Below are 71,634 nucleotides of genomic sequence, written 5' to 3'. Positions count from 1 at the left end.
TCACTCAGCTCTTTTTGCATCCAAGGACTGTGTCAGCCCTTTTGGCCACAACATAGCACTAGGAGCTCACAATGAGCTGGTCGTCCACAGTGACCCCTAAATTCTTTTCAGGGTCCCTGCGTTCCATAATACAGTGATCTAGTCTGTGGGTCAGGCCTGCATTCCCTCTTCTGAGATGGTAAGTTTACATTTGCTTGTATGAAAACATTTTTTTTGCATGGGCCATACTCACCAAACACACCAGATCAATCGGTGTGCCTGCCCTGGCCTCCTCATTGTAACCACTCAGCCCATCTTTGGGTTGTCCACCAATTTTATCTGCAGTAATTTTCTATTTGCTCCTATATCATTAACGAAAATATTGAATAGCCTCAGGCCTAGAATGGAACCCTGCAGAGCCCCACCAAAAACAACCCCATTGACTGACAATGGCCCATTGACACCGGCTTGCTGAGATCTGTCCGCTAGCCACTTTTTAGTCAATTTTAGGTCCGCTGCACTGATATTGTACAGTCCACATCAGGGGTCGGCAACCTTTCGGAAGTGGTGTGCCGAGTCTTCATTTATTCACTCTAATTTAAGGTTTTGCGTGGCGGTAATACATTTTAATGGCTTTTAGAAGGTCTCTCTCTACAAGTCTATGTATTATATAACTAAACTAGTGTTGTATTGTAAAATAAACAAGGTTTTCAAAATGTTTAAGAAGCTTCATTTAAAATTACATTAAAAAGTTGATCTTACACCGCCGGCCCGCTCAGCCCACTGCTGGTCTGGGGTTCTGTTCACCTAGTCCAGCAGTGGGCTGAGTGGGGCCTGCGGCCGGGACACCAGCTGGGAAGAATCTGGCAGCCCAGACCGGCAGCGGGCTGTGCAGGGCTAGCAGCTGGGACCCCAGACTGGCAGTGGGCTGAGCCGCTCAGCCCACTGCCGCTCAGGGGTTCCATCCTCCGGCTCCTGCCAGCGGGGATCCTGGCTGCCAGACCTGCTCAGCCCGCTGCCGGTCTGGGGTCCCGGCCCTGCCCACATACAGTGGGTGCCTGCCTTCTCCTTGGTTCTGGCCCATTCTCTTCCTCTCTCTGCAGTGAGCTGAGGGTGGGAGTGACCGAGCACAGGGCTGGGGGGTGAAGGGTCTGGCCAGGAGCTAGAATGAGGGAGGGGGCTCAGGGTTTGGGTGTAGGGGCACTTACCTGGGCAGCTCCCATTTGGTGTGAGGGGTGCAGGTGGGAATGTGAGTGGGCGTACAGGAGCTCCTGTTTGGTGCTCAGGGTGGGGATGGGGATATGCGGGGTGCATGGGATGTGCGGGGGGGCTGGAGATGTGGGGGTGCAAGAGTCAGAGCAGAAGGATAGGCACATGTGAGGGGGTGCAGGTGTCAGGGTAGGGGGCTGGGTATGTGTGGGGGTGCCAGAGTCAGGGCTGGGGTCATGCGGGGGCGTGAATGAGTCAGCAGAGGACTAGGTGGTACAAGGCTCAGGGCAGGGGCCTGGGGTGGGTGTGGGGGTGCAGGGCTCAGGGCAGAGAGCTGGATGACTGCCCCCCAGAACTCCCAAACCCCCTCACTCCTTGTCCCAACTACCCCCTCCTGGGACCCCACCCCCTATCTAAGCCTCCTTGCCCCTTGTCCCCTGACTGTCCCCCTAGGACCCTACCCCCTACCAGTCCCCTGACTGCCCCAACCCTTATCCACACCCCCGCACCCAGACAGACCCCCTGGACTCCCATGTCTATCTAACCACTCCCCGCCCCCGACAGGACCCCCAGAACTCTGGACCATACAACCCCCCAGCTCCCTGCCTGCCCCAACCCCTCTCCACACCACTACCTCCTGACAGCCCCCTCGAACTCCCAACCCCCCCAGCTCCTTGTCCCTTGACCATCCCCTCCAGAGACCCCCCTACCTAACTGCCTCCCGAGGACCCTCCTTGTTCCCTGTCCCCTGACTGCCCTGACCCCTATCCACTCCCCACCCCCTAACAGACCCCAGGGACTCCCATGACCGATCCAACCCCCCCGCGCCCTGACTGCCCCCTCCAGAGACCCCCACCCCTAACCACTCCTCCATCCAACCCACCCTGCTCCCTGTCCCCTGACTGCCCCCCCCCCGTATCCAACCCACCCCCCGACTCGGACCCCTAGCCATGAGGTCCCCCCCAGATCCGGAGCTCTGAGGTGTGGGGCGGGGATGCACATGGCGGTGGGGCTCTGGATGAGCGGGGAGCAGCCAGCAAACAGAGCTGTAAACAGTTGAGTTTCACTGGGAGTTTACAGGGGGAGTGTTCGGGGGAGACTTCGACCTAGGCAGAAGAACTGACAGGCTAGTGAAGGGAGCGGGTGGTGGTCTGCCAGTGTTCTGGTGCCTGTTGGGGGTTTGTTTTGGTTTTGTGTTTTTTTTGGACTAAGGCAATGACCGATACAGAGGCAGCAGTGAAAGACAATGAGGATGACCGGATGTGGAAGCTGCGGCATGTACATGGTCCTGGAGGGGGTACCTGAAAAGAGTTTCGTCTGCATGAAGTACCGCCTGATAGAACTGATGGAAGAAAAGATCCGAGGACTGGAGTTGCAGGTGGAAACTCTGGTCGAGTTTAGAAGGGGGTTCGAGCAGATGATGGAGCGAAGAAATGAGGCAGCTGAAGGGACAATCTCAGACTTGCATTTGGAAGCAGAACCAAAGAATTCTGAGGGGAGATTGCTGAGTGAGGAAAGTGGACGGTGGAAGCATGTAACTAAGAGAACCAGGCAGAGGAAAAGATGGGCCAGTGAAGGAGAAATAGAGCTCAAGAACAGGTTTGCAGAGTTGGAAAATGAAGAAGGGACACAGCAGGTGGTCGGTGAAGGTGAGAGGGCAAGGAAGAAGAGAAGAGCAGCTAGCCCTACAGGAAGAGGGGAAGAGTCAATGGAGACAACACCAAATATGAGCCCCAGGAGAACACAGGATGGGTTGCGGAGGATTGCAAGGGCGAACAGGAATCGAGAGGGCTTGCGGCCAGTGGGAGCATGGGATAGACCAGAGAATCATACTGTCACCAGGAAAAGGCAGGTCTATGTGATTGGGGACTCCTTACTGAGAAGAATAGACAGGCCTGTAACTAGAGCTGATCCGGAGAACAGAAGGGTGTGCTGTCTGCTGGGTGCTAAGATACGGGATGTGGACCTGAGGCTGAAAAGGATCTTAATGGGAGCGGGAAAGAATCCGTTGATTATCCTTCATGTGGGAACGAATGATACGGCTAGGTTCTCACTGGAACGTATCAAGGGAGACTATGCCAGGCTGGGAAAGACGCTTAAGGAAATCGAGGCTCAGGTGATCTTCAGTGGGATTTTGCCTGTTCCTAGAGAAGGGCAACAAAGGTGTGACAAGATCATGGCGATCAACAGTGGTGCTATAAGGAGGGCTTTGGGATGTACGGCCACTGGGAAGCATTCATGGACAGAGGACTGTTCTCTCGGGATGGACTTCACCTGAGTAAGGAGGGAAATAGACTTCTAGGATGGAGGCTCGCCCAACTGATTAAGAGAGCTTTAAACTAGGAATCTGGGGGAGATGGTTGGGAGATGTCCAGGTAATCTCCACGCTGGAATTTAACACCGAGAGGGAAGAAAACAAAGTAAGAGAGGATACAGCCATGAGCAGAAGAATGGACATAAGGAGGAAGGGTAGTGTAGATACCAGTCTAATAGGTGATGCTGGTGGTAGAATGTCTGTGCCTAACCAGGTAAAGAATGTCAGTGAAGCCAAACGGCAAAAATTAAGCTGTCTGTACACTAATGCGAGGAGCCTAGGAAACAAAATGGAGGAACTAGAGCTACTGGTGCAGGAAGTGAAACCGGATATTATAGGGATAACAGAAACATGGTAGAATAGTAGTCATGACTGGAGTACAGGTATTGAAGGCTATGTGCTGTTTAGGAAAGACAGAAATAAAGGCAAAGGTGGTGGAGTAGAATTGTATATCAATGATGAGGTTAACTGTAAAGAAATAAGAAGGGATGGAATGGACAAGACAGAGTCTGTCTGGGCAAAAATCACATTGGGAAAGAAAGCTACTAGAGCCTCCCCTGAGATAGTGCTTGCGGTGTGCTACAGACCACTGGGATCTGATTTGGAGATGGATAGAGACCTCTTTAATGTTTTTAATGAAGTAAACACTAATGGGAATTGTGTGATCATGGGAGATTTTAACTTCCCAGATATAGACTGGAGGACAAGTGCTAGTAGTAGTAATAGGGCTCAGATTTTTCTGGATGTGATAGCTGATGGATTTCTTCATCAAGTAGTTAAAGAGCCTACAAGGGGGGATGCCATTTTAGATTTGGTTTTGGTAAGTAGTGAGGACCTCATAGAAGAAATCGTTGTAGGGGACAACCTTGGTTCGAGTGATCATGAGTTAATTAAGTTCAAACTAGATGGAAGAATAAACAAAAATACATCTGGGACTAGGATTTTTGATTTCAAAAGGGCTAACGTTAAAGAATTAAGGAAATTAGTTTGGCTAGTGGATTGGACTGAAGAACTTGTGGATCTAAAGGCAGAGGAGGCCTGGAATAACTTCAAGTCAAAGTTGCAGAAACTATCAGAAGCCTGCATCCCTAAAAAGGGGAAAAAATCATAGGCAGGAGGTGTAGACCAAGCTGGATGAGCAAGCATCTCAGAGAGGTGATTAAGAAAAAGCAGAAAGCCTACAAGGAGTGGACGATGGGAGGGATTAGCAAGAAAAGCTACCTTATTGAGGTCAGAACATGTAGGGATGAAGTGAGAAAGGCCAAAAGTCATGTAGAGTTGGACCTTGCAAAGGGAATTAAAACCAATAGTAAAAGGTTCTATAGTCATATAAATAAGAAGAAAAGAAAGAAAGAAGACGTGGGACCGCTAAACACTGAGGACAGAATGGAGGTTAAAGACAATCTAGGCATGGCCCAATATCTAAATAAATACTTTGCCTCAGTCTTTAATAAGGCTAATGAGGAACTTAGGGATAATGGAAGTATGACAATTGGGAATGAGGATATGAAGGTAGATATTACCACATCCGAGGTAGAAGCCAAACTCGAACGGCTTAATGGGACTAAATCGGAGGGCCCAGATTATCTTCATCCAAGAATATTAAAGGAACTGGCACATGAAATTGCAAGCCCATTAGCAAGAATTTTTAATGTATTGGTAAACTCAGGGGTTGTACCATACGTCTGGAGAATTGCTAACATAGTTCCTATTTTTAAGAAAAGAAAAAAAAGTGATCCGAGTAACTATAGGCCTGTTAGTTTTACATCTGTAGTATGTAAGGTCTTGGAAAAAATTTTGAAGGAGAGGGTAGTTAAGGACAATGAGGTCAATGGTAATTGGGACAAAATACCACATGGTTTTACAAAAGGTAGATCGTGCCAAACCAACCTGATCTCCTTCTTTGAGAAAGTAACAGATTTTTTAGACAAAGGAAATGCAGTGGATCTAATTTACCTCGATTTCAGTAAGGCATTTGACACGCTTCCACATGGGGAATTATTAGTTAATTTGGAAAAGATGGGGATAAATATGAAAATTGAAAGGTGGATAAGGAACTGGTTAAAGGGGAGACTACAACGGGTCATACTGAAAGGTGAACTGTCAGGCTGGAAGGAGGTTACTAGTGGAGTTCCTCAGGGATCAGTTTTGGGACCAATCTTATTTAAACTTCTTATTACTGACGTTGGCACAAAAAGTGGGAATGTGCTAATAAAGTTTGCGGATGACACAAAGCTGGGAGGTATTGCTAACACAGAGAAGGACCGGGATATCATACAGGAAGATCTGGATGACCTTTTAAACTGGACTAATAGTGATAGAATGAAATTTAATAGTGAAAAGTGCAAGGTCATGCATTTAGGGATTGATAACAAGAATTTTAGTTATAAATTGGGGACGCATCAGTTGGAAGTAACAGAGGAGGAGAAGGACCTCGGAGTATTGGTTGATCACAGGATGACTATGAGCCGCCAATGTGATATGGCCTTTAAAAAAGCTAATGCAGTTTTAGGATGCATCAGGCGAGGTATTTCCAGCAAAGATGAGGAGGTGTTAGTACCGTTATACAAGGCACTGGTGAGACCTCATCTGGAATAGTGTGTGCAGTTCTGGTCTCCCATGTTTAAGAAGGATGAATTCAATCTGGAACAGGTTCAGAGACGGGCTACTAGCATGATCCAAGGAATGGAAAACATGTCTTATGAAAGCAGACTCAAAGAGCTTGGCTTGTTTAGCCTAACCAAAAGAAGGTTGAGGGGAGATATGATTGCTCTTTATAAATATATCAGAGGGATTAATATTAGGGAGGGAGAGGAATTATTTAAGCTTAGTAACAATGTGGACACAAGAACAAATGGATATAAACTGGACACTAGGAAGTTTAGACTTGAAATTAGATGAAGGTTTCTAACCATTAGAGTGAAGTTCTGGAACAGCCTTCCAAGGGGAGTAGTGGGGGCAAAAGACATATCTGGCTTTAAGACTAAGCTTGATAAATTTATGGAGGGGATGGTATGATGGGATAGCCTAATTTTCGCAATTAATTTGGCAATTGATCTTTGATTATCAGCAGATAAGTACGCCCAGTGGTCTGTGATGGGATGTTAGATGGGTTGGGATCTGAGTTACTACAGAGAATTCTTTCCTTGGTTCTGGCTGGTGAGTCTTGCCCACATGCTCAGGGTTTAACTGATCACCATATTTGGGTTGGGAAGGAATTTTCCTCCAGGGCAGATTGGCAGAGGCCCTGGAGGTTTTTCGCCTTCCTCTGGAGCATGGGGCATGGGTCACTTGCTGGAGGATTCTCTGCAGCTTGAAGGATGGGTGAGATTCTGTGGCCTGCGTTGTGCAGGAGGTCAGACTAGATGATCATAATGGTCCCTTCTGACCTTAAAGTCTATTAGTCTATGAGTCTATGAGCATCTTTCCCTCCCCACGGAGCCAAACGCTGCCCCGCGGGAGCCTGCAGCCCCGGCTCCCAGAGCGCTGTACGCGGCGGCAGTGATCATGGGGAAGGCAGGGGAGGGGCCGGCGGCTTGCTGCGCTCGGCCCTGGGCTCCAGCCCTGGATTGCGGACCCTGCAGCTTGCCGCGTTGGCAGGATTTTTAATGGCACACTGGGGTCTCAGCAGGCTCCAGTGTGCCATTAAAAATTGGCACGCGTGCCATAGGTGGCCGACCCCTGGTCTACATTTTTTTTATCTGAATATTTTCCCCTACTAATTGGAATGCCTCAGAAAATCTCAGTCTATTGCATCTACGCAGTTCTCTTGATCCACCAAATGTGTATGGTCATTAAAGGAAGAAATAAGGTTTATTTTACAAGACCTGTTGTTAAGTGGCATTAATTAAATTCCTAAAGTTTTTTTAATCTAGTCCCATACCAGCTTTCCATTGTTTCTTATCCTTCTTAAATCTTTTTTTAAACTTTCTCTTCATTTTTCATACTTTACGTTTAACACAGAATTTTTCTGTATTTGCATTTTTTTTTAAATTGTGAATGAGAGGTGTTGCTGATTGGTCAGTTTGTAACTCTGGTGTTTGTAACTCTAAGGTTCTATTGGAAATGCTGTTTAACTCCCTCCTTGTTGTTCTTGGACAGGAAGGTGTTTCATCCTCTTGTGATATGAGCACCTCATTCTGCTTCTTTCCAAATGCAGAATAAAACTATGCCATGAACACATCAAACTTTTCTGAAACATGACCGAGTTTCCTTTCTCTCTCTAGGAATTGTCTTAAAACTTTTCCAGGATTTCTTTTCTTCTTTAATAACCTCCTTTTGATTACCCTTAGCATGGATTTTCCCCTGATGTTTTTAACATCACGTATCAATTTGTATTTGCTGTTTATTTTCCCTTTTCACCATTTGTTTGATATTGTTTTCACCCTAATTGCTACCTTCGCTTTGTCAATGAACCAGGTTTTTGTCCAAAGTTGTCCACTTTCTTGAGTGTGGAATCTTGGATTTTTATCTATCTAATAAACTCTTTTTAAAGAACACTAAGTTTTCATTCCCATTTTTGTCTCTCAAGTCTTTCCTCCCAATCAGCTTTGCTGATAATTTACCTCAGCTTTGGCGAATTAGTTGAAGCACTAAGTGTCTATAGACGTTACTGGTGGGAACTGTTTTCTCTCAATTTGAATGTGATCAGTTCCATTCTTTATTTTTCTCTCCTCTCTCATATGCCCCCTTTTTTGTCTCTTCTCGAAACTAAACAGGCCCAGACTTTCAGTCTGTCCTCATATGGCAGCCTCCTCCATTTTCACAGCCTGTCTCAGAAATCCCATTTTTATCTGCTACATCCTTTATGGAGACTGGGTGACAAAAACTGTGTGCGTGTCCAGAGCAGGTTATTCCCCATCCCTTTCATGAGGTAGCTGAACATTGTTTTAGCCACCAATGTGAACGAGCAAGTGTCAAGGCTGATTCCCCATGCTGGCACCTTGAGTGTGGAAGGTGGGAGTCTACAACAGACCTTAAAAATATCTGGATACTCCAGGATTGTATTAAACTCCCAAGGTTACAGATCCCCCTGGCCTTGGTAGTAGTGCTGCCACCAACCAAGTGAAAAAAATGCCTCTTAAAATCCAGGAAAACCCACTTGGGAATTTTTCCCTGAAACCCCTTGGTTTTTCCAGTCCTCTCTCAGGGAAGCCGAGAAAGAAAACAAACAAAAGAAAACCCAGCTGTTGTACTAGCTGATCTCCGAACCCTTGATTCACGTAACTATGTCAGTAGCGTGTGCATAGACCTCTTGTTTTTAAACTCAAAAATCAAATCATGTTCCTAAAAAGATGATTTTCTTAAAAAAATAAAGAAAACACATCTGGAAAATCAGGGTGTTGCAAGATATTAAAAGAGCAACTGAAATCATTAATACCCAATAACGTCTTCCTTGGGGTCCAGTTTAAAGGTTACAAAGCAAACAGAAGCCCCTGCGTTTAGCACAGAAGACGCCACAAGCCCAAAATAAAGAGATAAACCTGATCACGTCTAACTAAACATTTCCTGTTCTACTTGCTTATCTGTAGTTCCAAATGAGTAATTTTTAGGTATAAATGCTGAAGATTTTTCATATCCAGCCCAATCTTTACAGCACACCTGCTGCTCTCTGTCTCTCCAGCTGAGAGAAAACAACAACCCTCACAAAGACAGGAAGTTTTTTTCTCAGTTTTCAAAGTTTCTAGTCTGCCCATTGGCTCTTTTGGCCAGGTGCCAACTCAATTCCTCTTACATAAGCATTTCAGTGAGATGTCTTCACCCTGTACAGGCAAGGCAAGTAGAGAACAGCTACTAAGAAGGATTTTCATAGCTAACTGACTGGCTGGGTGAGTGTTCATAAAAGGGGTTCTTCCCCCATCATTTACCATGGCAGGTGTTTCCACTGAGTTGCTATCAATGACGCCCAGTTCTTTTCCCCTGGGGTGCGTTTAGCTGGGACTTTCCCCCCGGAGCATGACTTGGCAAAAGTTTGTGGGTTTTTTCCCCATTCTCAGGTTTTGAGCAATGGGGTGAATGGCGAACTCCCTACAGCATGGACTCCCTAGCCTGGGTTTCATTGCATTAAGGAACAATGATGGATAACCAGTACTCAAGATCATGTTTCCTGCTATTGCCTATTAAGCTTTACCATACCACAACATGTAGGAATTGTTGACACATGCCATAAAATATGGAATTGGCATATTTCTCTGAATAATGAAAATGTCTTTTTTTTCAGTGTATGAAGAATCATAGAATCATAGAATCTCAGGGTTGGAAGGGACCTCAGGAGGTATCTAGTCCAACCCCCTGCTCAAAGCAGGACCAATCCTCAACTAAATCATCCCAGCCAGGACTTTGTCAAGCTGGGCCTTAAGAACCTCTAAGAAAGGTGTCAGGGTTCCTTCCCCACTCTGAACTTTAGGGTACAGGACCTGCATGAAAGCCCCCTAAGCTTATTTCTACCAGCTTAGGTTAAAGCCTGGTATGCTGCCACCACCAAGTGATTTAACAAGAAACAGAGAGAGGACCACTTGGAGTTCCTCTTCCCCCAAAATATCCCCCCAAACCCTTACCCCCCACCCCTTTCCTGGGGAGGATTGAAAATAATATCCTAACCAATTGGTTACAAAGTGATCAAAGACCCAACCCCTGGGTCTTTCAACTATGGAAAAACCAGTCTTGTTCTTTAAAGAAGGATTTGATTAAAAAGAAAATGTAAAAATCATCTCTGTAAATTCAGGATGGAAAATAACTTTAAAGGGTAATCAGAGTCAAAGAGCCCAGAGGAACCCCTTCTAGCCTTAGTTTCAAAGTGAAAAAATAAAAACAGGGATAAATCTCCCTCTGGGAAAGGGAACATTCACAAGTTGAGAAAACAAAGATAAACTAACACACCTTGCCTGGCTGTTACTTACAAGTTTGAAATATGAGAGAATTGCTCAGAAAGATTTGGAGAACATGGATTGATGTCCGGTCCCTTTTAGTCCCAAGAGCGAACACCACCAATACAAAGAGCACAAACTAAGCCTGCCCCACACACAGAAGATATGAAAGTATCTTGTACCGTTATTGGTCCTTTGGGTCAGGCGTCAGCCAGGTTACCTGAGCTTCTTAACCCTTAACAAGTAAAAGGATTTTGGTGTCTCTGGCCAGGAGGGATTTTATAGTATTGTACACAGGAGGGCTGTTCCCTTCCCTTTATAGTTATATGAGAAGGAGATTCCACCACCTCCTTAGGTAACCCATTCCAGTGCTTCACCACCCTCCTGGTGAAAAAGTTTTTCCTAATATCCAACCTAAGCCTCCCCCACTGCAACTTGAGACCACTGCTCCTTGTTCTGTCATCTGGTACCACTGAGAACAGTCTAGATCCATCCTTTTTTGGACCCCCCTTCAGGTAGTTGAAGGATGCTATCAAATCCATCCTTACTCTTCTCTCCTGCAGACTGAACAATCCCAGTTCCCTCAGCCTCTCCTCATAAGTCATGTGCTCTAGTCCCCTATCTGCTTCACCCATGACAACACCTCCAGTAGTGCATGTAGTGTCTCATATTGACATTATCTCCCCATCCAGGTATTTGTTCTGCGACCATCACCCTTGACCCTGTGCACATACAGGAAGTCAGGAGAACATACAGTGCATGCAGGAAACACCATTCTACCTTAGAGTTGGAGACCTTCGCTTGTACTCCATGTCAAACTCCAACACAACCGACTTCACCAACCCCTCCACCTTCATCCTGCAGGGTATTCCTGGCCTGGAGGCAGCCCATGTATGGATCTCCATCCCCTTCTGTGCCATGTTCATCATAGCCATCTTGGGGAACTTTGCCATCCTGTTAATTGTGAAGATGGAGCCGAGCCTCCATGGGCCCATGTACTATTTCCTCTGCATGCTGGCCATCGCTGACCTGGTCCTGTCTACATCCATCCTGCCCAAAATGCTGGCAATCTTCTGGTTCAATTCCAGGGAGATCGATTTCAGTGCCTGCCTCACCCAGATGTACTTCGTTTACTGCTTCCCATTGATGGAGTCTGGGATCATTGTGGCCATGGGTTTCGATCGCTATGTGGCCATCTGCCATCCCCTGAGACATTCCACCATCCTGACAAACCCAGTGGTGGCCAAGATGGGGCTGGCTGTGGTGCTGCGCAGTAGCATGCTCGTACTGCCCTCTCCCTTCTTGGTAAGACAGTGGCGATATTGCAGAACCAACATCATCCCCGAGCCATTCTGCGCACACATGGCTGTGGTGAAGCTGGCCTGTGGTGACACCCAGGTCAGCAGCTACTATGGTCTCTTTGTGGTATTGTGTGTAATGGGTCTGGATGGGATTTGTATTGCCATGTCCTATACCCAGATCCTCAGGGCCATCTTCAGCCTCCCCACAAAGGACGCCCGGCTCAAGACTTTTGGAACCTGCATCTCCCACCTCTGTGTCATCTTAACCTTTTTCATTCCAGGTCTCTTCTCCTCCCTCACGTACCGTTTTGGACACAATGTGCCCCTGCATTTCCATGTTCTTATTGGCAACATGAACCTACTGGTGCCCCCCATGCTACACCCCATCATCTATGGGGTGAGGACCAAGGAGATCCGGGACAGGCTGCTCGGGTTCATTACTCATAAAAGATGATTTAGTTGGGGATTGGTCCTGCTTTTAGCAGGGGGTTGGGCTAGACACCTCCTGAGCTCCCTTCCAACCCTGAGATTCTATGATTCTATGATTCTAACTAAAGTTTTCTCCTGGTGCTCTGGTTCTGAGACTGAGCTCCGTGAAGCACTGGCTGGTGACGTGGTGCTGGGCCCTCTTCCTTCTGTCACTTACTGGGCAGTGAAAGAGACATTAAATCCGTTCATGACCTTACTGTGCTGGGGAATCGGTCTATATAGAACTTATTAATTCTTAGCAGTTAGAAAGGTGGCAACAATTGGACCCTGAGACCCTGCCCCCTGCCCTACCTATTACCCAAGGCCTTACTCCTACCCGACCTGCCCTGGGTCCTGGCTTCTCTGCTCTCCTCCCTCCCTCCCTCCCTCCCTCAATCATAGAATCATAGAATCATAGAATCATAGAATTCAAGATCAGAAGGGACCATTATGATCATCTAGTCTGACCTCCTGCTAGATGCAGGCCACATAAGCCGATCCACCCACTCCTTTAGCAAGCGACCCCTGCCCCATGCTTCGGAGGAAGGCGAAAAACCTCCAGGGCCACTGCCAATCTTCCCTGGAGGAAAATTCCTTCCCGACCCCAAATATGGCGGTCAGCTGAACCCCGAGCATGCGGGCAAGACTCTCCAGCCATACCCTCTGGAAAAAGGTTATATCATATCAATCTTCTCTGTCCCTGCCTCAGCTGGGCTCCCCCTACTCTGGGGCTGGGCTGGGAGCTGCTGAAGCCGGAATAAGGGGCCTGCCTGTTGGTATGATGTGACCCCAGCTGAGCAGGGGCAGGTGTGGGTTAATTACCCCAAATCTCCCCCCTGCCCAGCAGGAACCAGACAGAGCCAGATCCCCTTTTTGCCTGGACTTTCTAGTTCAAAACCAGGTACCTGAGACCCCTGCATGGCTTCCAGAGAAAGAAGCCAAAAAACAGAGCATCTGGATAAAACCCTAGATGGAGGGAAAACCCTATTACCTCACCTTTTGTTATAGGAACCATGTGTATTGTTATGTCTTTGGGATTTCCTGTACTCTTCCCTCACACACCTTGTGCTAAGGGACAGTGGGCTGGGGCGGAGGCATCTGTTTATAAATACATTGGTCATTAAAGACTATCAGCCCTAGCGAGATAGAAGAAGGGAGTAACCACATTCTAGATTGAATGTTCTCCAGTTTCTGTGCAGAGGGGTGGGCGTGGAAGGGGTCTGCTTTATCCACATCACCCTGGAGCATACTTTGTGATTGGTCAGAACCTTCTAGGGTGTCTTGCGGCCACCTCCTGCAACTCCTGACTTCTCCTCCACTTGGAGGCAGTCTCTTTGCTGCAACCCTAGATTGTCTCTCTCCTGCCTCAGCTTCTTCCAGCTCATCCAGTCTCTGTGTTTTAAAGGGCTGGATGAGCCCCTCCTCTCTCTGTTCCCGCTTCTGGGGAGGTTCCAGAGTCTAGGTTTGGGTTCAAGTTTTACCAGACCCTGGGTTTTCTCCTAAGGTGGTTGCAGTGCAGTGGACCCCGTCTCATCTTGGTAGTTTGGCTAGGGCCACCATTCTTCATTTCTCTCCCCATTCTTCAGGCACAGGGGAGCTACCTGAAGCCTGCTGGTGACTACACATATTTATAACAGGGGATGACACTTCTCCTCTTGGTAGGATTTTTAAAAGTGTTTCTAATATTTTATTCTGTTCCTGTGCTTACTGTCTCTGGACGGCTTGCTGCCCTGCAAGGGGAGTGGGAGCATTTCAGAGCTCTGTGGCTTCTCCGCCTTCTTTTAACTCTTCATTTGTTTTTGTTACTTGTCCAGCCAATCTTGTGGTGTTTTCTTTTAACCCTTTAATAGCCCTGGCTATAGTTTGCAGTATTAACCATTTCAAGACAACAGCCTCTGACCTAGTCTTACACATTTCATTACATGTTCCTTCCCCATTAGATTTTTTTAAAAATTCATATCAATCTCTTTTGCTAGCAACCCAGCAGGTCCTTACTTCATTAAGCTTTGTGGAGAGTTTCAGGGCGGGGGTGAGGGAGCTCCCCAGATTTTGATTTTCTGTCATGTTCAATTGAGATTCCTACAGAGGACAGTTTGGTCACTTACCAAATCATGTCAGGGTCACCAGTGTGCTTAGGCAGACCTTGAGCGAACCGCCCAATGTCCACAAGATCCATTAAGGGACGAAGGCACCCAGACTGGTGTATTGCCAATGAATCAGGGTACTAGTATCCCGCAGATTCCCGTGGACCATTAATACATGCACACCCGTAACAATGGACCAGCTCAGTGAATTCCTGTTTGGGATTTTCCAGTTCTCCCTAAGGCCAGAAAAAGATACTCCCTCTGAAATGAGCAGCTTCTGCCTCATACAAGAACTCTGATACGAGGGCTTATGTCTCAGGCTCTCCTCCTGTTACAGGTACTCAGGTAGCCATGGAGGGAGACCTCATTGTGGAGGGATACAGAGGAACCCCCAGGGGGTCCCCTGATGAACCAACTTTCCCAGCACCTATCACCAGAGCTCCTGCAGGAGTGTCCAGCAATGACCACCCTCTCACATTCTTTACTGTAACCACAAGAATGACCTCAGCTTCAGCTGGGCTTATGAACAGGTAGCCCGGGTTGATGGAGCCATGAATGATCTCTTGAGAGCTGAACCGTGGCCGCAATTCAAGCAAACAATCGATCACTTCTACCATATCAATCGGGACCCCCAAACTCAGGAAGTCAGAACCCAGTTAGTCGCCTCCCTCTGTCATAGAAAGGCCGTTGTGAGGTTTGCCCACAATAATCCCACAGCTGGCCATTTGGGGCAATAGAAGACACTGGCCCGAATCCTAGCTCCCTTCTTGTGGCTGAAGGTCCATCATGAGGTGAGAGTTTATTGTAGTTCCTGCCTCAGTGCCAGATCGGTGGAGTTGTCAAAAGCTCCCATGGCCCCCTTGTGTAATGTGGGTCCCCTTTGAAAGGGTCGTACTGGACCTGGTGGAACCCTTCCCGAAGAGTAACACTGGGTTTTCTTACAGCCTTGTCCTGATGGACTATGCTACCCACTTACCCAGGGCTGACCCAGTATGCAGCTGAGCTGGCAGAGATATATATCTGAGTTGGGCTGCCCCAGAAGATTCTCACTGATCAGGGGACCAACTTTACTTCCTGGTTGCTCTGACAGGTGTGCACAGTACTGGGCATTAAGAAACTACAAATCTCAGTGTACCACCCCCAGACGCATGACCTTGTTGAATGTCTCAACAGGACGTGAAATGTTTCTGTCATAAACAGTTAGTAAAGGGTTAAGGTCTCTTTTACCTGTAAAGGATTAACAAGCAGTACCTGATGAACACCTGACCAGAGGACCAATCAGGGACAAGATAATTGCAAATCTCTGTGGAGGGAAGTTTTTTTTTCCTGTGTTTTTTGTTTGAGTTGAGTCTCTCTTTGGAGCTAAGGGAGTCCAGACACCTTTTTCAAGTCCTCCAAGATTTCTGCAGTATTGTTCATCTATTCAGTCTAGTAAGTGTTAAAAAGGCGAACTAGTATTATAAGTTTATTTCTACATTTGCAATTGTGTGTTTTGCTGAAGGAATATCTTAATTTCTGTTGCTGTTACTTTGCTTTTACTGAGAAAGAAAGGGGGAGGGGGAAATCTCTCCAGGTTTATAAGTTAGACTCTGTGTATTGTTCCATCCTGGTATTACAGAGATAGTGTACTTTCTTTTTGTTCTTTTAATAAACTCTTTTCTTTTTAGGACTTGATTGATTCTCCTCTTGTTTGCATTTTCAAGGGAAGGGGAGGGGGAGGTGAGTCCCTCTTTGTGTTGAGTCAAGGATTTGACTCGGTGTGTAATCTCTCTGGAGCAGGCTGGAGAGAGGGAAGGGGGGGAGGGGAACTGGCTGTTTCTCTCTCTCTGGTGAGATTCAAGGGGTTTGAATCTGGGTTCCCCAGGGGAAGTTTGGGGGACAGGCAGTGTGTTACCCACTTTAAACTTAACTGGTGGCAGCAGAACCGGATCTAGACTAGGATTAGTTTAGAGGAGCCCATGCAGGTCCCCATCTTGGAACCCAAAAGCTCCAAGTGGGGGAAAAGACCTATGACAGTTTCCCTCACAAGAATCATGCCAGTGGGACCAATTGATCCCATCAGTGTTGCTAGCTAATAGGGACGTGCCCCAATCTTTGCCTTTGAGCTCCTGTGTAACTGACAGCCCCATGGCCTGCTGGATCGAATGAGAGAGGCCTGGTAACACACCCTACCAACAACCCAGGGACTCTTACAGTATGTCCTGCATTTTCAGGTGCCCTTATGAAAGAAAATCTGCAGGTTGCCCAAGAGTCCCAGGAGAGAACCTACAATCAGGGGGGCTGGGCCCCCAGTTTGAGCCCAGGGACAGGGTGTTCCTGCTTTTCCCTAAGAGGAGCACAGTGCAAGAATGTGACATGATGCCAGGACAGATGGGAGAGCTTTTATTAGTAGGAGGATGCAAAAGGCTTGTGCCTTTTGCTAAAGTGCACACAGATACCAAGGGTTTGGAAGCTGTATTATCAATGGAGGTAGCAGATGATAAGTGTATTGATATGTATCAGAGGGGTAGCCGTGTTAGTCTGGATCTGTGCTCTTTGCTGCTCGTATTGATATGAAAATTAGCAATGAATTCTCCCATGACGCTCAGGCTATTAAAGTGTCCACCTGCAGCAAGGAGGAGTGCTCCGCTGGAAGTTCAGAGCAAAAGAGGAAAGCTCCAGGAACTGCTGAGAGATTCTCCTTGATTCCTCTGCAGCAGGGGGAAGCTGCATGCTTGCAGACGTAGGGGTGGTTGAGACAAGTGCAGAAGGCAGTGGCTCCTAACATGGGGAGGAGAGTCTATTGCCTGTCTGGGAGAAAAATGTGCACACTGCAGCTAAGCCAGGGACATACCCAATGCTAGGGAACATAGGTAGATGTGTCCCAGAGGAGAGCCCAGAGAAGGATGATGGACTCATAGAAACCACTGAGGAGGTGGAGGAGGCTTACTTTGACACTGCAGCAGAAGGCAACAGCACCTCAGGAAGGGAGGGGGTGGAGCGCCTCTCAGTGACACAACTGTCCAGTCTGTTAGCTGTGAGCCCTTCACAGCTGAGCAGGGGATAGATCCCACCCTAGAGAGCACAGGGGTTTGCGTCCTGGGGAAGAAGACAAGGAAACTGGGGGAGGGATAGTGGGAGAAGGGGAATGTCACCTCACTGGTCACTTGAGAGAGGATACCCAGGACAGAATGGCTGGCTTATCATCTCTGCACCCAGGTACAGAACCTGAGGCTTTGAGAGGAAACTGTGTAATGGACCTCCAGGAGGGCAGCAGTCACACTGCTGACTTCTCAGGGATGGTGATAGGGGTGACAGAGAATACCCTAATCCGGGTCCACATTTGTCAGGACTTTGTTCCTGATGGGATTTTGAAAATGAACTCTGTCTCTTTAAGACAGGATCTGGATCCTACTGAAGAAATGGTTGTCTGTGAAAATGTCAATTACTCACCTGACAGAGGGGAGGAGGTCATTACCCCATGGGCGCCGGGTTATATGGGCTGGAGGAGCCCCAGCCCCAGGAATATTCAGAGCTGTGGGCTGTGCTCCACCAATATCTGGAGCTGGATTTCTCCCCTGGCCCTGCCTGGATCAGGCACTGGCCCCTGGCTGCCACTACCATCATCCCCAGCCCCGGAGCATCCCCGCCCACCCAGTAGCGTAGTGGGGTGGAAGGGGGGAAGCAGCTGCTCCCCTTTGAGCACATTTTACAAAATCAGCACCTTTCCAGGCAGCCAGCACTGGGCTCCGGACTTGGAGTCCGGACCGGGTTTTGTGTGTGGCCGCCAGCTGGCTCTGGGCTCTGCAGGCCGCGTGGGCTGGTTGCCGAGCTCCCCCGGGGAGAGGAGGAGGAGCTCCCAGCTGCCCGCTCCCGGAGCCAGGGTGGGCTCTGCCGGGAGGGGGAGGGGCGGCAGCGCAGCTCCCACCCCAGTGCGGCGGGGGACTGAGGAGCAACAGCCCCGTTGGTCCCGGCAGCCCCGTGCAGAGCAAGGCAGCCACGCGGTAGGGAAGGGGGCTCTGAAGCCCAGCTGGTGCTGGTGGAGAGGGAAGGGGGGGGATGTTTTTTTCTCCTGGTCTCTCTTCAACAGAGGGGCTGAGGGATCAGCAGGACCAGGAGGCAAAGGAGCGACTTTGGGTTATTGCCCCCCCACTCCCTCCCCCAGTGCTGCGCCCAGGGCTGTGAAAGGGGGCTTAGTGCAGCTTGTGAAGGGGGGGGTAAAGGTGCTTTAAGGTGCCAGTTGTGTCTCCCCATCTCACTGCTGACTAGCTGCAGCCCCAGTGCTCAGAACTCAGCAGTGATCTCAGGGGCTGCACAGGGCTCTGTAGGAGTTCTCAGTTGCCTGCTAAATGCTTCCGCAATGCCACCTTTTCACTCAGCTACATCCTGAATAGTGGGGACTGGGGCGGGGGAGGGGGGAGTGTAGCAGATGCCAATTTGAGGTGAATAGTCTCTTGGCCAGATTCTACTGCGTTTATGGTGCTTTGTGCCATGGGCTGGAGCAAAGTGGCTGGTGGATAACCAGGAATCTGGTTAATAATTGTTCTCTAAATTCAGCTTTCTTCTTTCTCTCTCTCTCTCTGAATTATCACTAATTCAAAATAGTAGTGTGCAAGCTGACTGGATAATGGTAATAGCATAATCTCTTGTTATAGCACTGCCTGATTAGTAATTGGATATGTTGGCTGGCACCTTTTTTTACGTGTTCGCTCCCCCTGACGTTAGAACCTGGCTACACCACTGGGGAGGAGAGCTTCCTAGACCTGTACAGCTGGGGCTTAGGTGAATTTTGTATTACTGTGCCCCTCCTCAGCTACCACCCTGCAGTCCCCACTCCTGCACCATGCTGGGCAAAGGGCAGCCCCATCCCCAGTGAGGCTATGGTGAGGGGTGGCAGCAGGGGAGGCCACACGTGATGGCAACTTCCCCTCCCCGCGGTACCCACCATAGGGGAGGCGAGTGGGCTTTCTGGACCTGAGAGGGACCCTAGGAGCATGTGCAGTGACTGGGGGGGCAGAAGGGGTCCCTCCCCTGGAGCTTGCTGCTGCCAGGGAGAGTGGAGGGGAGTCCTCTTTGGCCCTAGCCCTGGGGCAGCTTGTCTGCACCCCAAGTTCCTTATCCCCAGCCCTGCCCCAGAGTCCTCACCTGACGGGAAAAACACGCAACTTAAATTTGGTGGTCAGTTTAGAGTATCATAGAATATCAGGGTTTGAAGGGACCTCAGGAGGTCAGCTATTCCAACCCCCTGCTGAAAGCAGGACCAATCCCCAACTAAATCATCCCCGCCAGGGCTTTGTCAAGCCGGGCCTTAAAAACCTCTAAGGAAGGAGATTCCACCACCTCCCTAGGTAACCCATTCCAGTTCTTCACCACCCTGCTAGTGAAAAAGTTTTTCTTAATATCCAACCTAAACCTCCCCCACTGCAACTTGAGACCATTGCTCCTTGTTCTGTCATCTTCTACCACTGAGAACAGTCTAGATCCATCCTCTTTGGAACCCCCTTTCAGTTAGTTGAAAGCAGCTATCAAATCCCCCCTCATTCTTCTTTTCTGCAGACTAAACAATCCCAGTTCCCTCAGCCTCTCCTCAGAAGTCATGTGCTCCAGCCCCCTAATCATTTTTGTTGCCCTCCACTGGACTTTCCAATTTTTCCACATCCTTCTTTGCAATGTGGGGCCCAAAACTGGACATAGTACTCTAGATGAGGCCTCACCAATGTTGAATAGAGGAGAATGATCATGTCCCTCGATCTGCTGGCAATGCCCCTACTTATACAGCCCAAAATGCTGTTAGCCTTCTTGACAAAGACCAGAGGAGGGAGTGTTTGTGCCTGTGCGGACTTCCAGGAAGCGCATGGTGTGGAAGGGGATGCTGGGGTGCTCTGGAGGAACCACTCCTTCAAAACCAGTCAGGACTCTGGGGGAGCCTCCTCTCTGATCAGACTGTCTCCAGGGCAAGAAGTTTACACCTTCCTGGGTCTGACCTCGGAGCATTCAGCATGCCCTTCCACACCATGCACTTTCCGCAGTGAGTCCGCCCAGGCGGGGTCCTGGGGCAGCCAGAGGTCCCTGCACCCCAACTCTGCAGTCAGACGTGACTCTCAGCCAGCCAGTAAAACAGAAGGTTTATTAGATGACAGGATCACAGTCTAGAACAGACCGTGTGGATACAGAAAACAGGACCCCTCAGTCAGGTCCATCTTGGGGGGTGGGGAGCCCAGACCCAAGTTCTGGGCCTCTCCCCATTTCTCCAGCCAGCTCCAAACTGACACTCCCTCCTCTGGCCTCTGTGTCTCTTCCGGACAGGGAGGCCACCTGATCTCTTTGTCCCCAACACCTTCAGTTGGCACCTTGCAGGGGAAACTGAGGCACCCGCACAGTATTCAGAGAAAATATTAAGAACATTCCCACTTCATCACAACAGGTGCAACAAAATATAATACGGTATATTGAAGTAGGCAAGTGCTGCTTCTGACTTTCCACTTGTAATTGACCCTTGTAATCTTGTGGCACTGACGTGTTGTAGCTTCATTTTATATCAGCTTACAGGGCGGGAGCGGGGGAGGGGGCACCACTATTTTGGGCGCCATCAAAAATTACACAAACCTGCCGCCTATGTTAAGTAACCTGGGTTGGTAGGCAGAGTATTCCAGAGAGCTCAAGAGTAACCATATTCAAGTTTGCACCCCGGGAAACTCTGTCACACACACCCAAAGGGTGAATCCATTTCCCTCTTCTGAAGCCTTCATTTAGTGACAGAGAGTGTGTGGTTAAGGCAGAAAAATCAGGACTCGTGGGGTCAGTTTGTCATTCTCTCGCTGACCTTCACCAAGTCAAGTCACCCTTTGTCTCAGTTTACCTACCTGTGTATTGAGGATATGATCAGAGTCACTTTCCTTTGCTAGGTGTTTTTAAGACCCTTCAGTGAAAGGTTCTGCACAGTAAGATAATAGTTACTGATGAGAATTATTAATTTCTGATCCCCTAGTGACAGCGCTGTGTGTCTCCAGAAAATGCTCATGTCTCCCTTCAGTCATCGTTCTCCAGATCTCTCTGTCCACTATCCAACCAGGCATCCTGGCCATTTACAGGGCAGAGACATCTACACATTATCCTGAGCTTTCTTCCTAGTCAGGTATGATTTTAAAATATAAACAAATACACTGTGCGGCCAATTGCTCTCTGACTCAGCACAGAGCCCAAATGTTCTCATCTCTCTTTGGGAAGGTCCATTAATTACTGTTTACTCCTAAAGCTGGATAAACAGCACAGAAGCACAAAGATGGAAACAGAGACATTTGCTATAATGTCTCCCGTCTCCAGCATGTTTACATCCAGATGTGACGTGTTCCACAGAGGCCGAGTGAAGTCCACAGAGATTGCACAGAGCTATATAATAAGCAGTTCATACACAGCGTTGGCTCTTGGCATGGGATGCTGCTGCATATGCTGGCATCAGTGAGGTGTTGCACATGGCTACCTGAGAGGGATTCCCAGGGAAGACATTTCTGCCTCAGGATTCACAGGTACCCATCCCTTGCTGAGGAGCTCACCTACTCAGTAAACCTAGTGCAACATTGGTGAATGGGCTAGAAAGAATAGCTCTATTGTGCTTATGTCACTCTTTTCTGTCTACCCCCACCTGCCCCAGCTGATTGTCCCCAGCCCCGAGGTGGCTGCATTCGGTGGCACAGGGGATCCTTCAGGATGAAAGGTGTTAGGAGATGTACAATACAAGCCCAAATTCGTAGGCTGTGGCCCATAATTTGCTCAGGCCCTCCTAAGGCAAAAATTCCCCTTGGAGCAAGAGCTGGTTAAAGATCTCAGGAGCCAGCTGTGTGTTAATGTGGAGACACTGTCACCCCCTCCTCTGGCATTTCAGGGCTCTGGCTGTTAATGTAAGAACATAAGAATGGCCATAATGGGTCAGACCACCGGTCCATCTAGCCCGTATCCTGTCCTTGGACAGTGGCCAGTGCCAGGTGCCCCAGAGGGAATGAACAGAACAGGGAATCATCAAGTGATCCATCCCATCGCCCATTCCCAGCTTCTGGCAAACAGAGACTAGGGACACCATCCCTGCCCATCCTGGCTAATAGCCATTGACGGACCTATCCCCCGGGAACTTATCTAGTTCTTTTTTGAACCCTGTGATAGCCTTGGCCTTCACAACATCCTAAGGCAGGGAGTTCCACAGGCTGACTGTGCGTTGTGTGAAGAAATACTTCCTTTCGTTTGTTTGAATCCTGCTGCGTATAATTTCATTGGGAGACCCCTAGTTCTTGTGTTATGAGAAGCAGTAAACAACACTTCCTTATCTACTTTCTCTACACCAGTCATGATTTGATAGACCTCAGTCATATCTTCCTTAATCGTCTCTTTTCCAAGCTGAAAAGTCCCAGTCTTATTAATCTCTCCTCATATAGAAACCGTTCCATAGCCCTAATAATTTTTGTTGCCCCTTTTTTCCAATTTGAATATATCTTGATATGGGGCGAACACATCTGCATGCAGTATTCAAGATTTGGGCATACCATGGATTTATATAGAGGCAATGAGATATTTTCTGTCCCATTATCTATCCCTTTCTTAATTATTCCCAGCATTCTGTTCACTTTTTCAACTGCTGCTCCACATTAAGTGGATGTTTTCAGAGAACTGTCCACAATGACTCTGAGATCTCTTTCTTCAGTGGTAACAGCTAATTTAGACCCCATCATTTTATATGTATAGTTGGGATTCTGCTTTCCAATGTGCATTATGTTGCATTTATCAACATTTAATTTCATCTGCCATTTGGTTGCCCAGTAACCCAGTTTTGAGAGACTGGCTCCTAGCCCCTTCCACGTACCCCACAGCAGAAACCAGGCATCCTGGCTCCCAGTCCCTCCTCGCTCCAAGTGCCCGGAACCCACGCTGGATGATTTACAGATTTTTTACATCCTTTCTATACAGCAGTGTCCAAAATTGGATACAGTGCTCCAGCTGTGACCTAAGCAGAGCTGAAAAAAGCGGTACAATCACTTACTGAGATTTGCACGTTATGCCTTCACTAACACAACCTAACATTGCATTTGCCTTTTCTGAAACAACAAGAAAAATCCCCCCACCCCCGAGAGATGTAGCTATATCAACCTAACCCCCATGTGGACAGCATAGGGTTGATGGACAAATTCTTCCACTAACCTTGCTATCAGATCCCAGGGAGGTGGATGACACCCTGCCATCGGTGTAAGTAGTGTCTACAACTGCAGCGCTATGGCAGTTCCACTGCAGCAATTCAAGTGTAGACAAGCCCTCCAGCAGGTCTCCCAGAAAAGCATCCAGTCGGGGTCTGTAGCCATGGGGAGTTGGAGAATCCACCACTTCCCTTCACAGTTTGTCCCAAGGGTTAATCACTCTCAGTGCTAAACCTTTGGCCCTTATTTCCTACTGGAATTTGTCTGGCTTCAGCCTTTAGACATTGGGCCTTGCTCTGACATTCTCTGCTAGATTACAGAGCCTGTTATTACTGTTTAGGATAAATAGAGGAAGCGCCTTAAGTCTCTCAGTAGCCAGCATTTTCTGCAGCTTCCAATTATTTATGTGTCTCTTTCCTGAACCTTCTCCAATTTTTCAGGATTGTTTTATAAATGTGAATCCCCGGTCTGGACAGTCAGTTTTCACTAATGCCATGTGCAGAGGTAAAATCCTTCCACTGCTCCAACTCACCAACACCTGTTTACATGTCCAGGGGTCACATCAGCCCTTTTGGCCACAGCCTGAAACTGGGAGCTCCACAGTGACTCTTAAATCCTTTTCCAGGTCACTGCGTTCCCTAATGCAGTGCTCTAGTCTGAGGGCCAGGCCTGCACTGCCTGTTCTGAGAAGCTAACTTTGCATGTGACTGTATTAGAACATTTTGTTGGCATGGGCACAGCTCACCAAATGCTCCCAACCACTTGATATGCCTGCCTTAGCCTCCTCATCGTAACCACTACGCCAGTCTTTGGGTCATCCACAATTTTATCTGCAGTGATTTTCCATTTGCTTCCAGATCATTGATTAAAATATTGACTAGCATCCAGCCTAGAACTGATCCCTGTGGAACCCCACTAGAAACACCTCCATTCACTGACAAATTGGCCCTTGACATCTGCTCTCTTAGATCTGTCAGTTAGCCTGTTTTTAGTCCATTTAACGTGTGCTCCACTGGTATTAGAGAGTGTTCATTATTTTCCCCTACAAAATCAAATGCCTCAGAGAAATCAAAGTCTTTGGCATCTGCACGGTTCCCTTGATAAGCCAAACATGCACTCTCATTAAGGGATAAATTCAGATTTATTTGACAAGATCGATTATCCATACATCATGTTGTTGATGGGCATTAATTATATTCCAAACTTGTTTTGAACTAATGGAATATCAGCTTCTTCATTATTTCCTTACCTTGTCAAAGCTTTTTTTCTCAACATTACCTTTCTTTTTTATAATTTACTTTTAACAGACATCTGTCCTGCATTTCTTTCTTTCTTTCTTTCTTTCTTTCTTTCTTTCTTTCTTTCTTTCTTTCTTTCTTTCTGCTGCCTGAATGTGCATTTCTGGCTCACAATGAGATGTGTGATTGATTGGTCAGTTCATAATTCTGTTGTTCGACAGTTGATGCTAATGGACTGGAAAGTATTTCATCTCCTAATGTGAGCTTCTTTCCAAATGCAGAAGAAAACTATTTCTTGAACACATTTATCTTTTCTCCAACATAAACAAGTTTTCTTTCTCCCTGTAGGAATCATCCTAAACATTTTCAAGGGTTTCTTTTGTACATCATATACTTAATAACCTCCTTTTTCTGTTCCTTAGCTCCACCAATCATCGATATTTCCATGATATTTTAACATCCCTCATTAATTTTCATAACTTCCAATTTGTGTTATTTCCTATCTATTTTCCCTTTTCCCCTTTTATTATATATTACTTCCCTCACCTAATTCCTGCATTCTATCGAATAAACTCTTCTTAAAGAACTTCCAATTTTCATTCACATTTTCCTGTCTAAATTTTTCCTCCCAATCAATTCTGCGGATAATTTGCCTCAGCTTTCTGGAATTAGCCCTTTTGAAGCACAAAGTGTTTATAGATATTACCAGTAGGGAACTTTCTCTCTTTATCCATTACAGTGTCATAATTTCAATTCTTTATTATCCTCTCCTCTATCATACTCTTCCCTAAACAGTTCTTGATTTTTCAGTCTGTCCACAGAGGACAGGCTACGCCATCCTGATAACCTGTCTCAGAAACCCCTATTATATCAGCTGTATCATTTATGGACACTCGATGTGTGTGGGTGAACAAAACTCGATGTGTGTGCAGAGTAGGTTATTCTCCATCCCATTCCTTATGTATCCCAAGATTTTGTTTCCATGGAGCTGCTCTAAATGACACTGTGATCTTTTCCCTGAGATCTATTCTAGTTGGGATGTTTCCCCCAGCACGTGTCTTGCCAAAGGTTTGCATTTTGACTACACTCCGATTCTGAGCTACTGGGTGAATGTGAAATTCCCTACAGCATGCATTTTCTAGCCTGGCTTTCATTGCAGTAAGGAACAATAATGCTGTCATAAACAGACAGTCCAGGTTAATTCCTCTTTTACCTGTAAAGGGTTAAGAAGTTCACCTAGCCTAGCTGACACCTGACCGCAGGAGCCAATGGGGGGGACAAGATGTTTTCAAAGAGGGAGGAGGGAAATCAGTCTTTGTCTGTTCAGAAAAGTTAGTGCAGGAGTAAAGGTTCCAGGAATCAACCATCTAATATTTCTTAAAAGTCATAGATGTTTAAAAAAGGAATGTATTAAATTATGTTTATTTTCTTTTGTGACTTCATTTTGCATAGAGGGGGAATCAAATTGGGTTTCTTTGTGTAACTAAGGTTTTTGCCCAGAGGGACATCATCTGTGTTATGAATCTGTTGTCCGTGAGAGTAGCTTGCATGCTAATCTCACAGAGGTATTCCTTTCAACCTTTTTCTTTAACTAAAAGTCTTCTTTTAAGAATCTGATTGATTTTTCCTTGTTTTAATATCCAAGGGTTTTTTGGATCTGGGCTCACCAGAAATTGGTGGGAGGTAAATCAGTCTCAGTCCTGCCACAAAAAGGGGGATAAAGACTGGGGAAATATTTTTTCTAGGGGGAAGACAGAGTTTCCAAACAACTCTCCCATAAATGTTTGTTTAAACTATTTGGTGGTGGCAGCAACTAGATCTAAGCTGATAAATAAGCTTAGGGGTTATCTCATGCAGGTCCCCACATCTGTACCCTAAAGTTAAGAGTGGAGGTGACACCTTGACAAATGCATAACCAGTATCCACACTTATTTTTTTCCTGCTGGTACCTATTAATGTTTCCCACATCACAGCACATTATTGACACATGGAGCAGCATAAAGTATTTAATTGGCATTAGTAGGGTCATTTGTTCAAAAATCATTTATCTGAATAATTAAAATGTCATTTTTCTGTGTGTGAAGAGTGACCAATCAGCTTCACCCACGAGAACAGCCTCCATTAGTACATGTAGTGTCTCATATTAATATTGTCTCTCCATCCAGGCATTTGTATTGTGACCATCACCCTAGAGCCTGGGCACATACAGGAAGTCAGGAGAACGTACGGTACATGCAAGAGACACCGTTCTGCCTCAGAGTTGGACACCTTCTCCCCTACTCCATGTCAGATTCCAACACCACTGACTTCACCAACCCCTCCACCTTCATCCTGCAGGGCATTCCTGGCCTGGAGGCAGCCCATGTCTGGATCTCCATCCCCTTCTGTGCCATGTACGCCATAGCCATCTTGGGGAACTTCACTAATCTGTTCATTGTGAAGACAGAGTCAAGCCTCCATGGCCCTATGTACTATTTCCTCTGTATGCTGGCTGTCACCGACCTGGTCATGTCTACATCCATCCTGCCCAAAATGCTGAGCATCTTCTGGTTCAATTCCCGGGAGATTGATTTCAGTGCCTGCCTCACCCAGCTGTATGTCTTTCACTCCTTCTCAGTGATAGAATCAGGGATCTTCATGGCCATGGCTTTTGATCGCTATGTGGCCATTTGTGATCCCCTGAGACATGCAACCACACTGACAAACCCTGTGGTGGCTCAAATCATCCTGGCCGTGGTGCTACATGGCAGCATGCTCATATTACCTTACCCCTTCCTGTTGAGGTGGTGGCCATATTGCAGAACCAACATCATCCCTCAGCCATACTGCGCCCACATGGCCGTGATGAAGCTGGCCTGTGCCGACATCCGTGTTAGTAGTTACTATGGCCTCTTTGTGCTATTCTGTGTGATGGGCCTGGATGTCATTTTTATTATTTTGTCCTATATCCAGATCCTCAGGGCCATCTTCTCCCTCCCCACAAAAGATGCGCGTCTCAAGACTTTTGGGACCTGCAGCTCCCACCTCTGTGCCATCTTAGTCTTTTATATCCCGGGTCTATTCTTCTCTCTCTCTTACTGGTTTCACCAGAATGTGCCCCTACATTTCCACGTTCTCATTGCCAATGTGTACTACTTGATGCCCTCCATGCTGAACCCCATCATCTATGGGGTGAGGACCAAACAGATCCGGGGCAGGCTGCTCCGGCTCTTCACTCAGAAAGGGACTTAAAGTTTTATCCTGACTCTCTGACCGAGTCTGTGAAGAGCTGGCTGGTGACATGGTGCTGTGCCCTCTTCTCTGAATCACTTACTGGGCAGTCAGAGACACATTAAACCCTTTCCTGACCTTACTATATATTGTCAGCTTTGGAATCAGTCTGGGTACAATTCATTAACACATAGGGTTTCCACCTTTTAATATTTGGTAACTGAACTCATGAGGCTCCTGCACCTTCTTTTAGTATTTCCTCAAGGCTCTGCCCCTTGCCCCACCTATTCCCCCAAGGTTCTGCTCACTTAAGAACATAAGAACAGCCATAGTGGGTCAGACCAAAGGTCCATCCAGCCCAGTATCCTGTCTTCCAACAGTGGCAAATGCCAGGTGCCCAAAGGGAGTGAACCTAACAGGTAATGATCAGGTGATCTCTCTCTCTGCCATCCATCTTCACCATCTGACAAACAGAGGCTAGGGACACCATTCCTTACCCAATCCTCGCTAATAGCCATTAATGGACTTAACCTCCATGAATTTATCCAGTTCTCTTTGAAATCCTGTTATAGTTCTAGCCTTCACAACGTCCTCAGGCAACGAGTTCCAATGGTAGACTCTGCACTTTGTGAAGAACTTCCTTTTATTTGTTTTAAACCTGCTGCTCATTAATTTCATTTGGTGGCCCCTACTTCTTATATTATGGGAACAAGTAAATAACTTTTCCTTATTCAGTTTCTCCACACCACTCATGATTTTATATACCTCTTATCTATAATCCTCTGAACATTTTCTAATTCCAGAATATCTTTTTTGAGATGAGAAGACCACAGTGTTCACAATGTGGGCGTACCATATTCCTAACATCCTGTTTGCTTTTTTGACTGCTACTGCACACTGCATGGGTATCTTCAGAGAACTATCCACAATGACTTCAAGATCTCTTTCCTGATTAGTTGTAGCTAAATTAGCCCCCATCATATTGTATGCATATTTGGGGTTATTTTTTCCAATGTGCATTACTTTACGTATTGGAAAAAACTTCTCTGTTTCCCTGCCTCCATCACTCACTGGATCAGTTCTGACTCCTCCTCTCCCCCCCAACTGGGCTCACTCTGCAGTGGGGCTGGGAAGGAGCTTGCAATGAGTGCAGTGAGGACCCAGCTCTGGGGCCCACAGGCCACGCAGCAGCAGAGAGGGAAGCCAGGGAGCCCCATACAAATAGCTGAGCCTTGGGAGCAGAGCTGTGAGGCAGGCAGGTAAGTCTGTGCACCATACAGCTTGTGAGCCCTGAGCCTCACCTACCAATTCCTCAGGGCAGAGACCTTTGTCTGCCTTATTTCTTTAGCTTTCAGCTCCCTTTTGTCCCTCCCTTCTGGGGTCCTGTATCAGACAGGATTCCTACAATGGGTGTGGGCCGGGAGATCTTTGTTATCCGAACTTTGGTGCACAAATGACTCTTTAAAACATATTGTTCTAAAGGATCAAACCAGCCCATCCTGGCTGATTCCATACACAGTTTGCCACTACTGCCCCCCTTTTTGGCTTGTTAAGGATAAAGAAGTGTTGCTGCTGCATAAGCAATGTAGGTGTCTAAAGAATATCTTCCGTGTGACGTAATGGTTCCTCTCCTCTCCCTTCTTTCCCTGTGTTCAGGGTCATGGATCCTTCCTCCTGCCCTCCCCCACCCCCAATTGTTGATTAAGGAAAGTTGTGCTGACAATTGTTGTAAAGAAACATGTGTTTAATGCTGTAAACAGTAAACAGGGGCAGGTATATGCATGATATGGCCATTGCTAGTCATTAGATGGGCGTTTATATTACTAAAGAAGGGGGTTGGGTATGTTTTACAGATGTGTGTATTTACATAATAACTTAGATAAAAGAGTGTCATGTGATTAACCTGGTGCTTACTCAACAGTTGGGTCAAGGGAAACAAGTACTGCAATAAAGGCGTCCATTTTTTTCAATCCGAGTCCAGGTCCTCCTGTTCCTTCTTTCCATCTCTAACACGATCATTGTATGTGAAGTTATAAAGTTTTGCTATGTACGTGAAAAGTGCAAAGTCATGCATCTGGGGATTAATAACAAGAATTTTTGTTTTAAGCTGGGGACTCATCAGCTGGAATTAACAGAGGAGGAAAAGGAACTCTGAGTATTGGTTGATCACAGGATGACTATGAGCCGCCAATGTGATATGGCCATTAAAAAAGCTAATGCAGTCTTCGGATGCATCAGGCGAGGTATTTCCAGTAGAGGTAAGGAGGCATTAGTACTGTTATACAAGGCACTGGTGAGACCTCATCTGGAATATTGTGCACAGTTCTGGTCTCCCATGTTTAAGAAGGGTTTATTCAAACTGGAACAGGTAGAGAGAAGGGCAACTAGGATGATCCGAGGAATGGAAAACTTGTCATATGAAAGGAGACTCAAAGAGCTTGGTTTGTTTAGCCTAACCAAAAGAAAGCTATGCGGAGACATGATTGCTCTTTATAAATATACCAGAGGAGTAAATACCAAGGAGGGAGAGTAATTATTTAAGCTCGGCACCAATGTGGACACAAGAACAAATGGATATAAACTAGCTGTCAGGAAGTTTAGACTTGAAATTAGATGAAGGTTCTAACCATCAAAGGAGTGAAGTTCTGGAACAGCCTTCCAAGGGGAGTAGTGGAGGCAACGGACATATCTGGCTTCAAGACTAAGCTTGATAAGTTTATGGACTATTAGCAATAAATATGCCCAATGGTCTGTGCTAGGATGTTAGCTGGGGTGGGATCTGAGTTACTGAAGAGAATTCTTTCCTGGGTGCTGGCTGGTGAGTCTTGCCCACATGCTCAGGGTTTTGCTGATCGCCATATCTGGGGTCAAAAAGGAATTTTCCTCCAGGGCAGACTGGGGGGTTTTCACCTTCCTTTGCAGCATGGAACATGGGTCACTTGGTGGAAGATTCTCTGCACCTTTAAGTCTTCAAACCAGGATTTGAGGACTTCAGTGGCTCAGACATAGGTTAGGGGTTTGTTACAGGAGTGGGTGGGTGAGATTCTGTGGCCTGCGTTGTGCAGGAGGTCAGATTAGATGATCATAACAGTCCCTTCTGACCTTAAAGTCTATGAGTCTATGTGTTACTGAAAGATGCTGTGAAGTTGAAAACATGCACAGCTAGCTTTTGGGCACAACAATGAAGAGGCTACACAGTGATAGTGGCCCTTCAGAAAAGACAATGGACTCAGTGTTTCATCCAGAATTTGAGTTATGGCTGTTACGGCTCAGCAGGGCATTCACGGTCATGTGACCAGACCACAGGAAATGAACTCCATTTTGGCATCTGTATTTTTCCACAAACTGGGCTGGGAACTTAGCTTGGAACAAAGGGTGCCCACCATGTGAAAACCTATAAAAATGGGGAGTGGCCTCATCACGTGTCTCCCCTCCCCTCACAAGGGAACAGCTGGACATACAGGAGAAACAAGGATTAAACTGGGGGAACTGCTGGTCTCAGGCTAAAGAGATTTCTAGGTGGTTAATGGAAGCTTGGTGAACTGCTTCTATCATCAGTGAGGGTGAGATATTGCTAATTCAAACCCTATCTGTCTAGTAGATGAGGCTCAGTTAGCTTTTTTGGTTATTTGCTAAGCAATATGCTTTGATCTGTTTGCTATCACTCATAATAACTTGAAACCAATCTCTCTGTCATTAATAAACTTGTTTTATCATTTATCCTAACCTGACTTTTGAGTGAAGTGTCTGGGAAAATCTCAGCTTGACAAAAAAAGGCTCTTGCATATCTTCCCCACGTCGAGGGGAGGGGGAAGCAAACTGTATTAATGAGCTTGAACAGTTCTGATCTTCTGGGTTTCTGCTGCAGCAGGGGTGCAAGGCTGGGGAGCTGGGAAATTGTCTGGTGCTCCACTGTAAATCGATAAGTGGCTTAGGTAAAGCATTCAGGTAACTTGCTTGGGTGTGTGATGCCACCTGCTGTGGGGTTAGGTGCTACCAGGCCCCAGGGAGGCTGGCTGTATATCATCAGCAGAGCAGCATGAGAAAGGCCAACCCAGCTGAAGTGTTAGGAGGCACAACGGTTACAATGTCTCCAGACTTAACCCTCACGACAACCTGTCACAACCATTTCTATCTAGTACAGGCCTATACCACGCTCAGGATTTCCTTTCTTTCTAATATACTTGAAAATCTTCTTTTCCATAACCTGCTAGCCCTGGATTTGTCTCTGGTGTCTTTTGCTGCTCTAATCCATTTTCGATACTTCATGACTTCTCATCTCTATCAATTGCTATCCTCTTCCCCTGCTTTAGAGGCACTGATGGATGGTCTCCTCCTGTCAATGGATGGGGGGCAGACACCCATACTCAGCCTTCTGGATCTCTTTGCATTGTTTGAACCTGTTGTCAATGAGATACTGCTGTCTCACTTAGCAGGCAGCCGGAGTCCAGAGGGATGCACTAAATTGGTCTAAATCCTTGACAGAATGTACCCAAGTAGTGGTAAAAGGAAACTGCACTTCCAGCACTAGGGCACTTTCTGGTGGAGTCCCACAGGATCAATTCTCTCTCTGGGGCTTTTCAGCATCTCCATGCAGCTTCTATGGGAACTGGTCACACAACCCGGACTCTAACAACAGCGATATTCAGGTAAAACTGAGCTCCTCCAATCCTTCCCACATGACTACATTGCTATCACTAAAGCCAGTCATTTCTTGGACAAAATAGCTGTCTGAAACTAAAGCCAAGCAAGTCAGAGGTGAGGATAAGTCCTTCAATGGCTGTTAGCCAGGATGAGCAGGGATGATGTCCACAGCCTCTGTTTGCCGGAAACTGGCAGTGGGTGAGTGAGGGTGGATCACTTGATGATTCCCTGTTCTATTCATTCCCTCTGGGGCACCTGGCACTGGCCACTGTCGGCAGACAGGACACTGGGCTGGATGGACCTTTGGGCTGATCCAGTATGACCATTCTTACTTTCTTATGTTCACTGAGGTATGGAATGGCATGTTGGTGTTGTATTGTGTTTACCTGGATATGGGTAGCTCTTGTGATATCTAAAGTAGAGGAATTGCATTAACAAGCTGTAAGCGGGGTTCCATGGGGGGCCACACTGAAATTATTCAGTTAGGGGAAACTGCAAAGTAAGGTTGACAATCCCCCAAATGGACAGTTCTTCCTTTACCAAGCCAGTAACAAAACAGCTTTCACAGAGTTTTACTAGTTACACAGAAGCCAAAACACAGTTCCCTCAAAGCCACCCAGTCTTGGGATCCACCCAGACAGCCAAGTCAAGTATGATGATGATCATATAAAATCCTGTTCATCATATAAAACATCACATAATCAAGTTCTGGCTGTCCCAAAGGATCAGTCACATCACCTCCCTGGTCAGTGAATATTTCAGATCTTACCCGAATACATGCTACAAGCCAATTCTTATTAACTATACTAAGATGTATTTAAAAATAACAGTGACAGAGTATTGGTGAAAAGCTCATTATACATACAGACATAGGCTTCAGAGCTGGAGAGAGTTCTTCCAGAATTAGTCCAGAGATTATAGTCCAGTGTCTAAGTATTCAGTATCAGGGTGGTCCAGGGAGTAACTGGAGGCCACAGCGTTGTGACTCAAGCTTTCCCACATGAAGCGTAAGGAGATTAAGCTGTCTGGTCTGTGCTCACCAGCAGGAGTTGAGCAGGGCTGTGACAGCAAGTCTGGAGCTGCTACACGGATGCTACGGGACTGTGAGTGGAAGGGGAGTGGGGCTGGGCGGGGAGGTGTCCACAAGATGTTCTCACCCAAATGTGGCTCTTCTGCCTTCAGTATCTCCCTGAGTGCTCTGGTTCCTGGCCTGATCCAGCCACATTCCCCAAAGGAAATGTTTCCTGTACCAGGTAGTGTTGGTTTGGGATCAAGGAGAGGATTTCTTTCTCCTTGGATAGTGCTCCCCACAATATGAGAGGTGGGAGCCCCTTTTCTTGTGTTTTTGAAGGGCCTTTTCTAGTGTGATTTGAATGGCAGTGGCTGGGAGCTCTGGGACTATTTAAATCACAGAGCTTTAACTTCATCTGTGTACGCTCCGGTACTGGCAGACCAAGCTTCAGTTACATACAGGCTCTCTGACCAGCACCTGAATGGGGAGGCTACAGCTTAGGGAGCCCTCAGTCCCTCAGGCATGTACTCCCAAAATTATACCATCTTGTGCTGTACATCGTAAACTCATAACATTCACCCTGTACCTCAACGTGGAGAGGAATATGGAACAGCCTCTGCCCCTGAGTTATGATTCCCACACACCTCACTCCAACTCACTGGTTTAGATACAGCAAAACAAGTTTATTAATGCCAAAAGATCGATTTTAAGTAATTACAAGTGATAGCAAACAGATCAAAGCAGATTATCTAGCAAATAATAAACCCAACAAACTAAGCTTAATACACAAATGGATTGGATGTGAATAGCAGATTCTCACCCCAAGAGAGGACACAGGCAGGCAGGAGATCCTTACAGGGCAAACTGCACTTTGTTTAAAGCTGGGAATCCCCAAGAAATCCCTTTAGCCTGGATTCAGCACTTCCCCCAGTTCAGTCTGTTCCTCAGGTGTTTCCACAGTCCTCTTCTGTGGGCAGTGAAGAATCATGGATGATGTCACTCTCTCCCCTTTATGGCTTTTGCATATGGCAGGAACCCTTTTTTTTAATGATTGGTTCCCACAACAGTTAGTGGAAAAACACTGACAATCCAAGATGGAGCCTAGAAACATGTGGTCTCATCACATGTGCTTGCGGAGACATAAGAACTATCACACACAGGCTGTTTGGATCATGCACAGGAAGGCTCCTCAGGTGGGAGAAAAGCTTCTGCTAAGGCCTAGGGTTATTTTCCTAATGGTTCCTTGACTTGAATGGGCCAGCGATCTAAACTGAAAGCATCTTGCCTAGTAGGCTTTACCCAGGTGTAACTGCATTTGAAATACAGATACATAGTCACCTCATCAACCCAACCCTGTGGCATTTAATTTCAGAAAAGGGATCTATGCGAAAATGAGGAGGTTAGTTAAAGAGACGTTAAAAGGTACAGTGACTAGAGTGAAATCCCTGCAAGCTGCATGGACACTTTTCAAAGACACCATAATAGAGGCCCATCTTAAATTACCCAAAATTAAAAAAAAAAAACCACAGTTAAAGAACTAAAAAAGATACCCCGTGGCTTAACAACAATGTAAAAGAAGCAGTGAGAGATAAAAAGGCATCTTTAAAAAAGCGGAAGTCAAATCCTAGTGAGTTAAAGAGAAAGGAGCATAAACACTGCCAAATTAAGTGTAATAATGTAATGAGAAAAGCCTAAAAGAAGTTTGAAGAACAGCTAGCCAAAAACTGCAAAGGTAAAAAAACATAAACATTGCTAAACAACCAATGGGGCCCATGGACGATCAATAGCACTTAAGATTATAAATTAATTGCGGAGAAACTAAACACATTCTTTGCTTCAGTCTTCATGGCTGAGGACATTAGGGAGATTTCCAAATCTGAGTTGTACTTTGTAGGTGACAAATCTGAGGAACTGTTACCGATTAAAGTGTCACTAGAGAAGGTTTTGTAATTAATTGATAAACGTCACAGTAACAAGCCACCGGGACCAGATGGCATTCTCCCAAGAGTTCTGAGAGAACTCAAATGTGAAGTTGCAGAACTAGTAACTATGGTTTGTAACCTGTTCTTTAAATCGGCTTCTGTACCCAGTGACTGGAAGAAAGCTAATGTAACGCCAATATTTAAAAAGGGCTCTAGATGTGATCCTGGCAATTACAGACCGGTAAATCTAACGTCAGTACCAGCAAATTAGTTGAAAGAATTTTAAAGAATAAAATTGTCAGACACATAGAAGAACAGACATTGTTGGGCAAAAGTCAACATGGTTTCTGAAAAGGGAAATTGTGACTTACTGAACTAATAGAGCTCTTTGATCGGGTCATCAAACATGTGGACAAGGGGGATCCAGTGGACATAGTGTACTTAGATTTCCAGAAAGCCTTTGACAAGGTCCCTCACCAAAGGCTCTTACGTAAATTAAGTTGTCATGGGATAAGAGGAAAGATCCTTTCGTGGATTGGGAACTGCTTAAAAGACACAGAACAAAGGGTAGGAATCAATGGTAATTTTTTCAGAATGGAGAGGGGTAATTAGTGGTGTTCCCCAAGGGTTGGTCCTGGGACCAAACCTATTAAACTTATTCATAAATGTTGTGGAGAAAGGGGTAAACAGTGAGGTTGCAAAGTCTGCAGGCAATACTAAACTAATTAAGATATTTAAGACCAAAGCAGACTGTGAAGAACTTCAAAAAGATCTCACAAAACTAAGTGATTGGGCAACAAAATGGCAAATGAAGTTTAATGTGGATAAATGTAAAGTAATGCACATTGGAAAAAAATAACCCCAACTATACATACAACATGAAGTGGGCTAAATTTAGCTAAAAATAAGCAGGAAAGAGATCTTGGAGTCATCGTGGATAGTTCTCTGAACACGTCCACGCAGTGTGCAGCGGCAGTCAAAAAAGCAAACAGGATGTTAGGAATCATTAAAAAAGGGATAGAGAATAAGACAGAGAATATCTTATTGCCCTTATATAAATCCATGGTACACCCACATCTTGAATACTGTGTACAGATGTGGTCTCCTCATCTCTAAAAAGATATACTGGCACTAGAAAAGTTTCAGAGAAGGGCAACTAAAATGATTAGGGGTTTGGAGAGGTCCCATATGAGGAAAGATTAAAGAGGCCAGGAGTCTTCAGTTTGGAAAAGAAGAGACTAAGGTGGGGGTGATATAACAGTGTTTAAAGGAGAACTAGATAAATTCCTGGCGATTAAGTCCATTAATGGCTGTTAGCCAGGATGGGTAAGGAATGGTGTCTCTGGCCTCTGTTTGTCAGAGGGTGGAGATGGATGGCAGGAAAGAGATCACTTGATCATTGCCTGTTCACTCTCTCTGGGGCACCTGACATTGGTCACTGTTGGTAGACAGGATATTGGAGTGGATGGACCTTTGGTCTGACCCAGTACGGCCATTCTTATGTGTTCTTATGTTATTCATAACTTGACATACAAAAATGATACATATATACAAATAGGATAATCATATTGAGCAAACCATAACCTTTCCAATTACACCTTGCATGACTGATCTTGCATAAAATACATTAAAATAATGTCACAATCATAGAATCATAGAATTCAAGATCAGAAAGGACCATTATGATCTCATAGTCTGACCTCTGCTGCAAGATGGCCCACATAAGCCGATCCACCCACACCTTGCTAGCCCCCCCCCCCCCATGCTTCGGGGGGAAAAAAACCTCCAGCCACAGCCCCAATTCCCCTGAAAATTCCTTCCCAACCCCAAGTATGGCGGGCAGCTGAACGACCCCGAGCATGCGGCAATCATATCATATGACTGTGGAGAATATGTGGAGCAGTTTCACACACTCCTCCCTACGTGAGGAGATGTTGCCTTCAGCTACAGCACAGAAGCTGGTCTCAACCACCCCCATCCCTGGAAGCATGCAGCTTCCAGCAATGGATGAAGTACTGAGCAATTCTCCTTGATTGTTCTGCAGCTATTCCCTGCAGCAGAACAATCAAGGAGAATTACTCCGAGTACTTCATCCATTGTTGGGACTTTCCCCTTAGCCTCTGGGGTCCCAGCAGATCACTCCTTCTTACTGCAGGCAGACATGTTAACAGCCTGAGCTCCATGGAAGAAATCACTGAATCATAAAATTATAGGACAGGGAGACATCTTGAGAGGTCATCAAGTCCAGTCCCCTGCACTCACGTAGAACATCCCTGACACCTATTTGACTTACCTGCTCTTAAAAGTCTCCAGTGATGGAGATTCCACAACCTCCTTAGGCAATTTATGCCAGAGTTTAACCACCCTGACAGTTAGGAAAATTTCCCTAATGTCCAACCTAAAGCTCCCCTACTGCAAGCCCACTGCTTCTTGTCCTAATCTCAGAGGTTAAGGAGAACAATTATCTCCCTCCTCCTTGTAACAACCTTTTAGGTACTTGAAAACTGTTATTATGTCCCCTCTGAGTCTTAACTTCTCCAGAATAAACAAACTCAGTTCTTTCAATCTTCCCTCCTAGGCCGTGTTTTCTGGACATTTACGCATCTTTGTTGCTATTCTCAGGACTTTCTTCAATTCATTCACAACTTTCCTGGACTATTACGCTCAGAACTGGACACTATACTCCAGTTGAAGCCAAATCAGCACAGAGTAGAGGGGAAGAATTACTGCTCGTATCTTGCTTACAGAATTCCTACTAATACATTGCAGAATGACGTTTGCATTTTTTGCAACAGTTACACTGCTGACTCATATTTACCTTGTGCTCCACTATGACCCTAGATCCCTTCCCGCAGTGCTCCTTCCTAGGCAGTCCTTTCCCATTATGTATGTGTGCATCTGATTGTTCCTTCCTATGGAGTACTTTGTATTTGCCTTATTGAATTTCATCCTATTTACCGCAGATCATTTTTCCAGTTTGTCCAGATCATTTTGAATTTTCATCCTATCCAACAAAGCATTGCCAAGCCCTCCCAGTTTGGTATCATCCGCAAACTTTATAAGTGTACTGTCTATGTCGTTATCTAAATTGTTGATGAAGACATTGAAAAGAACCAGACCCAGAACTGATCCCTTTGGAACCCCACTCGTTATGCCTTTCCAGCCTAGAATCATCTAGTCCAATCCCCTGCTTAAAGCAGGACCAACACCAACTAAATCATCCCAGCCAGATGTTTGTGAAGCCTGACCTGAAAAAGACTGATAAGGAAGGAGATTCCACCACCTCCCTAGGGAACCCATTCCAGTGCTTCACCACCCTCCCAGTGAAATAGTGTTTCCTAATATCCAACCAAGACCTCCCCCACTGCAACTTGAGACCATTGCTCCTTGTTCTGTCATCTGCCACCACTGAGAACAGTCTAGATCCATCCTCTTTGGAACCCCCTTTCAGGTAGTTGAAAGCAGCTATCAAATCCCCCCCTTCATTCTTCTCTTCTGGAGACTAAACAATCCCAGTTCCCTCAGCCTCTCCTCAGAAGTCATGTGATCCAGCCCCCTAATCATTTTTGTTGCCCTCCACTGGACTCTTTCCAATTTATCCACATCCTTCTTGTAGTGTGGGGCCCAAAACTGGACACAGTACTCCAGATGAGGCCTCACCAGTGCTGAGTAGAGGGGAATGATCATGTCCCTCGATCTCCTGGCAATGCCCCTACTTATACAGCCCAATATGCCAGTGGCCTTCCTAGCAACAAGGACACACTGTCGACTCATATCCAGCCTCTTGTTGACTGTAACCTCTCGGTCCTTCTATGCAGAACTGCTGCCTAGCCACTTGGTCGCTAGTCTGTAGCAGTAAATGGGCCAATGTGAGCTGCTTGGACAGTGCTGCAGGCGGGGGCAGGTGCTACAGAGCAGGATCATGCCTGCACTCAGACAGACGGCTGCTTCTGGGGGCCAGGCAGGGAGAGAGAGCCTGCCTGTGATCAGGATCAAATGGTAGAAGCTCCAGGATATACCAGTCAAAACATTTTCTGCAGGGTTACCTCTTAGCTAGTCGATCCTCAGGCCATAGCAGTGCATGGGATTCTTCCTTCCTAAGTGCAGACTCTGCCCTTGTCTTTGTTGAACTTCATCAGATTACTTTTCGTCCAGTCCCGATATTTGTCTAGGTCCCTCTGTATCCTATCCCTACCCTGCAGCATATCTACCACTCCTCCCACTTTAATGTCATCTGAGAACTTGCTGAGGGTGCAATCCATCCCATCATCCAGATAATGAATAAATATGTTGAACACACCTGGCCCCAGCATCAATCCTTGGGGCACTCCACTTGAAACCGGCTGCCAACCAGACATGGAGCCATTGATCACTACCCGTTGAGCCCGATGATCTAGCCAGCTTTCTATCCACCTTTTAGTCCAATCATCCAGCCCATACTTCTTTAACTTGATGGCAAGAATACTGTGGGAGACCGTATCAAAAGCTTTGCTAAAGCAAGGAATTACACATCCACTGCTTTCCCCTCATCCACAGACCAAGTTATCTCCTCATAGAAGGCAATTAGGTTAGTCAGGCATGACTTGCCCTTGGTGAATCCATGCTGATTGCTTCTGATCACTTTCCTCTCCTCTAAGTGCTTCAGAATTGATTCCTTGAGGACCTGCTCCATGACTTTTCCAGAGACTGAAGTGAGGTTGACTCGCCTCCTGGATCCTCCTTCTTCCCTTTTTTAAAGATGGGCACTACATTAGCCTTTTTCCAGTCATCTGGGACCTCCCTCAATCACCATGAATTTTCAAAGATAATGGCCAATGGCTCTGTAATCACATCAGCCAACTCCCTCAGCACCTTTGGATGCATTAGACCTGTACCCATGGACTTGTGAATGTCCAGCTTTTCAAAATAGTCTTTAACCTGTTCTTTCACCACTGAGGGCTCGTCACCTCCTCCCCAAACACTGATGCCCAGTGCAGCAGTCGGGGAGTTGACCTTGTCTGTCAAGACCAAGGCAAAAAAAGCATTAAGAACTTTAGCTTTTTCCACATCATCTGTCACTATGTTCCCGCCTCCATTCAGTAAGGGTCCCACATTTCCCCTGACCTTCTTCTTGTTGCTAACATACCTGTAGAAACCCTGCTTTTTACTCTTTTCATCCCTTGCTAGCTGCAACTCCAATTGTGTTTAGGCCTTCCTGATTATACCCCTGTCTGCTCTAGCAAAGTTTTTTTTTATATTCCTCCCTAGTCATCTATGCAAGTTTCCACTTCTCGTAAGCTTCCTTTTTTGTGTTTAAACTCACTGAAGAGTTCACTGTTAAGCCAAGCTGGTTGCCTGCCATATTTGCTATTCTTTCTGCACATTGAGAGGTTTGTGTTTTCTTTTCCCCTGCAACCTCAATAAGGATTCTTTACAATGCAGCCAGCTCTCCTGGACTCCTTTCCCCCTCATATTAGCCTTCTAGGGGATCCTGCCTATCACTTCCCTAAGGGAGTAAAAGTTGGCTTTGCTAAACTCCAGGGTCTATATTTTGTTACTCTCCTTTCTTCTCTGTGTCAGGATCCTAAACTCAACCATCCAGAATATCAGGGTTGGAAGGGACCTCAAGAGGCATCTAGTCCAACCCCCTGCTCAAAGCAGGACCAATCCCCAGACAGATTTTTACCCCACTTCCCTAAATGGCCCCCTCAAAGATTGAGCTCATCATGCTGGGCTTAGCATGCCAGTGCTCAAATCATTGAGCTATCCCTCCCCCTTTGCTTCTAGTACCTGGGACTCCCAGGTGTCACCCATCCAAGTACTAGCCACGCCCGGGACAGTTTCCTTCCAAAATCAGATGGGATCGGGAGCGTTCAGTCTGATATGGCCATAGGTCACTGCTGCCTAGGCTGCTGCCCACTTCTACTTCCCCTACCATTTTCCCCCTGTTTGTAAGTGGCAAGTGAAGTGGAGCATGGCCCCTAGTTGGTTCCTCCAGCATTTGTACTAGGAAGTTGTCCCCAACACTCTCCAAAAACATCCATGATTGTCTGTGAACTACTGTATTGCTCTCCCAACAGATATCAGGGTGATTGAATTGTCCCATGAGAACCAGAGCCTGTTATCTGGAGACTTCAGTAAGTTGTCTGAAGAAAGTCTGATCTACCTCATCCTTCTGATCTGGTGGTCCATAGCACACACCCACTGCAACATCACCCTTGTTGCTCTCGCCTCTAAATTTAACCCAAAGACTCTCAACAGGATTTTCTCCAGTTTCATACTGGAGCTCCAAGCAAGCATACCCCTCTCTTACATACAATGCAACTCCTCCACCTTTCCTCCCCCACCTGTCCTTCCTGAACAGTTTGTACCGATCCATGACAGTGCTCCAGTCATGTGAACTGCCCCACGAAATTTCTGTTATTCCAATCACATCATAGTTCCTTGATTGTGCCAGGACTTCCAATTCTTCCTGCTTCTTTCCCAGACTTGTTGCATTTGTGTGTATGCACCTAAGGTAACTAGCTGATTGTCCTACTTTCTCAGCATGAATCAGGTGGCTTCATGTCTTGTACTCTACTCCTTGTATTTCCTCCCGGTATCCCATTTCCTCACTTACTTCTGGGCTTAGGTCACCATCCCCTGGCAAACCTAGTTTAAAGCCCTTCTCACTAGGTTAGCAAGCCTGCCTGCAAAGATGCTTTTCCCTCTCTTTGTTAGGTGGATCCCAACTCTCCCTAGAAATAGTTATTCCTGGAACAACATCCCATGGTCAAGGAATCCAAAGTCTTCTCTCCTACGACACCTGGGTAACCACAGTTCGGCAATCCCTACGTGGGCCTTTTCCCCGCACAGGGAGGATGGACGAGAACACAACTCGTGCCTCAAACTCCTTTTTCCTTCTTCCCAGAGCCGTGTAGTCTTCAGTGACCCACTAAAGGACATTCTTGGCAGTATCATTGGTGCCCACGTGGAGAAGTAGGAAGGGGTAGCAGTCCAAGGTCTTGATCATTCTCAGCAGATACTCCACCACATCCTGGATTCTAGCTCCAGGCAAGCAGCACACTTCGCGAATCTCCCTGTCTATTCGGTAGTTGGATGACTCCGTCCCCCTTAGGATGGAGTCCATGACCACCACCACCCGTCTCCTCTCTTTGGGAGTGCTGGTCATGGAACTCCCATCCCTAGGACAATGTAGCCCATGCCTTTCGGCCAATGGGGTCTCCCTCTGATCCCTTCCCTCACAGGGCTCTTCCAAATCCTTCTTCACAGTAGTACCTGTGCAGAGAGCCTGGAAACGGTTTTGCATTTCTATCTGCATTGTGGGTACATAGGTTCTCCTCTTTCTTCTTCTGGAGATCACATGCTCCCAATATTCTTGCCCGTTCAGCGCTGTACTCTCTGATTCTTCGGTATGTTTTTCTTCCAGAATGAAATTGAAATGAAATGAAATAGAATTGACTTCTATTCAGAAAATCCTCATGATCTCTGATTCAACGCAGGTTTCACTAGTCCTTTAACCTTCTCTTCCAATATGGAGACCAGCTTGCACTTCATACAGACGAAGCAAGTATCCACACTTCTATTTACTGCTGCTGTCTATTAAGGTTTCCCCCACCACAATGTGTGGGAATTATTGATTTATGGTGCATCATAAAGTAGAAAATTACTTTTAGTATGGTAAGTTCATAGTTTATTTCACAGAATAATAAAAATATCATTTTTATTTGTGTGAAGAGCGACCATTCTGCTTCACTCATGAGAACAGCCCCCCACAGTGCATGTAGTGTGTAATACTGTCTCTCCAGCCAGGCATTTGTACTACAAACATCGCCCTAGACCCTGGGCACATAAAGGAAGTGAGGGAAACATACGGTACATCCAGGAGACACCATTCTACCTCAGAGTTGGACACCTTCTCCCCTACTCCATGTCAGATTCCAACACAACCGACTTCACCAACCCCTCCACCTTCATCCTGCTGGCCATTCCTGGAGGCAGCCCATGTCTAGGTCTCCATCCCCTTCTGTGCCATGTACGCCATAACCATCTTGGAGAACTTCACCATCCTGTTCACCGTGAAGACAGAGCCAAGCCTCCATGGGCCCATGTACTATTTCCTCTGCATGCTGGCCTTCACTGACCTGGTCCTGTCTGTATGGGGAGACTTTGTCAAACCAGTAAAGTGCCTGAAACCACTATGGCTTATTGTTAAAGGCAGCCAATCAGCAAGCGGTTAAATTTAGTCTCAGCTTGACCAAGGCAGGAGAGGAGGGGGGTTTGGGTGCCACCGAAAGGGCAGCTTGACCTTGCGTCCTCCCTGATAAGAATTGAGTTAAAATTGCTGATACATGCGTTTTCGAAGAGTAGGATATGCACCAGGAATGTCTACTGAGGTCTCAAGGCTGCAAGTTCTGGAAAAACCCACACCTGGTTAATCAATAATCAGAAGGAACCTCTAGCTTGACACTGCTTACTTAACAAGGTTTCTATAATTACTAATGTGTAAATAAGGGGGAAAAGCTTGAGACAAGTGGAATTCGTTTTGGGATTGGCATCTCCCTCTGGATGCATCTTCTGTTCCCCAGCGGCAGACGGGCTGTCACTGTATCACTCGAAAGCCACACTCAGCTTTGGTAATTATCGAGGGTTGGGGGAATTTTACTAACTTGTTGCGGACATGTGTAAGTGCTTGAGACTACGTAAAGTTTAGCTATAAGTGAAAGCACTCTTGTATTCTCCTGTTTGTGCCAGCCATCGATCGGTCGGACGGCCGTGTCTCCCCTGATTTATTTCCTGACACCTCCTCACACAGTGTAAAGTTACCAAGAGCTTTGGATTGAAAGAACCCCGGGTAACACTGTCCATGTTCACCCTGCCCATAATGCTGAGCATCTTCTGGTTCAATTCCAAGGAGATCAATTTCAGTGCCTGCCTCACCCAGATGTACTTCATTCACTGGTTCTTAATAACAGAGTCTGGGATCTTCATGGCCATGGCTTTTGACTGCTATGTGGCCATCTGTGATCCCCCGAGACAGTCAATCATCCTGACAAACTCCATGGTGGCCAAGATTGGCGTAGCCATAGTGCTGCGTGGCAGCATTCTCGTGCTCCCCTATATTCTAGTGGCAAGGCAGTGACCATATTGCAGAACAAACATCATACCCCATTTATACTGCCAACACATGGACATGGTGAAACTGGCCTGTGGCGAAATCCATGTCAGTAATTACTACAGCCTCTCTGTGATATTCTGCGCATTAGGTCTTGATCCATTTTTTATTGCTGTGTCCTATATCCAGATCCTCAGGGACATCTTCAGCCTCCCCACAAAGGATGCCCGGCTCAAGACTTTTGGGACCTGCATCTCCCACCTCTGTGCCATCTTAGCCTTCTACATCCCATGTCTCTTCTCTGCCCTCCCGTACCGGTATGGAAAGAATATGGCCCCGCGTTTCCAGATTATCATTGCCAGCATTTACCTTCTGATTTCCCCCAGGTTAAACCCCATTATCTACGGGGTGAGAACCAAATTGATCCGGGACAGGCTGCTCTGGCTCTTCACTCTTAAAAGAACCTAAAGTTTTCTCCTGGTGCTCTGGCTCTTAGACTGAGCTCTGTGCAGAGCTGTTTGGTGACGTGGTTCTGGGCCCTCTTCCCTGAATCACTGATTGGACAGTCCTCTTCCCTCACAGCCCAGCCTCCTTCTCCCCCTATTCCCTCCCTATTCCCTCAAGACCCTGCCCCTGTTACTCAGCTACAAATTCTGAAGGGAAGAGACCATCCTGTGGATTACCTGCTTTGATTTCATTTCCCTTTTTTCCTCCTGGGAGCCTGTAGCAGGCAGAGTCCCTGAAATGGGGATGTGCTGGGAGCTCTTTGCCCTGTCCCAGGCCTCGGGGGCAGGGCAAGGGATCAGATTTGACAGTACAAAGAGAACAGCTGAGAGAGGCTGTAGGATAATCCCCTGTGCTAACTGGAATAACTGAGAGGGTGGGTGGTGCGGCAGAGCCTGGGGTGGGTTCTGTAGCTCACAGGGAGGGAGATAAATGACACATCTGCCATTAGCCGGCTATTCACACACGTACATGGCACCTTATCTGGAGCTACAGGGCACCCATTGCCCAGGGCCGGAAGCTGAACAGTGAAGATGAGTCTAACGTATGCTCTGTGTGACGCTTTTAGTCACTACAGAGCTCTAGACGCTCTGTAGCTAGGCAGCCAGGCAGCGCTATCCCCACGTCACGGACTGACTGAGCCACACAGAGGTTAAGTGATTTACCCAAGGCCACACAATAAGCTGATGGCAGAGTTGAGAATAACAAACTAGGAGTCCTCAGCCCCCCAGCACCACTGCTCTGGCCATGACCTGGCATTGCTCCTCTCATACCAATACCTCAACAGTAACCATAAGTTCAGAAACAAGGATGATACATACATATAAACAGGACAATCATACTTAGCAAATCAGAGCTTTCCCATTGACACGTGAGAGGACATGTAATGTACAACATTTGTTGCAATTGTATAATCATGATAGCAAAAATAATAACAATGGTCATATTCAATCATAGAACATCACACCATGTTCTCGTCCCATGATGGTGTTACACCTGTCAGCCACCTAAGGAAGGGACATTGCCCGGGTTCTAGCAGGGCAAGCAGCTGTGACACCAGAGGCACTGGAGGACGGGAAGAACAGGTAAAAGCTTCTTTTGCTGCAGGGAACCTGTACCTTGTACAAAGATAGGAGGAGAGAGGGCTTTAAAGTGAGAGGTGGATGTCTGGGGACTTGGCTGTTTCCTCCAAGCGTCCCAGCCAGCCCCCCTGGTTTTGAACAAACTTAACTTGTGTTTGACTAAAGCATCTTCCAGAAAGCGATCCAGGGCTACATCCACAAAGGCACTCAGGGAAATTTATGCACCACTGCATTTCTCAAACCCGGCTCATCTGCTGTCTGACCCTGCAGGAAATTAAGGTTCTGCCAATAGCCTGCACAAAGCAACCTGAGCGCTGACGCTGCTCCACAGCTAATGAGCTGTTCAGAGTCTTAGCTCAGGCCTCAATTCTGGTGGGATTCCACGAGGTGTCTGTCACGGAGTGTGGGGGAGTCCGGCCCTGCACCCCTCTTCCTGGGACTCACAGTGACTCTCAACCATCCAGTAAAACAGAAGGTTTATTGGACAACAGGAATGCAGGATACAGCAGAGCTTGGAAATATGGCCAGGACCCCTCAAACTGGTCCTTCTGGGGGTGCAGGGAGCTTAGATCCCAGCTTGGGATTCCCTGCACTGCACCCCCCAACCCCAAACCGAAACTGACCCACCCTCTCTAGCCAGCTCCCTGCCTTTGTCCAGCTTCCCGGGCAAAGGTGTTGACCTCCTGTGGTGAGTCAGTGTGGCTCCCCTCCTGCCCAGCAGAGGGAGCACCCTTGCAGACACCCAAGTGGGCGGAGCCACCACCAATCCCCGCCCCCCAGAAGTCAAGGGGCGGAACAGGAAGTAGAAAAGCCGGCCACCAGAGCTCAGTCAGAGCCGAGCCGCCGCCTGGAGTAGACGTGCTGGCGGGAGCTCCTGACTGGGAACCCTCCAGGACCTGAGGCAGCTGTCCTGACTGGACGGAGCTTCCCCGCGCCCGCTACAAAGAGGAGCCACCGGAGCTTCCCCGTGACCGGTACTGGGAGAAGCCGCTGGGACTCCCCTGCGCCCGCTACGAAGAGGAGCCGCTGGGGCTTCCCTGTCCCTGCTGTTACCCAGAGGAGCCGTCGGAGCACGCCTGGCCGGACTTCCCCAAGGAGCTGCCGGACTTGCCAGCAAGCCCTGGCCAAGAGGAGCCGATGCTGATTGACTGGCCTGGAGCTGGTGCCATGGACGAGGTAGGCCCTGAGGGGGAAACAGGAAGTAGCCTGTGGGTAGCCGACCCCTGTCAGGCTGCGGACGCAGAGGTGCCGATGTCAGTGTGTTGAGGTCAGGACCTCACTGACCAGCGGCAGTGATAGCCACTTCCAGGGCCACGGGCTGGGACACAGTGGAGTGGGTGGGCCTGTGTCGCCCCTGCCACCCCACTCACGGGTGGCAGTTTTCCCCCTCACCCAACACTCAGGTGTTAGGACCTGGGCCTATAGAACTACTGTTTGCTGCTCAGCCCCTGCAACAAAGGGCCTGAGCTCCCTAAATACTGTTTACTGTTGTTCAGCCGGTTCAACAGGAGACAGGGAGTGAGTCGGTGTGGCTCCCCTCCTGCCCTCAGGAGGGTCGAGCCCCGACGCGATCGATTACACCTCCCCTCCCACCTGCCTAGCTCAGGTTACAGGCTCAGGTCCTGTCCCTCATCTAAAGTCCTGCCCGACTCTCCTCCCCCCACAGACAGTCCCTGCTCCATCACATCTCTCCCCCCCAGACACTTGGCCACTTTGCTCTGCTCCCGGATAGCAACTTGCTGCTCAGGTACACGATGGGGGTCTCTCCTTCATCCTCCTGCATCTCAACACCGCCCCAGTCCCCGTGTCTGGCGCGCGGTGGGTGAACACCAAGGTCTTGTCGTCTGGAGGATTTGCTTGCCAGCCTCTGGCCAGAGCCTCCTCCTTCAGCGCCTGTAGAGCCTGCTGGCACTGCTGCTCGATCCCACCCCTTCTTCCTCTTCTTCTTCTTCAGTGTGGCCCAGGTAAGATACTTCAGCCATCCCCACCTTGCACTTTTAGCCTTTATGGTTATAGCAGCCTCTCTCGGTCCGGTCCACTCGTCTAACCTGGGACACATGGTTCTCCAGGTCTGGGCTGAAGAACAAGATGATGTCGCAAATCTCTCCATCCCCCCAGTAGCTGATCCACCAGGTGCTGGAAGGTGGCTGGCGCGCTTGAGGCTGAAGGCAGGGTCAGAGAGTCGTAGAGCCCCCAGAGGGGTGATGAGGTGATTCAGCCCCTGCATCCCCAGCTTGTCTAGGAGCTCGTCAAACCTGGGCATGGGGTAGGCATCAGATACAGTGATGGCATGAGCTTTCTAGGGGAGCATTTTATAGGGGAGTGTGACCCGGTATCCACCCGGTTGACAGTCAAATTAGTGCACCCAGGCTGGTTGGAAAACAGCTGTTGGTACAGATGCAGCACCCCTCTGATCTCAGCCTGCTGGGCCAGGGTCAGCTGATCAAAGACGGGAATTGTCTCCACGGGGGAACCAGCTTTTGTCCCAGGGAATAGATCCACTAACGGGTCATCTCCCTGCTCCTCCCAGTGTCCACACACGGCCAACACCACATTCCCCCTGTCATAGTATGGCTTTATCATATTCACATGGTAGACACGGCGGTGGTACGCCCGGCTCAACAGCTCCACCACATAGTTTACCTCATTTAGTTGCTTGATAACCTTGAAGGGCCCTTCCCAGGCAGCCTGGGGTTTGTTTTTCCTCACGGGGATGAGAACCATCACTTGATCCCTGGTGGCTAAGGCATGGGCCCATGCCCGTGCGGTCGTACCAGACATTCTGCTTCCTCTGGACTCGGGCCAGATTCTCCCTGGCCAGGCCCATGAGCTCAGCAAGTTTTTCCCGGAAGGTCAGGACATACTCCACCACTGACTCTCCATCGGGAGCGGCCTTCCCCTCCCATTCGTCTCTCATCAGGTCCAGGGGCCCCCTTACTCGCCTTCCATATAACAGTTCGAAAGGCGAAAACCCAGTAGATTCCTGGGGTACCTCCCTGTACGCGAACAGCAGGTGAGGTAAGTACTTGTCCCAGCCCTGTGGGTTCTGGTTCATAAATGTTTTTAGCATCATCTTTAGCATCCCGTTGAACTTCTCCAGCAGCCTGTTGGACTGGGGGTGATACGCTGAGGCCCAGTTGTGCCGGACCCCACATTTCTCCCATAGGGACTGGAGCAGGGTCGATATGAAGTTGGACCCCTGGTCCGTTAAGACTTCCTTGGGGAACCCCACTCAGCTGAAAATGGTCAGCAGCGCATCTGCCACGGTGTCTGCTTCAATACAGGACAAGGCCACCGCCTCGGGGTAGCGAGTGGCGAAATCTACCACCACCAGAATGTATTTCTTCCCTGACCGGGTCACCTTGCTGAGGGGTCCCATTATGTCCATAGCCACTTTCTAGAAAGGTTCTTCTATGATGGGCAAAGGCCTCAAAGCTGCTTTCCCTTTGTCCTGGGCCTTCCCCACCCTCTGGCAGGGGTCACGGGTTTGGCAATACTGTTGGTCATGGGTAAGGACCCCAGGCCAGTAAAAGCTCTCTAGAAGCTTCTGCCTGGTGCTCCGGATTCCCTGGTGCCCTGCGAGGGAGATGTCATGGGCCAGGTACAGGAGCTTGTGGCGAAACTTCTGGGGAACCACCAGCTGCCTCCTGATCCCCCATGACTCTACTTCCCCTGGGGGAGCCCATTCTCAGTACAGGAACCCCTTCTCCCACAGGAACCTCTCCTTGCATCCTCTCCTCATGGTCTGTACCGCACTGAGGTCAGCCAGGTCCCTTGGCCTCCTCGAGGAGGGATCTTTCTGCAACTCGGCCTGGAACTCAGCAGCTGGGACAGGGATGGGGACCTTCTCTCTCGCTCTGGCTGGGTCTGAGGCCACAGCCTCTGTGAGCCGTGTCCCTGGGCATTCCCTCCCCACCAGGTTAGGGTTCTGCACCTCGGGCAGAGTACCTTCCCCATTGTCAGGGCACAGAGCCCTGCGCCGACTCTGATTATGAGTCACGACTAGGGCACCCCGGGCGTTGCTTGGCCAGACCTCCAGGTCCCCCCCTCTCGGCCAGACTCCTCCACCCCTGGGACCGCTCGCTGCAATCCCCCGGGGCACCCTGTTACTGCAAAGTCCTTCTCACTGGGCACACACTCCCAGGGGTTAATCATCCCTACAATCGTCCCTTCGTTTTACTGCTCCCCAGTCACTTATTGCAGGAAGCGCCGTCCAGGGAGTGCAGTAGATCCCACGGCTAACACCAGTTGTCACGGAGTGTGGGGGAGTCAAGCCCTGCTCCCCTCTTCCTGGGACTCAGAGTGACTCTCAGCCAGCCAGTAAAACAGAAGGTTTATTGGACAACAGGAGCACAGGCTACAGCAGAGCTTGGAAATACGGCCAGGACCCCTCAATCTGATCCTTCTGGGGGTGCAGGGAGCTTAGTTCCCAGCTTGGGATTCCCTGCACTGCACCCCCCACCCCAAACCGAAGATGACCCAACCCTCTCCACTCGGCTCTCTGCCTTTGTCCAGCTTCCCTGGCAAAGGTGTTGACCTCCCCTACCTCCTGCCTAGCTCAGGTTACAGGCTCAGGTATTGTCCCTCACCTAAAGTCCTCCCCCGCTCTCCCAACCCCCACACAGACAGTCCCTACTCCATCACAGTCTCCCCCACATTAAATCACTGGCCTGATCTATTAGGTGTTCTCAGATAATTCCCTCAGACACTCCAGTTTTCCAGTATCACCACCAGCACCACTCCTTATGGGGATGAATCGTTATGAAAATCAATTCCCCAGTAAAAGAAAAAAAAGTTTGTCCCAATCCCAGTGGACCAAGCCCCAGACCCAGGTCAATATATAATTCAAATTTCACCAACAAATCACGCTGTTGCCAATCCTTTAGAATCTAATATCTAAAGATTTATTCATAAAAAGTAAGAAATATAGATGAGAGTTAAAAATGTTAAAAAAAAAAACAACAACACAAAACAAAAAGTTCTTAGTTCAGGCTTGTTTCAGGCTTGATGGGATTACTGCTGATTTAAACCAATCAAGTCTCTGGAGTACAAACATCTCAGCTTGGATGGGTCCTTCAGTCCTTTGTTCAGAGCTTCAGTTTGTAGTAAAGACAAAATGGATGGGTTTCAAGAGCCTTTTATATCCTCTGCCAGGTGGAAGGAAACCCCTTTATTCTTACTGTGGAAAATCACAGCAGCAAGATGGAGGTTGGAGTCACATGGGCAAGTAAAATGTCCATTCATGACTCAGTTTGCTGGTAGAGCAGCCATTGCTCACATGCTACCTTGAACATTCCCAGGAAGGCTTCTCAGATGTGAATTGGAGTCTCCCAAGGTCCAATGTCAGATAAGTGTTTCTTGACTGGGCACTTACCCAGAATAGTCCTTTCTCAAGAAGCTGACCAAATGCTTCACTCATGCTACTCAGAATCAAACACATTGGGATACAAGTACATAGCCAATATTCATAACTTCAACTACAAACATGATACACACTTACAGACAGCATAATCCTAACCAGCAAATTACAACCTTTCCACAAACATCTCATTTGCACAAGCTTTGGGTAACTATGGGACCCTGGTTGAAACAATGGTCTATACAGTCACAGTTTATGTCAATGACATCACACAGGGGCTGTTTCTCCAGTGTGCGCGAAGGGTCCAGCACAATGGGCCCTGAACTTCAGCAGGACCTCTGGAGGCTTCCACACAATTAATGACAATAAATAATAAACACAATAATCTACACAAGCAAGGGCCTAGTTCCCACCACCCTTCATTGCCTTTAGCTACAGATTAGGTCAATCCATGCTTGGCAGCTACAGAGCGTTAGTCACTTGAATACAGGAAGAAATGGACAGGGGGACCCCTGTTCAGCTCAGAGAGGAGAATTTGTTCAGTCCATAACAGTGTTTAAAACCCAGGTGCTCTCCACAGGCATCTGTCTCCAGATCTATCTGTCTATTATCTACCCCTCCATCCTGGTTATTTACAAGGTATCAGACCCTATGGAGATCTAGGACTAAGCCCTAATTTTTCTTCCTAATCAACTATAATTTTTACATATATACGAATGCACAGAGCAGCCAATTGCTCTGACTCAGCACAGAGCCCAAGAGTTCTCATCTCCCTTTGGGAAAGTCCCATAATTACAGTTTACTCCTAAAGCTGGATAATTAGCACAGAAGCACAGACCGGCTGGTCTCCAGTCTGTTTGCATTCAGATGCTGCTTCTCCCCTAGAGGCTGAGTGAACCCCACTGAGACTGAACAAAGCTATATTATAAATGGTGCACACACCTGTGTCAGCTCTCGGCGTAGGACGCTGCTGCAGATGCTATGGGTCATGGATACCTGAGGGGGATTTCCAGGGAGGACACTTCCATCTCAGAATTCACAGGTACCATCTCTTGCTGAGGAGCTCACCTCCTTGACAAACTTAGTACAACATGGGCATGATGGGATAGACAGTAAGTTTGAGGTACTTTCTGCCCTGCATAGCCATTAAACATCCCAGGGCCCTTGCCACACTGAATGAGTTTTCTCCAGTATTTTCTATGCACACCCCTCCACCCCAGCTGATGGCTTCCAACCCAAGGTGAATCCATGTTTTCCAGCGGCCCAGTGGATCCTCCAGGAGAAAGGTATTAGTAGATGTATAATACAAAGGACGAATTTTGGAGCCCTGGCCCATAGTTTGCTCAGGCTCCACTGAGGCAAAACTCCTCTTGGAATAAGAAGTGAGTAAAGACCTTAAGAGCCAGCTGTGTGTTAATGTATGGAGACTGTCACCTCCTCCTCTTGCATTTCAGGGCTCTGGCTGATAATGTCCAATAATGTCTGTGGCAAGGAGTTACACAGGCCAATTGTGGATTATGTAAATGTTTACCTTTCATCAGTGTCACATGTTCAGACTTTAAAGGGAATTGAATTGTCACAGCAAATAGAAATGCCTGGTCTGCTTTCTTTATCAATAGATTCATAGAGTTTAAGGTGAGAAGGGACCATTAGATCATCCAGTCTGACCTCCTATATAATACCGGCCATTAACTTTCACCCAGGTACCCCTATATTAAGCCGCTTGACTTGTTTGTCACTGAGGCCTGGTCCACAGTAGGATTTTACATTGTAGAATCATAGAGCCCCAGAGTCAGAAGGGACGAAATGATTAGCTAGTCTGACCCCTTGCCAAGAAACAGGATGTGTTCGGTCTAAACCTTCCCCCTACAGATGGCTGTCCTGCCTCATTCTGAAAACTTCCAGCAAAGGCGCTTCCACAACCTTCTGAGTCTTCTGTTCCATTGTCCTACAGTTCATACAGTTAGGAAGTTTTTTCCTGAGATTTCATCTAAATCTGCTCTGCTGTAGTTTGAACCCATTGCCTCTCATCTTACTCTTTCTGGCAAGAGAGAACAACTCTCTACCACCATTTTTATGGCAGCCTTTGAAGTATTTGAGGACCGTTATCATGTCCCTCCTTAATCTCCACTTTTCCAAACTAAACGTATCTTTCAGCTTTCGCCTATGGGTGGTACACCATCCCTTGGAACATCTTCGTCCCTTGCCACTGGATCCAGTTTCCCTACATCTTTCCTATACAATGACCTAGCTATTACTACCCTGAAGCGCTATGGCAGCATTGCTGTGGCATGTTATGTGTTGAGACGCCCTCAAGCAGATCTTCCAGGAAAGCATCCTGTCCTGCTCTGTAGACATGTGGAATTGGAGAATCCACCAATTCCCCTTGCAGTTTCTTCCAGTGGTTAATCATCCTGAATGCTAAACATTGGTCCTTATTTCCAGCTGAAATACGTCTGGTGTTTAGCTTCCACCCACTGGGCCTTGTTCTGCCTTTCTCCTCTTGATTTAAGAGCCCATTGTTACTATTTAAGATAAATACATGCATTTCTTTCAGTCTCTCTCTCACGGTCCAGCATTTTCTCCAGCCTCCAAAATTTTTTGTGGCTCTTCCCTGCACCCTCTCCAGTTTTTCTTTATCCCTTTTGAAATCTAGACCCCAGGACTGCCCATAATTGGTGTTGTCAGAAGTGTTTTGTCAGAGTGTTACCGGTGTGGTGCTCGGCTCTCTCCAATGTTGATATCACTCGGCTACATGCGTGTGTTCCCTCTGTGTGCTGCCCCAGCTCTGCGCAGATAGCTGACCCAGCAGTCCCGACGAGAACCCCCAATAACCACAGAGCGACCTCGGACACAATGGCAGTTCCCTCTAGGTTTCTTAGCCTAACTCAGGGCATACTGTGAGAAAGTGCCTCTTGGCAATGGACTCAGTCAGTCAGTGGCGGGACTTTCCACTGCCCCCTCGGCTGGACAAAGACACCGCCCTAGGAATGCATTCTTATACACAGATACAAACAAGTTACACATCACACCTGACGTATTGAGGGGCCAACCCTCTACCTAGCAAGGTTCAACCTATCTACGTATTAAGGTGCCGCCTCTTACCTGGTACATGTTGGTTCGATCAAAACAACTCCATCCATCATTTTACCCTTTTGCCCCTGTCATTGGGATGGGTCGGCCTGTCCTTTTATTATCTATGGAATGTTCCAGTATAGTGTATTCTAGTGCTGTGTTTATACTTCGGTATGTTAGGTGAATATATGTTTATGCAGCATCAGCCCTTTCCGTGCCAGCTTCTGTGAGCAGGGCCGGCCTTCATCTCACAGCCTTACTTTGCTTTTTAGCTAAGTCTTGTCCGTTACTTTAGTTCAGGCCTCAGGCCTCATACTGGGCCTTTATCAGGGCCTGCACTTACTACAATTGGTTTCACCAATGCCAGGTGCAGAGGTAAAATTTTCCCCGGCTCCAACTCACCACTCAGCTTTTTTTGCATCCAAGGACTGTGTCAGCCCTTTTGGCCACAGCATTGCACTAGGAGCTCACAATGAGCTGGTTGTCCACAGTGACCCCTAAATCCTTTTCAGGGTCCCTGCGTTCCATAATTCAGTGGTCTAGTCTATGGGTCAGGCCTGCATTCCCTCTTCTGAGATGGTAAGTTTGCATCTGACTGTATTAAAACATTTTTTTTGCATGGGCCCTACTCACCAAACACACCAGATCAATCAGTGTGCCTGCCTTGGCTTCCTCATTGTAACCACTCTGCTCATCTTTGGGTTGTCCAGCAATTTTATCTGAAGTAATTTTCTATTTGCTCCCATATCATTAATGAAAATATTGAATAGCCTCAGGCCTAGAACGGATCCCTGCAGAGCCCCATCAAAAACAACCCCATTGACTGACAATGGCCCATTGACAACTGCTTGCCAGTTTTTACTCAATTTTACGTCCGCTCCACTGATATTCTACAGTCTTCATTTTTTTTAATCTGAATATTTCCTCCTACTAATTGGAATGCCTCAGAGAAATCTCAGTCTATTGCATCTACGCAGTTCCCTTGATCAACCAAATGTGTATTGTCATTAAAGGAAGAAATAAGATTTATTTTACAAGACCTGTTGTTGACTGGCATTAATTAAAATCCTAAAGTTTTTTTTAAACTAATCCCATACCAGCTTTTTCATTGTTTCTTATCCTTCTTAAATCTTTTTTTAAACTTTCTCTTCAATTTTCATACATTACGTTTAACACAGAATTTTTCTTATTTGCCTTTTTTAAAAATTGTCAATGAGAGGTGTTGCTGATTGGTCAGTTTGTAACTCTGGTGTTTGTAACTCTATGGTTCTATTGAAAATGTTGTTTAACACCCTCCTTGACTACTCTTGGACAGGAAGGTGTTTCATCCTCTCGTGATATAAGCACCTCATTCTGTTTCTTTCCAAATGCAGAACAAAACTATGCCATGAACACATCTACCTTTTCTGAAACATGACCAAGGTTCCTTTCTCTCTCTAGGAATTGTCCTAAACCTTTTCCAGGATTTCTTTTGTTCTTTAATAACCTCCTTTTGATTACCCTTAGCATGGATTTTCCCCTGATGTTTTTAACATCATGTATCAATTTGTATTTGCTGTCTATTTTCCCTTTTCACCATTTGTTTGATATTGTTTTCACCCTAATTGCTACCTTCGCTTTGTCAATGAACCAGGTTTTTGTCCAAAGTTGTCCACTTTCTTGAGTGTGGAATCTTGGATTTTTAACTATCTAATAAACTCTTTTTAAAGAACTCTTAGTTTACATTCCCATTTTTGTCTCTCAAGTCTTTCCTCCCAATCAGCTTTGCTGATAATTTACCTCTGCTTTGGCGAATTAGTTGAAGCACTAAGTGTCTATAGATGTTACTGGTGTGAACTGTTCTCTCTCGATTTGAATGTGATCAGTTCCATTCTTTATTTTTCTCTCCTCTCTCATATTCCCCCTATGTCTCTTCTCTAAACTAAACAGGCCCAGACTTTCAGTCTGTCCTCATATGGCAGCCTCCTCCATTTTCACAGCCTGTCTCAGAAATCCCCTTTTGATCTCTACATCCTTTATGGAGACCAGGTGACAAAAACTGTGTGCGTGTCCAGAGCAGGTTATTCCCCAACCCTTTCATTAGGTAGCTGAACATTGTCTTTGTTTTAGCCACCAATGTGAATGAGCAAGTGTCAAGGCCGAATCCCCACGCTGCCACGTTGAGTGCAGAAGGTGGGAATCTGCAAAAGACTTTAAAAATACCTGGATACTCCAGGCTTGTATTAAACTCCCAAGGTTACAGATCCCTTTGGCCTTGGTAGTACTGCTGCCACCAACCAAGTGAAAAAAATGCCTCTTAAAATCCAGGAAAACCCACTTGGGAATTTTTCCCTGAAGCCCCTTGGCTTTTCCAGTCCTCTCTCAGGGAAGCCAGGAAAGAAAACAAACAAAAGAAAACCCAGCTGTTGTAACACCTGATCTCCGAACCCTTGATTCACGTAACTATGTCAGTAGCGTGTGCACAGACCTCTTGCTTTTAAAACTCAAAAATAAAATTATGTTACTAAAAAGATGATTTTATTAAAAAAATAAAGAAAACACATCTGGAAAATCAGGGTGTTGCAAGATATTAAAAGAGCAACTGAAATCATTAACACCCAAGAATGTCTTCCTTGGGGTCCAGTTTAAAGGTTACAAAGCAAACAGAAGCCCCTGCGTTTAGCACAGAAGACTCCACAAGCCCAAAATAAAGCAATAAACCAGATCACGTCTAACTAAACATTTCCTGTTCTACTTGCTTATCTGTAGTTCCAAATGAGTAATTTTTAGGTATAAATGCTGATGATTTTTCAGATCTGGCCCAATCTTTACAGCACACCTGCTGCTCTCTGTCTCTCCAGCCAAGAGAAAACAAGAACCGTCACAAAGACAGGAAGTTTTTTCTCAATTTTCAAAGTTTCTAGTCTTCCCATTGGCTCTTTTGGCGAGGTGCCAACTCACTTCCTCTTACCTAAGCATTTCATTCAGACGTCTTCACCCTTTTCAGCTAAGACAAGTAGAGAACAGCTCCGAAGAAGGATTTTCATGGCTAACTGACTGGCTGGGTGTTCATAAAAGGGGTTCTACCCCCATCATTTACCACAGTAGGTGTTTCCACTGAGTTGCTATCAATGACACCCAGGTCTTTTCCTTGGGGTGCGTCTAGCTGGGATGTTCCCCCCGGGGCATGACTTGGCAAAAGTGTTTTTTGTTTATTTGTCTGTTCCCCCACCTCCCTTCTCAGGTTTTGAGCAACAGCGTGAATGGGGAACTCCCTAGCCTGTCTTTTGTTGTATTAAGGAACAATGATGGATAACCAGTACCCAACGTCATGTTTCCTGCTATTGCCTATTAAGCTTTACCACACCATGACATGTAGGAATTATTGACACATTCCATAAAATATGGAATTGGCATTAGTAGGGTCAGTTGTTCATAATTCATTTCTATGAATAATGAAAATGTCTTTTTTTTCAGTGTGTGAAGAATCATAGAATCATAGAATCTCAGGGTTGGAGGGGACCTCTGGAGGTCATCTAGTCCAACCCCCTGCTCAAAGCAGGACCAATTCCCAACTAAATAATCCCAGCCAGGGCTTTGTCAAGCCTGACCTTAAAAACCTCTAAGGAAGGGTAATCAGATTCAAAGAGCGCAAAGGACCTCCCTCTAGCCTTAGTTTCAAAGATACAATAAAATAAAGATAAACCTCCCTCTAGCAAAGGGAAAATTCACAAGTTGAGAAAACAAAGATAAACTAACACGCCTTGCATAAGAACATAAGAACGGCCGTACCGGGTCAGACCAAAGGTCCATCCAGCCCAGCATCTGTCTACTGACAGTGGCCAATGCCAGGTGCCCCAGAGGGAGTGAACCTAACAGGCAATGATCAAGTGATCTCTCTCCTGCCATCCATCTCCATCCTCTGATGAACAGAGGCTAGGGACACCATTCTTACCCATCCTGGCTAATAGCCATTTATGGACTTAGCCACCATGAATTTATCCAGTTCCCTTTTAAACATTGTTATAGTCCTAGCCTTCACAACCTCCTCAGGCAAGGAGTTCCACAAGTTGACTGTTCGCTGCGTGAAGAAGAACTGCCTTTTATTTGTTTTAAACCTGCTGCCTATTAATTTCATTTGGTGACCCCTAGTTCTTGTATTATGGGAATAAGTCAATAACTTTTCTTTATCCACTTTCTCAACATCACTCATGATTCTATATACCTCTATCATGTCCCCCCTTAGTCTCCTCTTTTCCAAGCTGAAGAGTCCTAGCCTCTTTAATCTTTCCTCATATGGGACCCCCTCCAAACCCCTAATCATTTTAGTTGCCGTTTTCTGAACCTTTTCTAGTGCTAGAATATCTTTTTTGAGGGGAGGAGACCACATCTGTACACAGTATTCGAGATGTGGGCGTACCATGGATTTATATAAGGGCAATACTATATTCTCAGTCTTATTCTCTATCCCCTTTTTAATGATTCCTAACATTTTGTTTGCTTTTTTGACCACCTCTGCACACTGCGTGGGTATCTTCAGAAAACTATCCACGATGACTCCAAGATCTTTTTCCTGACTCGTTGTAGCTAAATTAACCCCCATCATATTGTATGTATAGTTGGGGTTATTTTTTCCAATGTGCATTACTTTACATTTATCCACATAAATTTCATTTGCCATTTTGTTGCTCAATCACTTAGTTTTGTGAGATCTTTTCGAAGTTCTTCACAATCTGCCTGGCTGTTACTTACAAATTTGAAATATGAGAGACTTGCTCAGAAAGATTTGCAGAGCATGGATTGATGTCCGCTCCAATTTAGTCCCAAGAGCGGACAAGCCCCAAAATAAAAAGCACAAACAAAGCCTCCCCGCCCCGCCAGAAGATTTGAAAATATCTTGTCCCCTTATTGGTCCTTTGGGTCAGGCGTCAGCCAGGTTACCTGAGCTTCTTAGCCCTTTTTAGGTAAAAGGAGGTTGGTGTCTCTGGCCAGTAGGGATTTTATAGTATTGTACACAAGAGGGCTGTTCCCTTCCCTTTATAGTTATGAGAAAAGGAGATTCCACCACCACCCTAGTTAACCCATTCCAGTGCTTCATCACCCTCCTAGTGAAAATGTTTTTCCTAATATCGAACCTAAACCTCTCACACTGCCATTTGAGACCATTGCTCCTTGTTCTGTCATCTGGTACCACTGAGAACAGTCTAGATTCATCCTCTTTGTGACCCCCTTTCAGGTAGTTGAAAGCAGCTATCAAATCCCCCCTCACTCTTCTCTTCCGCAGACTAAATAATCCCAGTTGCCTCAGCATCTCTCCATAAGTCATGTGCTCCAGTCCTTTATCTGCTTCACCAATGAGAACAGACTCCAATAGTGTATGCAGTGTCTCATATTCACATTGTCTTTCCATGCAGGCATTTGAACTGCAACCATCACCCCCGTCTCTGGGAACATACAGGAAGTCAGGAGAACGCACTGTACATGCAAGAGACATCGTTCTGCCTCAGAGTTGGACACCTTCACTCCTCCTTCATGTCAAATTCCAACACAACCGACTTCACCAACCCCTCCATCTTCATCCTGCTGGGTATTCCTGGCCTGGAGAGAGCCCATGTCTGGATATCCATCCCCTTCTGCACCATGTACGCAATAGCCATCTTGGGGAATTTCACCATCCTATTCATTGTCAAGAGGGAGCCGAGCCTCCACGGGCCCATGTACTATTTCCTCTGCATGCTGGCAGTCACCGACCTGGTCCTGTCTACGTCCGTCCTGCCCAAAATGCTGGCAATCTTTTGGTTCAATTCCAGAGAGATCGATTTCAATGCCTGCCTCACCCAGCTATACTTCATTCACTGCTTCTCGGGAATGGAGTCTGGGATCTTTGTGGCCATGGGTTTCGATCGCTATGTGGCCATCTGCCATCCCCTGAGACATTCCACCATCCTGACAAACCCAGTGGTGGCCAAGATCGGCCTGGCCATGGTGCTGCGTAGTGTCATGTTCACACTGCCCTATCCCTTCCTGGTAAAACATTGGCCATATTGCAGAACCAACATCATCCCTGAGCCATTCTGCGCACACACTTCCGTGGTGAAGCTGGCCTGTGGCGACACCCAGGTCAGCAGTTACTATGGTCTCTTTGTGCTATTGTGTGGAATGGGTCTGGATGGGATTTTTATTGCCATGTCCTATACCCAGATCCTCAGGGCCATCTTCAGCCTCCCCACAAAGGACGCCCGGCTCAAGACTTTTGGAACCTGCGTCTCCCACCTCTGTGTCATCTTAACCTTTTACATCCCAGGCCTCTTCTCCTCCCTCACGTACCGTTTTGGACACAATGTGCCCCTGCATTTCCATGTTCTTATTGGCAACATGAAACTACTGGTGCCCCCCATGCTGCACCCCATCATCTATGGGGTGAGGACCAAGGAGATCCGGGACAGGCTGCTCCGGTTCATTACTCATAAGGAATGATTTAGTTGGGGATTGGTCCTGCTTTGAGCAGGGGGTTGGACTAGATACCTCCTGAGATCCTTTCCAACCCTGAGATTCTATGATTCTAACTATTTTTTCTCCTGGTGCTCTGGTTCTCAGACTGAGCTCCGTGAAGCACTGGCTGGTGACTGTCACAACCCCATACATAGTTATGGCTTCTGTATGGCCAATTGTCGGTCCACGGCCATCTTGTTCTGCTAAAAGGACAAAGCAGCCTCCATCTTGGACCAGGTTCTTGTTCCACAGGAGAGGGCAGAGACCTAATTCTGCCAAGCAACACCGTGGTGTCGTGTGCAACCCTGAAGTGCGTTGTGCAACATTATAGTGCTGTGTGCATTTTCCCGCTCTTTTTGGCCTGGTCATCTAGTGGTCAGGCTAGTGCCTTGTGCAGAGATGCCAGTATGCTGTGTGCAGATCCTGTTGGCGTGGGGGGCAACAGCTCAGAGCCTGAAGGGTGTAGGAGCCAGGGACCAATCAGATGCTGACATGAGTGAATGAGACCCTTCGAATAAAACTAGGTTTCCCCCCAAATTTTTTGTGGAGTGTCCGCGTGTCAGCTGAAGGGCCTGATCAGCCTTTAAGCCAGGGTCTCCTCCCGTTATAGCTAGCTCGTGTCGTGTCGTTTTGGATTCGTTATCACTTTGGATTTATCATTTTGGATCTATTTCTATCAGCTCATCATGCTTCTAGCGTCTGCTTTGCTGGTCAGCTGCGCCTGGAGTGCGGTATTTGCTCTCTAATTTCTGCTTACCTAGCTTCCCCTCTTTTTCCCCCTCCCTAACTCGGTACCAAGTCTATATAGTATATGAGAGTTGAATCATTAAGCTCATAATTGCACAGTTGTTTAGTTTGTATACCTGTTTTGGGTTTTAGTAACTAGTTAATTGTAGACTGTTTAAAGTTGTGTGAGTTACTGCTCTGTCTTTATGTGGAGTGCTTGGTGCTAGGTGCTGTCTCCATCTGGGGATTAGCTGATCAAGGGATTCCTGTCCCCGCGGTCTGTGTGAGTGGAATCTGCACAATCGCAGCCGCACCACACTCTGGGTAACACCCTTAGTGTGAAAGCAAGGGCGGTTGAGGCAGTGGCCTGTGGGTCCCCTTTTCTGTGTTGCACTGGGCACCGCTCTGACGAACCTGATTTCCATCTTGTGTAATTGGTGTGTCTGCCTACTCAGTGTGAAGCAGTGAGCAGTATAGAGTTGTATTGTTAATGATTTTTGGGTGTGTTTGTATTGTTTGATAACATCCCAGCTAAGAATTGCCTCTCTTCCTTGGCCCAATTTGCAACTTTCCCCCAAATAAACGCAGCCACTTGGCTTTAAACTTTATTCTGGTCCAGCTTGTTTTTCCTCTCCCAATACCAAAGCTGATCGAACCGCAATCTGTTTCGGACAGTGACCTGGTGCTGGGCCCTCTTCCTTCAATCACTGACTGGGCAGTGAAAGAGACATTAAATCCTTTCCCGACCTTCCTGTGCTGTGTCAGCGTGACAAACTGGGCAATCAGTCTGTATAGAAATTATTAATTCTTAGCAGTTAGAAAGGTGGTAACAAATTGGACCCTGAGACCCTGCCCCCTGCCCTACCTATTGCCCAAGGCCCTACTCCTACCCCACCTGCCCTGGGTCCTGGCTTCTCTACTCCTCTTCCTCCCTCTCTCCCTCCCTCAATCTTCTCCACCTCTGTCCCTGCCTCAGCTAGTCTCCCTCTACTCTGGGGCTGGGCTGGGAGCTGCTGAAGCCGGAATCAGGGGCCTGCCTGTTGGTATGATGTGGCCCCAGCTGAGCAGGGGCAGGCATGGGTTAAAGACCCCAAAGCTCTCCCCTGCCCTGCAGGAACCAGGCACAGTCCAATCCCCTTCTTGGCTGAACTTTCTAGTCCAAAACCAGGTACCTGACAACCCTGCATGGCACCCAGACAGAGAAGCCAAAAAACAGAGCATCTGGATAAAACCCTAGATGGAGGGAAACCCTATTAACTCACCTTTTGTTATAGGAACCATGTGTATTGTTATGTCTTTGGGATTTCCTGTACTCTTTACTCACACACCTTGTCCTAAGGGACAGCGGGCTGGGGCGGAGGCATATGCTTCTAAATACATTGGTCATTAAAGACTGTCAGCCGTAGAGAGATAGAAGAAGGGAGTAACTGAATTCTAAATTTAATGTTCTCCAGTTTCTCTGCAGAGGGGCGGGCGTGGAAGGACTGGAACCTCCCCAGAAACGGGAACAGAGAGAGGAGGGGCTCATCCAGCCCTTTAAAACACAGAGACTGGATGAGCTGGAAGAAGCTGAGGCAGGAGAGAGACAATCTAGGGTTGCAGCAGAGACAGACTCCAACTGGAGGAGAAGTCAGGAGTTGCAGGAGGTGGCCGCTAGACACCCTAGAAGGTTCTGACCAATCACAAAGTATGCTCCAGGGTGATGTGGATAAAGCAGACCTACTGGAAAACATCATCCCAACTATACACATACAATGATGGGGTCTGTCGGAGAAAAACTCAGTTCTCGCTTTTTCTTTGGGTGCAGCAAAATCAAATACTTTATTATTTCTCTAGTAATTACAATAGAGGGAGGGAGTGCCCTAGGACACAGGGTCGCCCCAGTCCCGGACAGGTCTCTCAACTGGTAAACAATTACAGCAAGCCTTTATACCTTTGTTACAGACAATAACTAGCAATAATACAGACAATAATGAGCAACAACAGCATTTTGTTTATACATAAGCCATCCTGCTATCTTATTTTTCTCAATTCTAGGAGACGCCAGTCTACATATTTGGTTATCAGTTGCAAGGTAGTAATAACTTTTTACACAGTTTCTTTCCCTCGCGCCTCACACCATCCTCGTTTCTACAAGTCTCACGTCATTAGGGTTACAGTGTGGCCTAACTCTTGCTAACTACTAGCCTGACTCTTGCTAACTGACTGACATGCATTAAGATCCCCTTCAAATCCTTGTTAATTCTTTCCCTACTTCCACAGGTCTAAATTGTAGCCAATGATTTTAGTTCATTATTCTTTTTTGTGTGATGTTGTTATTAATCAATGTTATAGTATATATTTTCTCTGTATGTTAATTACAGTTAAGGTGTGGATTATAGAAGTACAAGACTGATCCGTATTTAGAGGAACCAAGCACTAGACATGAGTAAGACAAGCTGGAATGCACGAACCTGTAGTCTGAGGCCTGGGAGACTTTACTTTAGCTATTGTAGGCTTTGGGGGCAACAAATGATGGCATAAGTGACTGGAAAATAACTTGATGCTCTAAAATAATAGGAAAAGAGGCACTAAGTGATAATATTGTGCAAAATTACTCAGTGGCTCCTAAAATGGGGAGGAGAGTCTATTGCCTGTCTGGGAGAAAAATGTGCACACTGCAGCTATGCTAGGGAACATAGGTAGATGTGTCCCAGCGGGGAGCCCAGAGAAGGATGATGGACTCGTAGAAACCACTGAGGAGGTGGAGGAGGGTTACTTTGACACTGCAGCAGGAGGCAACAGCACCTCAGGAAGGGAGGGGAGAGTAGCGCCTCTCAGTGAGACAGCTGTCCAGTCTGTTAGCTGTGAGCCCTTCACAGCTGAGCAGAGGATAGATCCCACCCTAGAGAGCACAGGGATATGTGTTTTGGGGAAGAAGAGAAGGGAACTGGGGGAGGAATAGTGGGAGAAGGGGAATGTCTCCTCACTGGTCATTTGAGAGAGGATACCCAGGACAGAATGGCTGGCTTATCATCTCTGCACCCAAGTACTGAACCTGAGGCTTTGAGAGGAAACTGTGTAATGGACCTCCAGGAGGGTAGCAGTCACACAGCTGACTTCTCAGGGATGGTGATAGGGGTGACAGAGAATACCCTAATCCAGGTCCACGTTTGTCAGGACTTTGTTCCTGATGGGATTTTGAAAACGAACTCTGTCTGTGTAAGACAGGATGCAGATCCTACTGAAGAAATGGTTGTCTGTGAAAATGTCAATGACCCACGGGACAGAGGGGAGGAGGTCATTACCTGGGTTGGTAGGCAGAGCATTCCAGAGAGTTCAACAGTAACCATATTCCAGTTTGCACCCCAGGAAACACACACCCAATGGGTGAATCCATTTCCCTCTTCTGAAGCCTTCACTTAGTGACAGAGAGTGTGTGGTTAAGGCAGAAAAATCAGGACTCGTGGGGTCAGTTTGTCATTCTCTCTCTGACCTTCAACAAGTCCGGTCACCCTTTTCTCAGTTTACCTACCTGTGTATTGAGGATATGATCAGAGTCACTTTCCTTTGCTAAGTGTTTTTAAGACCCTTCAGTGAAAGGTTCTGCACAGTAAGATGATAGTTACTGATGAGAATTATTGATTTCTTATCCCCTAGTGACAGCGCTGTGTGTCTCCAGAAAATGCTCATGTCTCCCCTCAGTCATCGTTCTCCAGATCTGTCTGTCAACTGTCCAACCAGGCATCCTGGCAATTCACAGGGTAGAGACATCTACTCATTATCCTGAGCTTTCTTCCTAGTCAGGTATGATTTTAAAATATAAACAAATACACTGTGCAGCCAATTGCTCTCTGACTCAGCACAGAGCCCGAATGTTCTCATCTCTCTTTGGGAAGGTCCCTTAATTACTGTTTATTCCTAAAGCTGGATAAACAGCACAGAAGCACATAGATGGAAACAGAGACATTTGCTAGAGTGTCTCCAGTCTCCAGCATGTTTACATCCAGATGTGACGTGTTCCATAGAGGCCGAGTAAAGTCCACAGAGATTGCACAGAGCTATATAATAAGCAGTTCATACACAGCGTTGGCTCTTGGCATGGGATGCTGCTGCATATGCTGGCATCAGTGAGGTGTTGGACACGGCTACCTAAGAAGGATTCCCAGGGAAGACATTTCTGCCTCAAGATTCACAGGTACCCATCCCTTGCTGAGGATGTCACCTATTCAGTAAACCTAGTGCAACATTGGTGAATGGGCTAGAAAGAGTAGCTCTATTGTGCTTTTCTCCCTGCACAGCTATTAAATATCCCAGGACCCTTGCCACAGGGGATGTGTTTAATCCACTATGATGGGTCAAAATGTCACTCTTTTCTGTGTACCCCCACCTGCCCCAGCTGATTGTCCCCAGCCCCGAGGTGGCTGCATTCGGTGGCACAGGGGATCCTTCAGGATGAAAGGCGTTAGGAGATGTACAATACAAGCCCAAATTCGTAGGCTGTGGCCCATAATTTGCTCAGGCCCTGCTAAGGCAAAAATTCCCCTTGGAGTAAGAGCTGATTAAAGATCTCAGGAGCCAGCTGTGTGTTAATGCGGAGACACTGTCACCCCCTCCTCTGGCATTTCAGGGCTCTGGCTGTTAATGTAAGAACATAAGAATGGCCATAATGGGTCAGACCACCGGTCCATCTAGCCCGTATCCTGTCCTTGGACAGTGGCCAGTGCCAGGTGCCCCAGAGGGAATGAACAGAACAGGGAATCATCAAGTGATCCATCCCCTGTCGCCCATTCCCAGCTTCTGGCAAACAGAGACTAGGGACACCATCTCTGCCCATTCTGGCTAATAGCCATTGATGGACCTATCCCCCGGGAACTTATCTAGTTCTTTTTTGAACCCTGTGATAGTCTTGGCCTTCACACCATCCTAAGGCAGGGAGTTCCACAGGCTGACTGTGCGTTGTGTGAAGAAATACTTCCTTTCGTTTGTTTGAATCCTGCTGCGTATAATTTCATTGGGAGACCCCTAGTTCTTGTGTTATGAGAAGCAGTAAACAACACTTCCTTATCTACTTTCTCTACACCAGTCATGATTTGATAGACCTCAGTCATATCTTCCTTAATCGTCTCTTTTCCAAGCTGAAAAGTCCCAGTCTTATTAATCTCTCCTCATATAGAATCCGTTCCATACCCCTAATAATTTTTGTTGCCCCCTTTTTTCCAATTTAAATATATCTTGATATGGGGCAAACACATCTGCATGCAGTATTCAAGACTTGGGGATACCATGGATTTATATAGAGGCAATGAGATATTCTCTGTCCTGTTCTCTATCCCTTTCTTAATTATTCCCAGCATTCTGTTCACTTTTTCAACTGCTGCTCCACATTAAGTGGATGTTTTCAGAGAACTGTCCACAATGACTCTGAGATCTCTTTCTTCAGTGGTAACAGCTAATTTAGTCCCCATCACTGGGATTCTGCTTTCCAATGTGTATTATGTTGCATTTATCAACATTTTTTAATATCTGCCATTTTTGCCCCAGTCACAAGTTTTTGAGAGACTGGCTCCCAGCCCCTTCCACAAACCCCACTCCCCTCCCAGCAGAAACCAGGCATCCTGGCTCCCAGTCCCTCCTCGCTCCAGGCGCCTGGAATCCACTCTGGATGATTTACAGATTCTCTACATCCTTTCTATACAGCAGTGTCCAAAATTGGATACAGTGCTGCAGCTGTGACCTAAGCAGAGCTGAAAAAAGCGGTACGATCACTTACTGAGACTTGCACGTTATGCCTTCACTAACACAACCTAACATTGCATTTGCCTTTTCTGAAACAGCAAGAAAAATCCATCCACCCCCCGAGAGATGTAGCTATATCAAGCTAACCCCCATGTGGACAGCATAGGGTTGATGGACAAATTCTTCCACTAACCTTGCTATCACATCCCAGGGAGGTGGATGACACCCTGCCATCGGTGTAAGTAGTGTCTACAACTGCAGCGCTATGGCAGTTCCACTGCAGCAATTCAAGTGTAGACAAGCCCTCCAGCAGGTCTCCCAGAAAAGCATCCAGTCGGGGTCTGTAGCCATGGGGAGTTGGAGAATCCACCACTTCCCTTTGCAGTTTATCCCAAGGGTTAATCACTCTCAGTGCGAAATCTTTGGCCCTTATTTCCTACTGGAATTTGTCTGGCTTCAGCTTTTAGCCGTTGAGCCTTGCTCTGCCATTCTCCGCTAGATTACAGAGCCCGTTATTACTGTTTAGGATAAATAGAGGAAGCGCCTTAAGTCTCTCAGAAGCCAGCATTTTCTGTAGCTTCCAATTATTTATGTCTCTCTTTCCTGGACCTTCTCCAATTTTTCAACATTGTTTTATAAATGTGAATCTCCAGTCTGGACAGTCAGTTTTCACTAATGCCATGTGCAGAGGTAAAATCCTTCCACTGCTCCAACTCACCAACATCTGTCTACACGTCCAGGGGTCGCATCAGCCCTTTTGGCCACAGCCTGAAACTGGGAGCTCCACAGTGACTCTTAAATCCTTTTCCAGGTCACTGCGTTCCCTAATGCAGTGCCCTAGTCTGAGGGCCAGGCCTGCACTGCCTGTTCTGAGAAGCTAACTTTGCATGTGACTGTATTAGAACATTTTGTTTGCATGGGCACAGCTCACCAAATGCTCCCAACCACTTGATATGCCTGCCTTAGCCTCCTCATCGTAACCACTACGCCAGTCTTTGGGTCATCCACAATTTTATCTGCAGTGATTTTCCATTTGCTTCCAGATCATTGATTAAAATATTGACTAGCATCCAGCCTAGAACTGATCCCTGTGGAACCCCACTAGAAACACCTCCATTCACTGACAAATTGGCCCTTGACATCTGCTATCTTAGAACTGTCAGCCAGTTTTTGTCCATTTAACGTGTGCTCCACTGGTATTGTAGAGTGTTCATTATTTTCCCCTACAAAATCAAATGCCTCAGAGAAATCAAAGTCTATGGCATCTGTACGGCTCCCTTGATAAGCCAAACTTGCACTCTCATTAAGGGATAAATTCAGATTTGTTTGACAAGACCAATTATCCATACATCATGTTGTTGACGGGCATTAATTATATTCCAAACTTGTTTTGAACTAATCGAATATCAGCTTCTTCATTATTTCCTTACTACGTCAAAGCTTTTTTTTTCTCAACATTACCTTAATTTTTTATAATTTATTTTAACAGACTCCTGTCCTGCATTTCTTTCTTTCTTTCTTTCTTTCTTTCTTTCTTTCTTTCTTTCTTTCTTTCTTTCTTTCTGCTGCCTGAATGTGGATTTGTGGCTCACAATGAGATGTGTGATTGATTGGTCAGTTCATAACTCTGTTGTTTGATAGTTGATGCTAATGGACTGGAAAGTATTTCATGTCCTAATGTGAGCTTCTTTCCAAATGCAGAAGAAAACAATTTCTTCAACACATTTACCTTTTCTCCAACATAAACAAGTTTCCCTTCTCCCTTTAGGAATCATCCTAAACATTTTCAAGGGTTTTTTTGTACATCATATACTTAATAACCTCCTTTTTCTGTTCCTTAGCTCCACCAATCATCGATATTTCAATGATATTTTAACATCCCTCATTAATTTTCATAACTTCCATTTCTGTTATTTACTATCTATTTTCCCTTTTCCCCTTTTGTTATATATTATTCTGCATGCCTAATTGCTGCCTTCTATCGAATAAACTCTTCTTAAAGAACTCTCAATTTTCATTCACATTTTCCTGTCTAAATTTTTCCTCCCAATCAATTCTGCAGATAATTTGCTTCAGTTTTCTGGAATTAGCCCCTTTGAAGCACAAAGTGTTTATAGATATTACCAGTAGGGAACATTCTCTCTTTGTCCATTTCACTGTAATCATTTCAATTCTTTATTATCCTCTCGTCTATCATATCTCCCTTCTTTGACTGTTCCCTAAACAGTTCTTGACTTCAGTTATGCCATTCTGATAGCCTGTCTCAGAAACCCCTTTTATATCAGCTGTATCCTTTGTGGACACTGGGTGACCAAACTTGACGTGTGTGCAGAGTAGGTTATTCTCCATCCCATTCCTTATGTATCCCAAGATTGTCTTTGTTTTGGCCACTGTTGCAAAGGAGCATGTGTTTCCATGGAACTGCTCTAAATGACACTGTGATCTTTCCCTTAGGTCTGTTCACGTTGGGATGTTTCCCCTGGCACATGTCTTGCCAAAGGTTTGCATTTTGACTACACTCTGATTCTGAGCTACTGGGTGAATGTGAAATTCCTTACAGCGTGCACTTTCTAGCCTGGCTTTCCTTGCAGTAAGGAACAATAATGCTGTCATAAACAGTCAGTCCAGGTTAATTCCTCTTTTACCTGCAAAGGGTTAAGAAGTTCACCTAGCCTAGCTGACACCTGACCAGAGGAGCCAATGGGGGGACAAGATGTTTTCAAAGAGGGAGGAGGGAAATCAGTCTTCGTCTGTTCAGAAAAGTTTGTGCCGGAGTAAAGGAACCAGGAATCAACCATCTAACATTACTTAAAACTCTTACGTGTTTAAAAAAGGAATGTATTAAATTATGTTTATTTTCTTTTGTAACTTCATTTTGCATAGAGGGGGAATCAAATTGGGTTTCTTTGTGTAACTAAGGTTTTTGCCCAGAGGGACATCTTCTGTGTTTTGAATCTGTTGTCCATGAGAGTAGCTTGCATGCTAATCTCACAGAGGTATTCCTTTCACCCTTTTTCTTTAACTGAAAGTCTTCTTTTAAGAATCTGATTGATTTTTCCTTGTTTTAACATCCAAGGGTTTTTTGGATCTGGGCTCACCAGGAATTGGTGGCAGATGAATCAGTCTCAGTCCTGCCACGAAAGGGGGGATAAAGACTGGGGAAATATTTGGGGGGAAGACAGAGTTTCCAAACAACTCTCCCATAAATGTTTGTTTAAACTATTTGGTGGTGGCAGTTACTAGATCTAAGCTGATAAATAAGCTTAGGGGTTATCTCATGCAGGTCCCCACATCCATATCGTAAAGTTCAGAGTGGGGGTGACATCTTGACAAATGCATAACCAGTATCCGCACTCATTTTTTTCCTGCTGGTACCTATTAATGTTTCCCACATCACAACACATTATTGACACATGGAGCAGCATAAAGGATGGAATTGGAATTAGTAGGGTCATTTGTTCAAAATTCATTTATCTGAATAAGGAAAATGTCATTTTTCTGTGTGTGAAGAATGACCAATCTGCTTTACCCACGAGAACAGTCTTCATTAGTACATGCAGTGTCTCATATTAATATTGTCTTTGCAGGCATTTCTACTGTGACCATCACCCTAGAACCTGGGTTCATACAGGAAGTCAGGAGAACATACGGTACATGCAGGAGACACCGTTCTGCCTCAGAGTTTGAAACTTTCTACTCTACTCAATGTCAGATTCCATCAAAACTGACTTCACCAACCCCTCCACCTTCATCCTGCTGGGTGTTCCTGGCCTGGAGGCTGCCCACATCTGGATCTCCATTCCCTTCTGCACCATGTACCCCATAGCCATCTTGGGGAACTTCACCATCCTGTTCATTGTGAAGATAGAGCCGAGCCTCCATGGGCCCATGTACTATTTCCTCTGCATGCTGGCCATCACCGACCTGGTCCTGTCTACGTCCATCCTGCCCAAAATGCTGAGCATCTTCTGGTTCAATTCCAGGGAGATCAGATTCAGTGCCTGCCTCACCCAGATGTATGTCTTTCACTCCTTCTCTTTGATAGAGATAGGGATATTTGCGGCCATGGCTTTCGATCGCTATGTGGCCATTTGTGATCCCCTGAGACATACAACCACACTGAAAAACCCTGTGGTGGCTAAGATCAGCCTGGCCGTTGTGCTGCGTGGCAGCATGCTCATACTACCCTACCCCTTGCTG

General features: G+C 46.7%; 4 protein-coding genes across 4 annotated transcripts in view; all 4 read left to right on the top strand.

Annotated features, from left to right (window-relative positions):
- Nucleotides 1-11,178: 11,178 nt before the first annotated feature.
- LOC120381368 (olfactory receptor 52N2-like) lies at nucleotides 11,179-12,123 on the top strand. Its single transcript, XM_039499570.1, has one exon. It carries the CDS (start codon nucleotides 11,179-11,181, stop codon nucleotides 12,121-12,123), a length of 945 nt encoding a protein of 314 aa, XP_039355504.1.
- Nucleotides 12,124-26,900: 14,777 nt separating this feature from the next.
- Nucleotides 26,901-27,848, top strand: LOC120398500 (olfactory receptor 52R1-like). The gene has a single exon (XM_039526013.1). The coding sequence runs from the start codon at nucleotides 26,901-26,903 to the stop codon at nucleotides 27,846-27,848; it is 948 nt and encodes a 315-aa protein (XP_039381947.1).
- A 32,182-nt stretch (nucleotides 27,849-60,030) lies between these two features.
- On the top strand, nucleotides 60,031-60,975 carry LOC120381274 (olfactory receptor 52R1-like). The gene has a single exon (XM_039499468.1). The coding sequence runs from the start codon at nucleotides 60,031-60,033 to the stop codon at nucleotides 60,973-60,975; it is 945 nt and encodes a 314-aa protein (XP_039355402.1).
- A 10,164-nt stretch (nucleotides 60,976-71,139) lies between these two features.
- LOC120397563 (olfactory receptor 52M1-like) overlaps nucleotides 71,140-71,634 on the top strand; it is a 948-nt gene continuing 453 nt past the window's right edge. Inside the window, exon 1 of the mRNA XM_039523590.1 lies at nucleotides 71,140-71,634. This exon is cut by the window's right edge and continues 453 nt beyond it. Within this exon, the coding sequence (XP_039379524.1) occupies nucleotides 71,140-71,634 (495 nt within the window).

This window comes from Mauremys reevesii, linkage group 1 (genome assembly GCF_016161935.1).
Source record: "Mauremys reevesii isolate NIE-2019 linkage group 1, ASM1616193v1, whole genome shotgun sequence".
Lineage (NCBI taxonomy): Eukaryota > Metazoa > Chordata > Testudines > Geoemydidae > Mauremys > Mauremys reevesii.
This window is presented reverse-complemented; position numbering and strand designations above follow the sequence as displayed.

What these genes read in the sequence shown, in the direction of transcription:
- LOC120381368 (XM_039499570.1), top strand. Translation starts at nt 11,179, where the DNA reads ATGTCAAACTCCAACACAACCGACTTCACCAACCCCTCCACCTTCATC.
- LOC120398500 (XM_039526013.1), top strand. Translation starts at nt 26,901, where the DNA reads ATGTCAGATTCCAACACCACTGACTTCACCAACCCCTCCACCTTCATC.
- LOC120381274 (XM_039499468.1), top strand. Translation starts at nt 60,031, where the DNA reads ATGTCAAATTCCAACACAACCGACTTCACCAACCCCTCCATCTTCATC.